We start from the raw sequence: 72,089 nt of genomic DNA, 5'->3' as shown, positions 1-72,089 counted from the left end.
TGGAATATCATATTATCAATTAGTATGTAACAATTGGTATGTTGTAACATTGAGGCCTTTGACATTGATGTCAATGGCTGAGAGAATGTGCATGAAAAACATCTCCTAAGCAATAGAGGAGAAGAACTATATGAATGAGGGAGAGATATCTCTTTAGGGATATTTAGAAAGATTCATGTAAGAATGTAGGAATATGCACCTAATATATTATGATTTTTTTATTGTGAAGTAAAAAATTGTTGTTGAAGAAGTGGGAGTATGCACATGTTGTTTTGAGACTTTTTACTGTGTTGACAACTGATGTTGGTGAGTACTAACAACAGAAAACTATTTGGTATTCTTGGAAGTGAGATGGTTTTTCATCTATATTTTCATCAATCCTAAAGGATGAGATTGTTAAAGTAAATAATTAATTATTAATTATTTATTCTATTTTACTTAAGCTTACTTACTTAAATGCATTTATTGTAGTCTACAAATTTTTGATGAGTTGTTGACAACATGAGAGTTTGTCTGCTTCTAAGTCATACTTATCCTCTCACCTTGTTTGAGGACTTTCCACCTTATGTGGATGTATGCTTAGTTGTCAACCTTATCTTCTAGCATCTTCTAGCTTATTTTAGAAGATTCCTTGAGCTCTTTATATTTGGGCTCTCTTACTATATTTCATAACACATAACATATTGCATATTGTAAATACATATCTTCTTGTTTTTCAATATCTTTCTCTCTCGTGTTTGTTTAGGGTTTTCCCAAGCTCCAAGCTCCTTCTTCCTTGGTTTCCCTTCAATAGGTTATTTCCATGTAGGTCATCCTAGGTGTCTTCAGAGTTGGATTTCATCAACTCCTACATGGTATCAGAGCCTTCCTATTGCTTTTTGTTGGAGAAATTTTTGAAGCTACGATTTGGAGACACAAACCCTAGTTTATTTATGCATTTTTCTTCAAATCAAGGGGAGAGCATTTTTTTGGAGCATATTGGGCCCAAACGAATGCTACCATAGGATTCAGAAGGCATTCTATAGTCAGGATCCATATAAAAATTTTGAATTTTGGAAATATGGCTCCTAGAGGCCAAAAAATTTAGTTGGAGGCATTTTCTGTACAAACACAGTGCATAAAATATATAAAAATATATAAAAAATCTAGCAAGCCACCATTGTACCACTGCGAGGCCACCACTGTACCACTGGCACTTAGCCTGTGGGCTATCGTAGCTATCTACATGGCCATAACACCATCGCGGCCCTGCTGCCACCCACCCCCAGAGCTCCGTCGATGGCGACACCTTGTACAACCACCACCATTGGAGTTTTCTATCACTCCCACTACTCTGATAGTTGTTGCCACCCATCTTTGCTTCTATTTTTATGCTCCACCAGTGATCACAACCTTAGTGCCACTTTTGTAGCACCTATCCATGTGGTTTCTATGTACTTTTCACTACATAGTTAGCTACATTTTCATGGTGAAACATGGCATGGGTGCCACATACCACTTTTCCATGTGGACCTTTCCATGTCAGCCCTCTACCATGTGGCTTCCACATGGCCTCTTTTCTTGTTGCAATAGCTGACAAGCCATCAATTTTAATATCATGGAATATTGATGTTAGCATGACATCAACACTACATCAGCACCTTCTTGTACCTATCTAGGGTCATTTTGGACCTACCTTTAGTTTTTTGGCCATAACTTGAGCATATGGAGGTATTTTTCTGATCCAAAAGAAGTACCTAAAAGTTGGTTTTGAGATCGAGACATCAGTGTAGGTATTTTTTAGGTTTCAATGTAGTTTTTTTGCCCACTTTTATGATTAAAATTCAAAGTTTTATTTTTAATTTTAGCAAGCTTTTCTTTTCCATCCCATGTCCATTTTTTGAAAATTTTATGTTTCTAGAAAGATGGTTCTGTCTACTTTTCAAAAGTGCCATTATTTTCTTTAGATTCTATCCCATGCTCTTTTTACATTATTTTGGAATTTTTTCTTCTTGGTGGATATCTTGGGTGTTTTAGGTCCGAGGATCATTTTCTTGGTATGGGATCCTTTGTTTTGGGCTATATTTTATTTTGTTGTAGATTGTTTATTGTTTTGATCATTGTAGCTATCATTTGTAAGAATCTTTATGTACATGCACTAAGATAAAGTGCCACTCTTGCATTTTGGAGGTAACAAACGTTCTTTTGAGATAGTTGTAGCTACACTATTTTCATAAAGCACCATGGGGGGATAGTAGTTGCCATGTTTGTGCCATCTTCCTTTTTCAAGTGAGTGTGCCTTCCATGATATCAGCCCCATGTAGAGTTATTTTGACCATGCCTTTATGGGTGTTTGTACCTCTTCATATTTCTCCTTGTTCTTGGTTTGTTTGCAGGAGACTTTGGCCCACCTTTTTAGTTGCCTATCATCTCACCCCATCTACATTAAGGGGGGGTTATTCTATTGTTCTAATGCTTCCATGTTTTGATGGTTTGTTAGTGTGAGCTATGTATTCAGTGGTTGATCCTATATACAGGGTGATTACAATGGCTAGCTACCTATGCATTTTGGTGAGATGAATCATCTACCATATAGACACACTCTGTTCATGCCTTCTTCTTTCATGGTGGTACTTTAGATTAGTAGTTTCTTTTTTATGATACATTTTTGGCTTCTTCATGCTTCAGTGATGCTCTTCATGATCACTTTTTGTTCCTATTTGTGGGGTCATTTCTTCTAGTTGGAGGCTTCTTAAGTCCTTCACTAGGTTACCTCTTTTTAGGGAAGAGTTTTTCCCATGTGGTTTTCTCTCTTTCCCCATTTTTAGAGGATGCATTTCTTTACATTGTACATGAGTACCTAAAATGGCCTCATTTTTGAGACCCATTTTGCATTTTCTCTTAGTTTTGTGAGCTTAAGGAATTTCCCTAAGTTGCCCTTAAGGGGGGGTGTTAGAGTAAATAATTATTTATTTATTGTTTATTCTATTTTACTTAAGCTTACTTAGGTAAATGCATTTATTGTAGTCTAGGAGTTGTTGATGATTTGTTGACAACATGGGAGTTTGTTTCCTTCTAACTCATACTTATCCTCTCACCTTGTTCGAGGACTTTCCACCTTATGTGGATGTATTCTTAGTTGTCAACCTTATCTCCTAGCATCTTCTAGCTTATTCTAGAAGATTTCTTGAGCTCTTTATATTCGAGCTCTCTCATTGTATTTCATAATACATAACGTATTGCATATTTTAAATACATATCTTCTTGTTTTGCAATATGTTTCTCTCTCATGTCCATTTAGGGTTTTCCCTAGCTCCATGTTCTTCCTTCATTGGTTTCCCTTCAATAGGTTATTTGCATGTAGATGATCCTAGGCATCTTTAGAGTTAGATTTCATCAACTCCTACAAAGATTGGTAGCATGAATGTTGATGATACTACTTTGGGGGAATATCCTAAGCATTGGAGGGTATTTATATGTTGCATTGGTTATTCTATTGGTCATTGATGTCAGCATAACATGGTTTTTATAAAGATTGGCTAACTAATAGAAAAAGATCTTAGTTTTACAGACAATGGTTTGATTATTTGGTGATGCATGATTATGGACATATTCATCATAGTGTCATGTTGACATGGTTGAGTGCATAGACTAGTCTAACTCAAAGATGTATGGAAGTTGTACCCAATTTACAAAGAGTAGTTTAGAAATAGAGTATTCGAAAATTAGTTCCTAATGTTTGTTCATCTTACATATGAGATACAATAAGAAGATGTGTAGTTAGATAGTGATAGAGGACAATCTGTTGGTGATATCAGCAAGTGTGCAAGTCCTAGTATTGCACATGTGAAGTTTTGTATAGACTATGAGCCAACAATGCTATTGTTATTGAAATTTGTAATTATAATTAATTAATTATCTTATTATAATTAATTAGGAAAGCCTTAAGGCTGACTCAAGGAATTATTTTGAAGATATCATATAAAGGAAAGATGTTTTCCTTGTTTGTAATGGGAATATGTATGTGATCATTGTATCAAGTGCAAAGTATGAAAACAAGAAAAAAATTTGAGCAATGTGTGTAAGAAAGCCAATAGACTCTCAGATGTAATTTTTGTGATCTAGTTACAAGATATAAAGGACCAAAGGTCTAGTTGATAAAACGAGAGAAGAGGAAGGAAGTACATTTCATTTCTATTCTTATACAAGGAATAATACAGAGATCATTTGGACAGTGGGTTCATTGGTCTTGCCCTTGAAGCTATTTGGGTAGTGGGTCCAAGTATCTTCCACAACTCCTAAGAGGGTTGGCACAACTCCTAAAAGGGTTGTAATCTCCTAACCGGAATTCAAAGTCTCCTAAAAATGACTCATATGTATTGAATATATTCATAGTCTTGTAACAAGGCCCATCGTCTAACAAGGAATATTTATATTAGTACATCATCTTGTGGGTACCATCCCCACCAAGTTTTCCCCTCTAATCAAGGGTTTCCCTAATTAACATATGTGGTGTTATTTTGTATGAGAATATTTTTGTGGTTAATGGTTATCTTGCTCATATGGTTAAAGTTTAAAAAGGTTGATAATTGTGATATTAGTTGGATAAGTGATTCACCCCCACTTCGCTGGACCACTCTCAATTATATTGGTGGACTATATATTCTAACATATCCAACCCTTGGAATGGGTCTCCTTCATGTTTTTATATGTTTTCTCAAAGGTTTCAGAAAGTTATCATAACTATCACCTCCATTTCTATGATATGCAACTTTTCAAAGTTGCTGACAACTTTTTGCATCTCTAGAAACTTTGATATTTAGCCCTTGGAAACCTCCAAATAGGTCAATTGTGGCCTCTTTATGATTTCTAAGAATGATTTATCTCTAAGAGAATTAACTCATATGATTTGGTCCATTTTGACCTAATTGACAACTTTTGCAATAATTTAAATCTTTCCCAACTTTGCATCAAATGAAAATATACAAAAATATGTAAAAATTCCATAGAAGACAAATTAAACTTTAAGAAAAAACTTTCCCTAGACTTCTAGGATACAAGACCCATACCCCTAATCTTTCTTCCTAACAACCCAAATACATAATAAACAAAAGAACTCAAAATTGACTAGAATGGATTGGGACTAATAAATCCATCTAGGAGAAAACACACATGACCTTCTAAGGTACAAACACAACCAACTAACTTGGCTAAGGTGAGTACAAGCCAAAAACCAAATTGTGAAACTAAGACTAGTAGTTAGCCTAGGTGCTACTTCACTCAACCAAATTTTCTATTTCATCAATCTAAAAATATATTGCTAGTCCTCCACTATATTCCTACTTAATGATGTTATATGACATGGATCCTCTAGGTATGTGCAACTTAATTCCTTTGAACAACATATCCTCTTAAATGAGATAGTAAATCCACTTTTTCTTCTCATCATGTAAAAGTTTCTTACAAGTTTTCCAAGATTCTACAAAGTCAAGGTCAGTCTCACAAAAAATCTTAAAAAATCAAAACCAAGCACTTTAACTCTCATCTTTTTCAATAAGCTTCATGTTATTCTCAATGCATCTTCTACCTTATTTAAATATTCACTTCTTCATTTCAAAACAAAATATAAATTATTAATGTATTCTAACCATTTCATGTATCTCTGATTAAATTTAATCTAACTACCCAAGTACTATAAGGCTTTATGGTAAGTGTATAACACAAATTCCATAGGTGTTAATTAATGCCTCCACTTTTTTAAAGCTGGAATAATTGCATAGAATTATTGATCATAGACTGAGTTTTCATTTTAGCATATCTTAACTTCTCATTATAAAAACTTGTAGGCTTACCTTTTTTACTCAAAAAAAATCCTATTACATTTCCACTAGCATCACAGTCCACTTGAAAAACTTCAATAAAATCAAGAAAATAAAGTACATATAATTGTGTGACCTTATGTTTCAATGTTTCAAAGATTTTATCTACACCAAATATCCACTTGAATTCCTTTTTATCCCCTCTCATAGTATTTTCCATAACATTACACACTAAACTAATTTCTTTTATAAACTTCCTATAGAAACCTACTAACCCATGAAAAGATCTAACTTGTTAAACACTCTTAGGTGTAGGCCATTCAAGAATAGATATTACCTTCTCAAGATGTATCTTTATTCCATTAACTTAAATCACAAAACCAAGGTACACAATATCCTCTTTCATTAAAAAATATTTCATCAAATTGATCAACAACTATTCTTCCTTAATTATTGATAGTACTTGTCTTATATGAATTAGGTGTTCTTATTTAGTCTTGTTAAATTTCATAATTTTGTCAAGATGTATGATCAAAAATTTTGCCAAGAATTTATTTAAGACCTCATCGATTTATCTCGCAAAAGTACTAGGTACATTATTTAAACCAAAATGCATAACCAATCGCTCATACAAACCTTTATTTGTATTAAAAGAAGACATACATTCATATCCTTCTCTAATTATAATCTAATGATATCCAATTTTCAAATTAATCTTTGTAAATTTCTTTCTCCACTCAAACAACCCATAATGTTAGTCATCCTAGGCAAGTAAAATACATACACTACTATAATCTTGTTTATAACTCTAGAATCAATGCACACTCTTCATTCTTCATTCTTTTGTGTGTCAATACTACAGGTGCTACATAAGGACTCAAACTTTCTCTGGTCAAACCCTTCTTAAGGAAATCTTTCACTTTTAGATTCATCTCTCAATTCTCTGCATGTGTCAATCTATTTAGTGGTTTATTAGGAAAACTAGCTCTAGGTATAAAATCCATACAAATATTAATAGTTCTCAAAAGTGGTAAATCATTAGGTACATTATCTAAAATGATATCTTGAAATTCTATTAAAAAGTTTCAATCTCATGTGCATGTTCTAATTCATCATATTTCTCTATCTTTCTAGGAATAAAATAAAATAAAATATTCTACTTTTTCATGTCTCCAATAAAGTGATTTCCTTCAAAAAAACAAACTCTAAAATTTGTACAATAATTTTCCTTAGTGTTCTCTATCAAAGTTAGTAAGAATTCCCTTTCCATTAGCCTAAATAGTACACTAATTCAATATTCCATAATGAAAATCTTCTCTATCATGTTTACATGGTCTTCCCAAAAGAATATGAAAACATTCCATACATATGATATTACATAAGACTTCATCATACTAATTTCCCATTTTAAATTTGACAAAGCATCATTCACTTTCTGGTAATTTATGTGCATCCTTTATCCAAGCAATGTGATAAGGTTTTGTGTGATCCAACCTCTAAAACTACAACTTTGAAACCAATTCCTTGTATGCTAGATCATCATAACTACTATTATCAGTGATCACCTTCAAATTTTCTCTAAAATTTCATATATGGTCTTGAAAAGAATTTTCCTCAAAATAGGTTCATCTTTCCATGCTTCATTACAAAAGGTTCTTTTAATCACTAATTTCTCACCATTTTATAGTTCATTTTGGGAATCCAAAGTTTAATCTTGAACTAAAATATTTCTATTACTATTTCATGTCTCCCTACCAAAAAAAAAACATTCAAAATCCCTATAACCTTCTTCACATTTAAAACAAGTTCCCTAAAACCAATATATGTCTTCTATTTTACCATTATCATTATTCCTAAAGTAACTAGTATAATTACCTCTAATGTGACTACCTCTTCCTTTTTCAGTTCTATCCTTTTTCCATTCTTTAATTCCTTTATCTTGTATTTCATTGTCTCTACTACTTTCACCATTAGTTCTACCTTTGCTTCTTTGAAATATTCTTCCTCTTTCTATTTATCTTTATTCATGCTTCTTTGCTAACTTTTCCTCAGGTCTCAAGGTTTTCTTCTTCCACACTTCCCAACTTTACAAAATTGATTTAATCTTGAATTAAAGTCCTCAAACCATTCAAGTATCTAGAGACTTTCTCAACTTCATCATCAAAATGTCTAGATTTGATATCAAACCTATAGAATTCCTTGGTATAATCTTTTGCGGCCATGTCCTTCTACCTTGGGTTCTTCATTTTCCTCAATAAATGAACTTGATAATCAGCAAGAAGGAATCTATTTTTCAATTTACCAACCATTAACCCAATTCTTGATTTCTTTTCTTTTCTTCTTCTTTATCTATAAATTTATAAATGTTCCCACCAAAGAGACAGATGTCCCTTCAATTTACTGATTGTTATCTTCACTTTTGTGTCATTATGTGTACTCTCACAATAAAAATATTTCTCCATCTCAAAGATCCAATCCAAAGAATCATCAGTATCAATTTCTCACAATAACTAGAAGGATCAGAGGAATGTCTATGTTTTTCTATAGTCAAATCTCTCAGGATTCTTTCTTCATCTTGTTCATCTTCTCTAGGTTGTCTTAACAACTTTAGGTCTTTCTCCAATTTGTCTCAACATCTCCATAAGAGTAGGGTATCTACCTAAAACTATATTGATAATAGTTCCTACAATAATTGTAACCCTCTTAAAGTTATAGTTCAATATCCAAGTCTTACACCCTACACACAATCTAATTAAGATTCTTCATGATCCCAGATCTTTACAAGAAGAGAAACATTTTCTCTAATACCAACTAGCACAAGGTAGGGAATGGATTTACTCAAATATTCACTCCTGAAGCACCATGCTAGGTTTACAAATGGAAACACAACACAAATATAGAAGAAAAAACATTTATCCTTATCCCAATGTAGATATGTTGAGACAACATTCTTACATAATGCCAAGCATTAAAGCTCTACTTGGTTGCATCTATTACAATAGAATTATAATGATTGATATTAGAAGCTTCTTATTCTAGCTTCAATTTCTATAAATTTTGATCTACTCACTTCTAACTACTTTACTTACATCCTAAATCTCAATTATATAGCCATTGGAACCAAAGGTTGCCTAACAAACCATACAATTATTACAAAAAATTAGGTCCTACACCAAAAGGAAATTTTTGACCAGACAAATAGAAAAAAATCATCCACAAATACAAGGATAGGTCCACTCATGATCCAATAAGAGGCCCCTAAAGTCATGGGATGTTGCATAGATATATGAGCCTCATTGAAGCTAATTACCACATGTTACTTGATATGCCAACAAAGAGCACACCTCAAGAAAAGATGAAGGATAAAATTCCAATAAGATGGAATTAGGTTATACAAATACAAGGAAAGGATGAATGATAGTTCCATATTAATTAGTCAACCTTATAAAAGAAACAACCTTGAATAGAAAGGGTTATCCCATGAACAACAAACTATAATGTATGTGAAGGAAATATTTTGGTTCATGCAAGATTTCCCAAGAACACAAGATGCTCCCATATCATAAAGAAAAACATGTGTGTTCATGTCTCATACCTTCTAAGAACTTTCCCCTATCAACTAAACATATTATGATATTACTACATACATTTCCTTTTAAGTCCTTCAATGGATTTAGCTTATGTCTCATTCCATCCTTTGTTAGAGAGTAGATATTCACGTGCACATCATGTATAATAAATCCTATCAAACTATCACAACCTTCCCAAGAAAATATGACATGTATACATTGTCACCATTTCATATAGTACCTCATCATGGTAGTTTTAATGCCACTTGATGAAGAATACCCCCCTTAACAACACAAATACATAGCAAACAGAGGAAAAAACAAGAAGTTTTAAGAATATAAAGTTGGCTTCTTAGTATCTCCAAAAGCATAAAAATTTGAAAATTTGAGAAATACAACATGTAAAGCCACATGGGTGTTTTCCTTACAACATTTTGTAAGCCAAAGCCACCAACAACAACTCAAAAATGCCCTAGACAACCCTATGTGCCTTCTTTATATAGACAAATTTTTATCACTGAAGAAGCTTCTAGAATTTTAGCCTAAGACACTAAGGCAAACCAACCCTAAATATTATTATTTTAATATTTTTTTACATTATATTTTAACCAAATAATTTCATTTTTCATAACTCTAGGTAGCACAGCTTCCAATGATCATAAATTTTCAACTATTACTCTGATTGACTATGATTACCCATTTTTAGAATTAACACTACTTGATCTATAATATTTTGTTGCACAAGCATCATTTGGTAGGGTTTTACCCTATTTTAGAGTCTCTGGTTTTGGAAAGATTCAAGACTATGTTAAGTTACTGAGAGGGAAGGGGTGAATTAGTAACTTCTAAAACTTTCACAATTTTAGATCTTAATTTAATTAGCATCTAGTTAATCGCATATGCATGAGAAATTGAAAACATAAAAGCATCCATAACACTTTGACACAATGATTTAGTGACCCAAAAACCTTTCAAATAGAAAGTAAAACTAGGGTGGGGATGATACCCACAAACTTCAATACTACAGTATAAAGTTGGTCAGTTAAGGCTTACATTGATAACTTTTGATGATCTTCCCTATTAGAAGAAATTAAGACTACTAGGTCCACCTTGTTAGAGGTTTTACAAACATACAATGAAGTATGCACTCAATAAAGAGATTTATGAAAAGACTGCTAAGTCTACCTTGTTAGAGGATTTTGTCTAGTCCACTTGTTAAGATAAAAAATTAAATCTCATATCGGTAACTTAATTTGCTAAGTGAGATTCTTTTGTGTACAGACCACCTTTCTGTGATAGATAAGACTCTGTTGCACCTTATGTTGATATGGTCTACACTTTTGTATACACATTCATACATTGCTTCATATGCTTTATACACTTCATTATATTTCATGCCTGGATATGATACAATAAATTAGATATATATACCAACCCAAATTACATAATTACAAAGTCAGCCATCATACAAGTTAACAACAATATTACAAAGTCGGCCCACATGAAGACACTCGGGTTCTAAAGACTAATTGGTGAAGTTCTGATACACAGCATCCACTATCATTGCTTAGCATCATCATGCACTCCATAGACATAGAAGCTTGGTCCATACTAATCACCTTCAAAGTAGTTTTGAACTCAGTCTGCACCGGTGACTCGATAGATACTGTGCAACTTGACATAAATGGAATCACTTGTTTACCATGACTGAACTCGATATACACAATCACCATAAGCTCAGTTAACACTAGCTTTGCATTACATGAACTAAGAACTCAGTAATCATTGATAAAAATTGGTGTATACTCAAATGCTTGGTTTGAAATGCTAGACTTCACACTGACTATATATATTCAGTAACCACTAAGATTTGTCCAAAGGACTCGTTAGCAACTATAAACTATACAATGAGCTCGGTAGCCATACAAAATCTAAATAAGTACATGTCACTAATAAAAAAACTTGACTATTATGTCAACAATATCCCCCTCTGGCATTAGTGATAGAAAAAACTTATTAGCCAAAATTGAATAACTTATATTCATCAACACATGATACTAGCTTGGTAAAGTATACTATGTTGAGATTTTTCAAAATTGATTTTTTAAGGTATACTATAAAACTTCTACTATATATATCATATCTACAAATTCTCCTTTGCTAAATACATTCTCTCCCATAGAATGTTTCTTCCCCATACTATGTGTCTCTCTCAAAACAATATACAGACAATATACAATATACTAAGTGTTTCTCCCCATTTTTTATAGTAATGCCAAAGATTTATTCTGACTTATTTACATAGAGACACAAAAATGAGATAATAATTCAAGGTGTACCTTGAGAATAAATGCCAAGGTTTTATCCCAATTCGCTTGCAAGATCTTGCATGTATTGAGTGCAATTTGTACCTCTACAGATAGCTCTATCATATGATGTGCAATAGAGAAGTTATTATCATGGATTAAGGTTTTTGAATATAGGATATGTCTTTGCATTGTATCCATGTTTGGAAGGATCATATTATGTATATCAATCAATGTTTATCAGATCCTTGCTTCTTCTCTTAGCAATTTAGCCTACATATCTAACAAAAATCTGATCTTCTTTAAATGTGGAGAGCTTGAACTAGGATCAAGTTGCAACTATTGAGCACTAGCTTTTAGATCTATATCAACTTTGGATAATTTTTCCGTTATTTCCTTTTTGAATTTAGAGACATCACATAGCTTACCAAAAAGTGATGACACATTTGAACAAGATGTCTCAAGGTTGACCAAAATTCTAGAAAGCTCTACTTGATGAATTTCTATTTGCTGAGCAATGTGCTCCAGCACTTTATTATTAAATTTATTTTTAGGTTTCTCAATTAGCTTGCCTTGTCCATCTATGTTCTCATTACAATCTTGGACTACTTCTGCAAGTAGATACAAAATAGGTTGAGAAGAATCAACCTTAATTCTTATAGGCTTTGATAAAATGTTCTTGGCATCCTTAATAATCTTATACTCTTTATCTCTCTCCTCTATAAATCTTTGTTGTTTAGCCTTTTTCTGGAAGAGTTCAACAAATTTTTGCATTAGGTCTAGGGTAAGCTTGTAGATATCCCAATTGGGGATTACTATTTCCTCATATAAATCAATATCTTCCTCTATCTCCTTTCCTTTCCCCAAAAAATTTGTGCTCGATTGAACCTTATGCTCAACTGTCCTTACACATATTGCTTTTGTATCCAGAATGGAAACAATAGTTGACATACTTGGAATTGTAGTAAAAATTGATACTTTACTAATTGATGGAATACTTACAAAAATACTTGAGGAATCCAAAATTGATGATGTCAAAATTGTAGAATCCAAAATTGAAGTAGACAAAATTGGAGTGCTTACCACTAAAGTACTCAAAATTATAGTAACTAATATCCATAATCGATGATGCTAACTTGATTGAAGAAGAAGGATGAGTATGTAGCTCAATAGATGAAGTAGAAGTTACTTCTATTATTGATTTGCTAAGATGAGTAGGAGAAAAGAGTGATTGGACATTTGATGTATCACTTGTAGCCACAATCAAACTTTTTGAAGTTGTCTCCATGCTTGATGTAGTCAATGGTTTTCCTAGAGAGTGAGGAAGTAAAGCAATAACAGCCACAACTATCTTGATTGAGCTAGTTTCCTCATCATCTTCCTTATCTTCCTTAGTATCTTCTTGGTCCTCGAATTCTTCATAATCAACTGTGACAAACTGAGTTGATTCTTCACCATCCTCTTCATCCTTGTCATCATCATCATCATCTTTTACTTTGACAACAAGGAATCCACTTGGCTTGTGAAGATGATAGACATTTTTCCAAGTATTTGTTGCATTCTTCACAATATATTCAATATCTTCCATCAAAATTAAACAAGTATTGAATTTGAGAGTCATTTTATCTTCTTTTTTCTTTAATGACTTATTCACCTCGGCATCTGTCATGCCCAGTAGAAGCTGCCTCAGGGTTTGTGCACATATGTCTTTGCCAGTTTTCTTAGAAAAATCCTATTTTGGTTTGATTTTATCCATTAATACACTATGAATCTATGAGGCAAGCTAGTTAGGTGAATACTTCCATTGACACATTTTATCCATGACCAAATCTTCAATCTTTTTTTGCTCAACCTTAGTCCTAGTCTCATATTTCAAAGCTTTGAAGTTGGTTGTACTAGCTCCTACTTTCAATTCCTGTAGCCTATCTTGGAAGGTGGGTGGAGGTCGGCTGAATATGATGTCACCACCTTCCTTGTTAGCCTTCTTCCTTGACCTCCTTATAAAGTATGCAATGAATGGGTTGGTTGGGTTGGTGATTATCACCTTGCCTTTCTTCTTCAAAGGTTCTTCTTATTTCTCAAATTCTTCCACATTCTCTACTTCCTCCACATCCTCACCTTTTCCCTTGGTTAACAAGAGAGGTGTGCTAGATTTCAATTTTTCTATTCTCCTCTTTCCTTTTTTACTACTTGAGGGAGCTTTATCTCAAGTCCAATCCTAGCCATAGCTTCATAATACGTGCCAAAGTAAGCTACTTTAGGATCAACTAGCTCATTGACAAGGGCTTCAATGATATATTTTGTTTCATCAATGCTTACCTCATAGCCAAGAGGTTTCGCCCATGCAATCCTAGGCCTTACTGCCTAAATGTATACCTTGCCACTATCAACCATAAAACATACATCATCCTTATAATCCTTAACTAACTTCTTCAGAATTCTAAACCTATTGTTCATTTTCTCCTTGAATGCATCAAAGTAGTTGTCCATGATGCTATTGTAATTCTCACCCATATCAACAGTATACTCATTTATATGGTAGGGCACAGGCACATCTTTTCTCCATGTTACAGTACCTTTAGATGGGAAAAACTTTTGAACATAAAATAATAGGCACGTTAATAGTGAACAAAACTTGCACAAGTTGTTCTTAGATGTCCTAATTCTTTCCATATTCTTGTTGAACTATTTCAACAACAACTCGACAACATCAAATGATAAATTGTTCTTTACTACTTTATACACCAAGTCCATGGCTTCGCATGACACATTGTTTAACCTACTTGAACTATATATTTTGTGTGCAATGTTGTGAATGCTGAACTTTAACTCTGCATCAGTAACACTATTGATTTTCATTCCCCTACTATCCCATTGAGCTAGGCTTTTCTTTTCCAACTCTACCTAACTTAGACTTTTTTTCTTTGGCTTTAGCTAGCATAGGGAGGCTAGTGATTTGATGAATCATTTCTTGGGTTATCAAAATTGGTTGTTCTAGCCACAACTACCCATTATGCACCCAGCTAAGGATAAATCTAATCCATTTTATTTGAAACTCTCAGGGCATATGAGGGATATGTGTTAATCCTTTGGTTTCCAAATGTTTAGGCTCAAGCTCCAATACTTTATTAACACATAGTTGACCTAAGGGATTATCCATCTTTGGTGTACCAATTTCTTGAATGGCACATTTGAAATGAGTGTAAAAGTCATTAATAAGAAATACCTTTGGTGGAATCTAGAATTGCACACTACTTGGGTCTAGGGTTTCAGCAACTATGGGAGTGAGATTGAAATTTTCTGTTTTCCATTCAACTCCATGAACTAGCATGTCAGACTCTTTCTTCACCTTGCTACTGCTTGATTCCATCTTCACTTGGCAAACTAAGAGAAATTCAAAAAAAAAATTAGTAAATTTGCCCAAATCACTTGATTGCACTGAAAATCACTTCTTTGCAATAGCTCTTGAAAATTCATGGTAAGAAATGAATTCAATTCCATGCCTTTTGATAAAATTTTGTCATTAATGCTCGATACAAAGGTAGATGAGTTGACATCATGCTTGACAGACTGTCATCCACTATTCTTCTTTGATCACTTGGTGATGTCTTCTAAACTCGATAATCATAGGTGTCTTTGTTACTTCTGACCTTGCTCAGTAGAGTTTATGACCTGACCTTACTCAGTAGAAAAGGTAACTCTATAATAATTGATGCCAATCTTTCTTAGTGATCCTTTTGTATCTTGAATATAGATTTAGATCTTTTACACCTTTCAACTGGAACTATTTTGGATGTCATATTGATAGCCTAGTTCTAGTTCTCCTTTGAGAACTTATTTTGAAGTGGTGGAGTCACCCAATTCTTGAGTGACTTGACCAACATTTCTTGCACTAGTGTCCTTGGTGGACTTAGGAATCCATTTTTGTCTCATTTTCTTTCAGATGTTGTTAACTTTTGTCTTCCTTTCATCTTCTTTTCTACCTATATTCATACAGTTATTGACAAGATGACCAAGTTTTGTACAAGTGATTCAACATCTTTTGGTTGGATTTATTTTCCTCATATGAAGTTTAACACAATTCATGCCAATGTGTCCAAATTCTCAACAGTAATAACATCTACACTAGGTGTTGTAGTCCCAACCAAATATTGTTTTCATAATTTGCTCACCTGAATTGAATGTCTTAGTTTTTCATTCCAATGCCTTGTGTGCTTGTTTCTTGCATTTGTGACACTTGCCCTCAAATTTTGGTTTCTCTTTGCATTCATTAGCTCTATGAACATGTTGATTGCAATTGTAACATTTTCCATTGAATTTTTCTTTCCCATTAGTCCAACAATTGTTTGATGTATTTCCTATCTTACCACAATGATTAGAAGTAGGTCTTTGATTCTTTTGAGCACCTTGTTTGGAGGATTCACCTTCTTCTTTATATCTAATTCCTACTTTTCCCTTTTGTCTATAGAGATTCTGTTTATTCAACTGATTCATGTCTACTTGGGATTTCATTATCCTTTCATTGAGTTACCTTTTAGAATTTAGATCATTCTGCAATCTTTCATTCTCTGATCACAGTTTCATGATTTCTTCATTTGCATTGGTCACTTGATTGATGAAGTCATTCTGCTGGAGGAATAGATGTTGAATCTCATTATCTTTACCTTCCATTTTTTCTTTTGTTTTTTTTTCCTCTTCCATGATTTCACATAGCCTTACTGACTAGATTTCTTTCTCTCTTCTTAGTTTCCTCACTTCTTGTAGTGAACCATTCTTTTCTAGGAGTTCTTTGATTGCATCATTTACTTCATCTGAGATGCTTGAAGGGAAAAATTCTTCAATTCTTTCTTCAATGTAGATATGATCATTCATTTGATTTGCAAGTTCCTTTCTTCTTTTCAAGGAATGGAAATGTTTCTCCTTAGCTTTCTTGATTTGGGCAATGGCCATTTCTAGATCTAGCTTTTCATTATCAATGGCTTTGTCAAATCTGAATATCCCCATATCCTTAATCTTTTCTCAAGTTGTTAAACTTTCTCCTAAGAACCACAAAGCTGTGATACCAATTTTTGGAAATATTCAAGACTATGCTAAGTTACTCAGAGGGGAGGGGTGAATTAGTAACTTCTAAAACTTTCACAATTTTAGATCATAATTTAATTAGCATCTAGTTCATCAGATATGCATGAGAAACTAAAAACATAAAAGCATCCATAACACTTTGATACAATGATTTGGTGGCCCAAAAACCTTTCAAATAGAAAGTAAAATTGGGTTGTGGATGATACCCAAAAACTTCAATACTATGCAACATAAAGTTTGCTAGTTAAGGCATACATTGATCACTTTTGATGTTCTACCCTATTAGGAGCAATTAGGACTATTAGGTCCACCTTGTTAGAAGTTTTACAAACATACAATGAAGTATGCACTCAGTAAAGAGATTTATGAAATGACTATTAAGTCTACCTTGTTAGAGGATTTTAACTTGTCCACCTATTAGGATGATATAGTAGATCTCTAATCTACAACTTAATTTGTTGAGTGAGATTCTTTTGTATACTGGTCACCTTTCTATGATAGATAAGACTTTGTTGCACCTTAAGCTAATATGGCATGCACTTTTGCATACACATTCATACACTACTTCATATGCTTCATACACTTCATTACATTTCATGCCTGGATATGATGCAATACATCACATATATATACCAACCCAAATTACATAATTACAAAGTCAACCATCATACAACTTAACACCAATATTACAAAGTTGGTCCACATGAAGACACTTAGGTTCTAAAGACTGACTTGGTGAAGTTCTAAAACATGACATCCACTATCATTTCTCGACATCATCATGCATTTGGTAGACATAGAAGTTCAATCCATACTGATCACCTTCAAAGTAGTCTTGAACTCAATCTACACTGGTGACTCAGTAGATACTGTGCAACTTAGCATAAACAAAATCATTTGTTTACCATGATTGAACATGGTAAATACTATCACCATAAGCTCGGTTAACACTAGCTTTGCATTACATGAACTACGAACTTGATAATCACTGATAAAACTTAGTGTATATTGAAATGCTTTGTTTGAACTGTTGGACTTTATATTGACTGTATTTGTTTGGTAACCACTAAGATTTGTCCAAAGGACTCAATAGCAACTATAAATTGTACAATGAGCTTGGTAGCCATCCAAAATCTAAATAAGTGTGTGTCACTAATAACAAACTTGACTGTTATGTCAACATCCATGGTATCAAAAATTGTTTCAAGTTTTTATATGTCATTTCCAATACCAACAATTATCAATAACTCCTCAAATATGCTTGGTATTCCAATGAAACTTTAGTGGTAGACTAAAATAGCTAAAATGAACCTCCATGTATGAAAATAATATGAGCCCAAATGACCAACTTAATAAAAATAGTAAGATCTCTTAAATAACAACTGTATACTAAAAACCCTTATTGAAAAGACAAACATAAATATTTCGGTCATGCAAGATTACCTTACACTTAGATGCTCTTGTATCATATATTAATTATTAACAATCTAGAATACTAAGGTGGGTAGGGGGCATGAATCAGTATTCAACACTAAAAACTAAGTAAATCCAATTTTATAAATTTTAGCACTTAAACATAATCATGCATTAATCTATAAACTAAAATATAAATGTAATTAATATCATAAAACTCATAATACCGTGATTATTAACTTGGGAAACCCTAGCCAAGGTAAAACCCTAGTGAGGATAGTACCCACAAAATATGCACTAATCTAAAAATACTCTATTAGGAGTGTTGACCTTATTAGGAGTCTATAACATACATTTAGTACAAGAGTCCTTCTTGGAGGACTAGACCTTATTAGAGGTATCAACCATGTTAGGATTTGTATTACAATGGAGCTCACTACTCATACAAATATATACAATCTATACAAGAGTTATAGATATTATACTAAAATTGACTTTTTTGGTATCTTCAATATCTAATTAGTAATTTTTGAATATTGCATTTGAACATGCTTATGTAACAAGTGATTACATATGATCATCCAAATATCATCATAGAATCATACACAAAGCTCTTATAACATAACCAAAACATATCATCATATCTTTGCATTACCAAAATGTCCTTGTATACTGTTGTAATTAACTTGTCCTCTTAGCCTAATAGGAAAATATATAGACACTTATCCAAAACATATTATCACAATATGATAATAGAGGGTTAACATACAGGATTGTGTTATATTATATTTAAAATTAATTGAATTAGAAAGACAATTTAATTTCTTAGCCAAATTTCTTGATCTCTACCTTATATTCCAACTTCGATAATAAGTTTTTTTAATGTCTTCCAACCAAAACTCTTGCCAAATGTTATAAAAATACCATCGAACATATTTATATCATACATAGAATATGTTGTATTATATTCTGAAATTGTGTCTAATTACATTACTCCAATGAACTTTGTTGACTAAAACTATAGATCTTTTGTCTATAATCCTAGCTTATATTAAATATAATTTTCTTATGAATCAAATAAAAAATTGAACTTTAACTTCATGCAACCTTATTATAAAAGATTGTTTTCATAGATGATAGCATTCATGTATCCATACTAACCAACATTTTGAACAACATATTGACTTGATGTTAACAACATGAAATCTCTAGTTGAGGTCCATCGACCAAGTTGGCTAAGTCAAAATGTGTAGAAAATGTCCTACAAATTAGGAGCCACACAAGGTGGAACATGACATAATTTAATAGCATTTCCATATTGAACCAACTCAACCATATCTTATTTTATTTCTTATTGTAGCACACTTATTTGTATCTCATTTCTTGCTTTGTTATTCTTTTTATGTGTGTGTACATTTTTCTACATATATTCTAATCTTCATCTACCCTATCATAATAATTGTGCATGTAACAGGCTATGGATACATTGGAAGCCACCTCATATACCTACTCTAAGAACCTGCTCCTAAGTTACAATCCATTCAAATAAAGGAGATGCAATGTCAGAGCCAGGGAAAACATCACAACACAATAAAAGGCTCAAAAGTCATGTTATGAATGAAAATTCATTGTTTACTTGATTGGTCAATATACCAAAGGAAAGATCCCAAAATGATCTAACAATGCAATAACCATTACTCAATGGTAAATATTCTAAGAACTTAGATCTCAAAATGATCTCACCATGAAAACATTTTGTAATAAAACATTATTTTTATTCATAATAAAATTAAGTCACAAATTTTATTTTTTGACAAACGTGATGAAAATTATATATAAATAATAGTTAATTAACCTTAAGGCCAAGAGAATGTAGTTGATCCTAACGATGTTTCAAAACCATGAGATAAAATTAACACAAATACACTTTTACAATTCAATATTACATGTTTCAAAACTAGACATGTTCTCTCATCTTCCTACTAATCATTATACACCAACTTGAGTATAAAATTACTTTAAAGTATGAACTTTACAATGTTTTCTAAAGGGGTAACATCTAATTCACTTTAGCACATCTTTAAAGGATGTATCTAGATCTTTCATTTTCTACTTTGACCATCCTTAGAGGAGTTATGAATCTATGAATTCACTACTACATCTAGATCTACATTTAACTAGTGGAAAACAAGAATATTGTATGGTTTTTTATTATTGGAATATTTTCTCACAAGTCAATAATTAGTTTCCATAATAAAAATCTAGCTAAATCAAACATGAATCACACCTACTAGGATCCCTAAGGGTGCTCCTAAAAACAACTATCTCTTAACATTGGCTACAGATATCAAAATATGAGATGAACTTATTGTTGGTTGAAAGAACATTAAAGCTCAATTTTGTATGCAAATTGTTGATTTTACATAGTGCCCAATTCTACATTCCAAAATAGAACCAATTTGATTCTACATTATGTTTCCATCACATATCAAAATTAAGTTTAACTCATTAAATATCAAAGCATTAGAAGGACATCTTTAGTATAAAAGAATCATTTTAGATCACAAAGTGTTATTTCAAACTTAACACAATCAAGCCATACATAAAACTAAACTAAACAAACCCTGTTTTTCATGTTGAAAAGTATACTTGTCTAATTTTGATTTTCTTCTTAGCACCTATCTTTGTTTTATTTATTGTATTTAGTTGATCAAGTAAATTCACTTATCGAAAGAAATTAAAGTAGTGCATACAATCAAAGAACAAACCAAACTAGATTATAAATAGCTAGGGATAACAAATTAGGATAAATATTTAGAAGTTTAATGAGAATAATAGCTTACAATTTGATGATAAAATCTGAAAGCTAAATATATGTAAAATTGATTTGGTGGTTTTTAAAATTGAAAATGCTCAAAATAATAATAAACTAAGTTCTTATGGGTCAACTCCTAGTGTTGTAGATTTTTCCTTTCATCTGCAAACGAAATCCCATGTGTCATGGATTCATTCTTCAATGTGGAAAGGAAATCTAGTAGGCGGCTTAGTTCATTCAAATCTCTAATATTTGGATATAGTTGCACAAAATGATATTGGCATTTATAAATACCTTTGTAGAAATGACTATACCACTAGGATCAATTGTCAACTCTTTTAAAGAACTAGCTTTATAAATTTGAATGGATATACCAAAATGATAGTCATAAGTATACTCATGGTCTTCATACAAATTTCAATGTAATAAATTTCCTTTAAGCTTTAATATAAATGTTCTTGAAATAATTTCTCCTTTGCAACAAAAAGTTCCTTATTATTCTTGGATGTGTTTATTTCTACCTATATCTTTCTTTAAATGCCACACAAAAAAACAAGATGCACAAATGTGTACCAAATCAATTCATAAAAACAAGTGAAAAAGGCAATAAAGATTGACATTTACAGCTTTATGTCTTTTTTTATAATTACTTTAGCTCAAGCTTGAATTCCTCCAAAATGTAATCAATCATTACAAAATTAAATATTATAATTGGAAATAAGTGTGAATTAAAAGTTGAGATAATTAGATAAATGTTTATAAAAATATAAAAATAATACTATAATAAATTAAATATATTAAAACACATATAAATTAAAATAAATATGTTAAAAAAAATTAAAAATTAAACAAATCTCAAAACAAAATACCTATCAAAATATCATTTTATTGAATTTCATGAAATATAATTATAAAATTTCAAATATTACAACTATACAAATAGTAAACTTCAAACACATAATAAGCTAACTGTTCATATCTCAAAATGGTCATGTCAAAAATTGATATAAATTTGAAACTCTAGCACCGTATACTAACGTTTAGCTTTCAATTTTCCTACTGATGAATTCAAAATCTTCAATATTAGATTGTACTTTGCTTGAAGATACAAGTTGAAGTAGTCAAAATATATAAATTAAACATATAACATAGTCTGCTGGAAGAATTGATGAAAAGTGAAAAAGACTACATAAGCAATGAGCTTTGGATCCAACTGTTCATAAATCAAACTTTTCAGCCACCAAGATCACAAATCCCATTCTTGAAACTTTGGTTTTCATGCCATCATAAAAATGACATGAATTTATCGCAAAGCAAATTTGGCCTTAAAATGAATGGGGTTCCTTCATCAAATAAAACTGGCCAGAGACTCCATGAGGCAAAAATAAAGCTAACCTTACACAATTCTCTGCTCCTTCAGAAGCGGGAATTCCTGTCAGGTGATTGGTCATGTCTGTTTGAACTACTCCCGGATGTACATTATTCACATAAATCTTCTTCTCTTCATTGACTGATAACTTTTGAACTAGCAAGCGAGTATATAAGTTTAATGCAAGCTTTGACACACAATATGAAGGATTCAATAATGGCCAACCCTTTGATTCCAACTGATCCTTTTTCATGTCATCTAAAAAGCCTTCAATCATCTTATCAATGAACTCCTCTGAAATCTTTGAAAAATCTGAAAGCTCCTCTCTAAGAGAATCATTCCTTATCCACTGTAATTAACAAAAGAAAACCCATGTCAAAATAAAGCACTCGCTGATCTATTATGGATTTAAATTGCTTTAAAAGGTGGTGGTTCTATTTCTCGGAGTTCTATAATTAAGTGATTTTGTAATAATGTTTTATACTTTATGAATAAACTTGATATTAAAATCAGCATTTTATATTGAATTTCTAATATTTATAACAGCTAAGTTATTAAGAATTTGAAGGGTTGAAGGCAATCAGAATTATAAATGTTCTAGAGAACATCAATTTGAGACAAAAATTCAAAATTCAAAATGTATCAAATTGCTAACTTATAATTATGGAAATAGTTCATCAGTTTTATTTTTTCATGTTTGTCATTGTCTTATGTCTCTTGATCCTACAATAATGAAGTATAGTATTTTGTATGAGATTTTTATCTTTTAAGTCTTTATAACAGCTAAATATTAAGCATTTGAAATGATTATATTTTCTAAAAAGTAGAGGGTTCTTTTGGCTGAGGGAATACAAATATGGGAACAGAATACTTATTCTCAAATAGAAAATGGGGGTGCATATGCTTATTCTTGATGGGACCCAAAAAAAAATGTTTTCTAAAATAAATAAAATTGGAATAAGAATACGTATTCCAATTCCACCTATTTAGGTAGAATTGCAAATGCCCATTTTTGAATCAAAATTGGAATACATAGTCTTATTTTATTCCTATTCCTATTCCAATTTGATGCTTCCAAACATTCAGAATTTTAAGAATTTACATATGCCTATTCTGTTGTATTCCCGCTGCCAAAGTGTAATAATAAAAAATCAATGTAAAAAAATTTTAAATCATTATTCTAAAATTGTTCCAATTAATTTATTTTTTCAAATGTAATAATTTATTGTTACCTTATGTCTCTCGATATTTTTTATGTATTTTTTATTATAACAGATAGTTTTTATGAATTCCTTGTATAAATTTGAATCCTCCAATTCAAAACATAATTAAAAATATTTACAATGAAGAAAAACTGAGGTTACCTAAACATTAATCTTTATAAAAAATATTGAAGATAAAAACAAGATAGTTATACCTGTATCAATCCACCCTCTGAGGACACATTCACCATGCGAGCTCCAACAAGAGTTTTTCGGAACAATGGTAGTAATGCTTCAGTGATTCTTTTTGTTCCATAGTAATTTATTTGGAAGCAAGTTTTTGACAATTCATAGTTGGTTACCAATACTTTGGCGAAAATAGGGTGGTTCTGTAAAACAGAAAATGATAATATAAATTTTTTTGACAAGTGAAGTATGCTTCAAAAAAAAACAATTGACTAGTATGCTTAAAAAACAATTGAGTAATATGCTACAAAACAATTGAGTTGTGAAGTTAACTTCTTACGAATGAAACGCTCGCAGGGTCTATATCTTTGAGGACAGTCATAACAACCTCCATGTCAATGAAGGAACCCATTACAGCAGCATTATTAACCTGCACAAACCAAACAAAGTTAGTTAGAGAAAACTACAAACTTCCAAAAGGAAATGGAAGTCTATTACATTTAATTTGATTAAATATATGTTTTTGAATGCAACTATAAATTAGGAAACTTTACATTAGAAATTTATTAGAATAGAGTTTTTTTTAATATTAAATGATTCATCTAATTTTATTGTGTTTGTCATAGGCAATATATTGCATTTGTTATTACGAGTGATATTTTTAATTTTTAAAATAAATAAAATTATTTTACTTTGGCTCAAATATTTGGATCTTGTTGGAGCAAATTTATAGGAAGCACTACCCTATTCTAAGGCTAATGTATAGTAAAAATATATTTAAGTATTATAAGGCTATATTTTTGGATGCACAAATATATAAACATATAAAAGTAAAAAAATATTTAATAATCTTTTAATTTAGATAAAATATTAATACACTACTATACAATATAACTTATAATTTATTTAATGATACACTAACATAAATTAACATACATCTATGCTATAACTATATTATTTAATAATATTTAAATACAAAATAGGTTTTAAAAAATTACAATGAAATTATTTATAATGATAAATATTTTATTTTACTTAATTAAACTACTATGACTTACCGCAAATACAAGCCACTATGTGGCACTTGTTTATAAGGTTCTGAATCACTCAATTTGTGTCGTAATGATACTAGCACTCTTTATCAGGTGCACACACTTTAATCTTCGATCCTTTTGCTCAGTATACATCTAGATTCTCCAAATACCTTTTATTCTCGTGTCCACCATCTCTAGCATTATTCATGGTAATATATTATTTTATCATTTTGTTTCATCCATTGGAATTTCGTGCAACCCTTTGAAAACAAGAAAAGTTGTATTGATTTTTTTACCATTAAACTAGATGATGATTAAGTAGAATGTGCCAAACTATAAAAAAATATTGACTTCCTATTATGCATGGGAACAAGCTCAAAGATCATGTATATCACTTGAGTCAAAATTCATCTAATTTAATTTATTAAAAGAGGTAGTGAAGGAAATGGTATTCTAAATTACATCTCCCTAGTGAGATACTAGATGTTAGAGATTAATTCATATTAAGAATAATTAAATTATATTTAAAGGGCACGCAATGAACTTTAAACACTTTTTACAAATTAATCAAATTTTCTAAAAAAATAAGGGCTAGGATCTAGAGTTATTAAGGTGTTGAAGATGATGTATATTTTCACATGTCTAATGTCTTTGTCTCATATCTAAGTTGAGTTCTTTTTTGTTTTTAATAAGTAATGGGATGAAGCCTAGATTAATTATTATTATTTTTTAAGATTAGTTATAATTATGTTTTAAGTTTGAGTGGACTCAAACTCAAGACCTCTTACATGAGAGGCTTGCAAGTTACCATTTTGTTGTAGGCTCTTGCCCATGTCTAAGCAGAGTTTGTATTCCTTGTTCTTGCTTCTAGATTATTCCTAAAATAAATATTCAAATAAATGTATCTGGGTCATTTGATGAAAAAATAGATTGGAATTTTTTAATAGCTTGCATTTTCAATGTGTTCAACCATAAGCTCGTGCATCAAAATAATTCTCATTTGAAACCTATACCTAGATCCATGCCTTTTTGGCCCCAAATTTGAAGCCATTATACCTATATTTAACCTAGTTTTTGTTTCTTATATTGTAGAAGAGATGGATAACTTATCTAAGACCACATTATGTGGGACCAAAGATGCCTCACCACAACAACTAGGTAATAGTATAGCCAACTACATCATATTCAAACAAATAATACCTCCATAATTGCCAAGTCAAATAATAATTCACAGTGATAAAAATAAACTATCTAAAATATCTAGTTTACTAAATCAAGAATAATAATGATTCACTCATAATTTAACTTTGACTTTTAAGGTCCCAAAATAGTCCTTGTCAACTAGTCCTCTTTCTAAAAAAATTCAACAACACAATCATGACAACCATCTCTATATTATTCCTATTAACTCAAACACATAGCACACTCTTTCTCTAGATTAAATGTTGCTAAATATGCCACCGTGATTATAGATGGAGGATTCCTTAAGAATCAAGAAAATAAGTTTCGTCTTCTAATTCACAATAGGCCTCCTTATTGTGATATTGTTCCCTTGAGTTTGGATAACTATGAGGAAACATGTGATCAAAGAAACCTAGTGGTGAACCATAAAATGCCCTATTTTCCTTCCCTATTGATTTTTTCTTCTTTGATATGCCTAAATCTTTATCAATATCACTAATAGAAAATAAATGTCCTTACAACAATTGATTCTAGTCTTGACTACTGAAGTAAAGGGCATTGTCAATCATCTAATAAACTGAAAAATATATTCTTGGAATGAACAAGTAATCTCCATTCAACTCCACAAGTTCTACAATCAATTAGACACACACTTCAACATAGTCATTATTTGTGAGGTTCATCCAAGAATGAAAATTAGATTGTTCATCTTGAACGTCTGCACAATGTGACCTATTGGTTCCTATCTAGATGGGGTTTTCTAATTGCTCTCAGAATCAAGAGTTCAATAAGCCATAAACCAATACTAGAATGAAGTATTTGAATGAATGCATCTATATTTTTGTATTTTCAATGCAAGTAAGTATGAATAAATCTAGAATGATATGAAAAGAAACTATTAATATAGATAAGTAAACAAAATTCTAGTTTAGCATGAATGCAACTAAAAGCTAGAATGAAAAACTATTAACAATCTAAGAAATTTAATGTACAATAATCTAGCATGAATTTGGCATAATTTAATTACTCAAATTGAAGGAGAGGTAGAAAGTCCCTTTTATAGAAATCTAAATAAATCAATGGTCAAGATTGATCTGAATGAAAGGTTGAGATCGATTCAAAGTTGACTTCAAAAAGAAAGCTTCTATCAAAGAGGGAGCTTTTGAGACATTTTAGGAAATAAGATTCAGTTGAGAGTTACTTAACTGGTTTATTTTCCTTTCTTTTTAAGTTAACTCAAAGTTTCCATTTTTTGAACTCAAGATGAGATCTTTGGAAGATATTTGAAGATTTAATTAAATATTACCTCATATTTGATTATTTTCTTAAATAATTATTTAAATTCAATAATTGAAATGAGAAGATATTATTTAATTAACTATATTTAATTCCTATTGTGTATTAGCTAAAATGGGTGAATTTAATTTAATTAAAGCACTAGGACTTTTAATTCAATTAATTCAATTAAAAGGTTAATTTAGTCAATTTAAGTCAATGTTTATGAATTAAATAAGATTTGTGATTAATATAGATTAAGGGTTTTCTATATTTGACACTTAGGTCAATTAAAGACAATTTCTCAAAAATGCCTCATGCAATAGGACTTTATAATTACGAGATTGATATTGAGAATAAAGCAATGAAATTGGTTTAGAATGACAAGGTGCCAATTTTGGGGTATTACATTTGCACCTCTTTGAATTGATGTGCGAGTAATACATTGATTCAAAGAATAATCAAAAGTATGAGCCATAGAACAAGAACTGAGGTTGTCTCTGGGGCTAATGATATGAAAACCAATTGATGAGACTTTTTAGGTTATCTCCAGAAGAAAGCTTAACCTTCTGGAGTTCAGATAGAACACCTAGATACCAGTCTAAAAGAACAAAGATTTTCATGATTCATAGGATTGTTCTTAGAATGAGACTTAGTCCTCAAGAGTCACGGTTAGAATGCCCCAATACCTATCCATTAAAAGATGACAATAAATACTTTTCATAAACTGTAGGAATATCCCTAAAATGAAGCTTAGTCCTGAGGAGTCTAAGTAAAACACTTTGATACTTATCCATAAACGTAGGACAAGATCAATCACAATTCATAGGCTTATCCTCAAAAGGGACCTTAATCCTCAGGAAGCAGGGTTAGAATGCTCTGATACCTATCCATTAAATAGGATTGAAGGAAAGCTTAAAATTATCTCTAGAACGAAGCTTAATGCTCTAGAGTTTAGATAGAACACCTGAATACTAGTCCATAAATAAATATAACAAGACCTAATCATGAGTCATAGGATTATCCCTAGAACGAGTCTTGATCCTTAGGAGTCCAAATACAACACCTAGATACATGTCCATCGAACTATGATATGGATTGTTATAAGTGTGATCAGCTAACCAAAAGATGAGATAGATGACATATGATGCCAGATAAAGGGAATAAGGATGTCCCAAGTGATGAGATGTCCCTAGCGATTAGGACATTATGATCAGATTAAGTTGAAGCTGATTTTGAAATATTCAATGATGTAATCATCCTGCCCCCTTGGGAGCGAAATGAAAAGATGACACACCAGAATAGTGATGTGGAACCATAGATTAGAAGACACTAAAGTGATTAGAGATTCAGAAGAATGTAGAATAGATCAGAAGAGCACAAAGAAATTTTTTAGTTGATTTTGAGTGATTTTGAGGTCCATTTGACCAAGTTTGACCTTAGTTGACCAAAGTTCACTTTTAATGTAAAAATTGAGAACATTGCGAAAATATTGATAGGATAAGATGTTGAGATGCATATTGCATCAAAAATATGGACTACACAAGAGTTCGATCACATTAGTCCTAAAATTTGAAAACACAATTTTGAGTTGTGTATGTCAGATTTTGATTTTGATCCTAAAAATGAGTTTAGAGTAGTCAAATTAGCCAAGAGGGTGATTAATCAATCATTTGTATAGTTATGTGTTGGATATAATTGTTCAATTGTGTATTTTCTTTGATGTTACAAAAATGTCATATCAATTATCAGATAGAGTCTACTAAGATTAGTTGGTCAGCAAGGCAAAAGACAGAGTCTACTGAGCTCATAAGGTTAGCAAAGAAGGTTTACAGTGTCTACCGAGTGTTCTCAGATTTTACCTTGTGTAGACAATTGTTACCGAGCACACTCGATCATCAAAGGAAAATAGTGCAGAAAGCAATTCTTATTGAGCTCTCATGGTTAGGAAAGGAAATTGAATTATTACCAAGTTCACTCAACAGCCAAAGGATTTTGCAAATTTTTTAGTGTTAACCAAGTTGAGTTGGTTAACTCAGGAAATTTTTTCTAGAGTAGTGCTTACCGAGTAGGGTCGGCCAATGAAGGATTTCATTATTTTGTGAAATAAAGTTTATTTGTTTAATGTAATATTTGTAGCCGACTGATGTATCGTTTATTGGTAAATATAACTTGTGAATGAACCGACTTGATAATCTAAATGGTATTTATAAGAGGTCAAGTTGTGAATTCTAAGTGTGTGATAGATTTGATGTGAAATAAATGTGAAGAAGGATTGATTATTGTGAAAGCGAATTTTGAAGGATGATCAGTGATCATTGAGGAGTAGCAAAGCTATATTTGATCAAGGAGGATCTATTGGTGGAGAATAGAGATCTATAATTAGCAAATTTAGTTGCATCATATTCAGGTCAATTCATTGTTACTTTCTAACCATTGTAGCAGTGATTTCAAAATCTCTTAACATAGTTGGTTTAGCAACCATTTTGTAAATCTTCTAACAAGGTGATAGTTCAGTTGAATTTTTCTAAAGACCTCTAGCAAGGCCACTCCTAATAGGGTGATTAAATCATCTAACAAGGTCACACGTAACAATGTGTATTGTAACCTTTAACCAAGTTGGCTCCTAATAGGACTCACTTCAGAAGAGTGAAAATTGGTAGCTAGTTACTTTGTGGTTTTTTCCATATTGGGTTTCTACGATAAATCTGGTGTCTCTTGTGTTCTTGTTATTTACTTTTGCATGCATGCTAAGAATTATGAATGCTTAAAGTTTAGTAACAAGTTAATCTACTGAGTGACATCAGTAACTAGTTATTTAAGACATCTAAGGTATCAAGATTTGTTTTTTTGGTAACTAATTCACCCCCCCTCTCAATTACTTCATCTATAATTCCAACAGTTATGATGAAAATGTGATGTATGAGAAGTCTTCTTCCTCTAAAGTCAAGAACTGTAATCAAATGACTTACCAAAATTATTTCATAATACAAGTCTAATATGAAATGCAATCCTATGCTAGATGCAATCCCTAGGGCTTGGCTAATGAACCCATAAGATATAATTTTCATCATAGAGCTTTTAGTTAGACCCATGAATGTCATACAATTCACATTGACATTGCAATCATGAGAATATAAATATGACATGTGTCTTAGTTTTGTCAGGATTAAATGTAAGCATTAAGGCACAAGAAGTCAAAATGACCAAAATATTTGTCCCTTTTAATGTAACAAACGAACATAAGAATCAAAGCATAAAAGATAGGATAACCAAAAATTTCTTGCATGCAGATGCACTTGATACACAAGAGATCCTTCTTATGCTCAATAATCATTAAGTATCCTATCTGTAGCAACCCTCGTGTTTGTTGTTAGAGTAATTATTTGTTCTAACTTATTAATTAAATCACTTTGATTTAATTAATTAAGTTGCCTATTACTCTAGTTTTCTTAAGCTATCTTGTAGGTGCATATAATTAAAATTTTATTAATTATATTGTGCAACCCTAGCTTTTTTAGGCTTTAGTTTCCCTTTTCGGGTTTCGTGATTCCTTTATAAGGATTCACCTCTTTGTATTTTAAAAGATTCACTTATTGGATTATATGAGATATTGCTCTTTACATGTCCATAAGATGGATCTGGCTTTTTGGCCTCCTTGATTTTTTCTTGCCTCTGTTCTTTGCTTCATCCATGTGACAGGGTTATGCATGCAAGTGTTCTTGGGAGATTAGTTTTTCACCTAACCTAACATGGTATCAGAGCCAGCTTGCTGCTTGCTGTTCGTGGTTTGTTGAAGCGTTTCAAAAGCTGCATTTTTCGGAGCAGTGGGAGGCTGTACGAACAACTTTTTTGCACTTATTGCAAAAAAAAAAAAAATTTGGAGCACTTTGGGCTCAAACGGATGCTTCCATTGGATTCGGAAGGCCGTTTGCAGTCAAAATCCATATAAAATTTGTCCATTTTGGACACCGTTGGTCTGGGAGGCAAATTTTTTTGTCCGACAGGGCCGTACGGCCCCCTACACGCGTTTCAAGGCGTCAAAATCAAAAAAAATTGCAAAAAATTTTTATTTGCGGCTGTTTTAAGCCGCCGCGGTTAAGAAACCGCAGCGGAGCCACTAGCGGTCACTGCTGGCAGTCTGCCAGCGGCCCGCAGCGGCTCCGCCGACGGTTCCCGCCGCGGCCCCACCGCAGCCCCGCCCGTGGTGGCCTCCGCTCCGCCCTCCCACCACCCAACCTCCGCTCTGCTGGCGGTGCGGTGGTGGTGGAGTTTTTTTGTTTTTTTTATTATTTTTTTATTAAAAAAAATAATTTTTGATGCATTTCAGAGGGCCTGGTGGTTTTTTCTCCGTAACTTGAGCATACAGACGTATTTTTTTGATCCGAAAAATGCGCCGGAAAGCTGGTTCCGAGACAGAGATATTAGTGCAGGCTTTTTTGAGTTTTGATGCAGTTTGGTTGCCTGTTTTGGTAGTCAAAGCCGGATGTTCTATTTTGCACTCCGGGAGGCGTATCTTGAGCATCCGATCTCCGATTTTGGACTTCTTTATATCGCTGGAAAGATCTTTTTGTGCTCTTTCCAGTGATGCTAGTTGTTGTTCTAGATTCTGTTCCAAGCACATCTTATTCAATCTTTTGCGTTTTAGCATTCTGGTGGATATTTTGTTTGTTTCAGGCCCGGAGATCGATTTTGTTGCTTCAGTTGCTTCGTTTTGGGCTTTACCTTTTGTTGTTTTAGCCTTATATTTTTTCTGATCATTGTTGATATTCATTGTAAGCATTTTTATGCAACGCACTGAGATAAAGTGCCACTCTTGCGTTTCGGGATCCTTTTCATCATTGTGATTAGTTGTACTCGCACTATTATATAAAACTAATCTCCCAAGAACACTTGCATGCATAACCCTGTCACATGGATGAAGCAAAGAACAGAGGCAAGAAAAAATCAAGGAGGCCAAAAAGCCAGATCCATCTTATGGACATGTAAAGAGCAATATCTCATATAATCTAATAAGTGAATCTTTTAAAATACAAAGAGGTGAATCCTTATAAAGGAATCACGAAACCCGAAAAGGGAAACTAAAGCCTAAAAAAGCTAGGGTTGCACAATATAATTAATAAAATATTAATTATATGCACCTACAAGATAGCTTAAGAAAACTAGAGTAATAGGCAACTTAATTAATTAAATCAAAGTGATTTAATTAATAAGTTAGAACAAATAATTACTCTAACACCCCCCCCTTAAGTGAAGCTTGGGAGGAAGCTAACCTAGCACAGCTATGAAAGAGAATTGGGTCCCGGCAACAAGGCCAGATCAGGTACCCAATCACAACAAAATCTTTATAAAGAGGAGAAATAGAGAAAACCACATGGGAAAAACCCTACTCCAAAAAGAGATAGCGAAGAATGTTCCAGAAGAAGGAACAAAGAGATCAGAAGAGAATCATTGAAGCATGAAGAACCGCAAAACTCTGTCAAAATGCTGATCTGTAGAACCTCCATGGAAATAGAAGGCACGAACCATCAACCAAAGGAACCTCCATGGAAATAGAAGGCACGAACCATCAACCAAAGAAGCATAGAACAACAATATAACCTCCCCTTAAGGCAGGTGAGGTGACAGGCAGCTGAAAAGATGGGCCAAAAATCTCCTACAACACAGGAGCCAAACACATCGAGAGTGAGGTACAAACACAAACAAAGGCACGTGTCATCGACACTGCATGAGGAATTAGAGAAAGAGGGCCTATAAGTGGATTATATGAGATATTGCTCTTTACATGTCCATAAGATGGATCTGGCTTTTTGGCCTCCTTGATTTTTTCTTGCCTCTGTTCTTTGCTTCATCTATGTGACAGGGTTATGCATGCAAGTGTTCTTGGGAGATTAGTTTTTCATCATTGTGATTAGTTGTACTCGCACTATTATATAAAATGCCATGGGGGGGATAGTTGTTTGCCACTTATAGGCCCTCTTTCTCTAATTCCTCATGCAGTGTCAATGACACGTGCCTTTGTTTGTGTTTGTACCTCACTCTCGATGTGTTTGGCTCCTGTGTTGTAGGAGATTTTTGGCCCATCTTTTCAGCTGCCTGTCACCTCACCTGCCTTAAGGGGAGGTTATATTGTTGTTCTATGCTTCTTTGGTTGATGGTTTGTGCCTTCTATTTCCATGGAGGTTCCTTTGGTTGATGGTTCGTGCCTTCTATTTCCATGGAGGTTCTACAGATCAGCATTTTGACAGAGTTTTGCGGTTCTTCATGCTTCAATGATTCTCTTCTGATCTCTTTGTTCCTTCTTCTGGAACATTCTTCGCTATCTCTTTTTGGAGTAGGGTTTTTCCCATGTGGTTTTCTCTATTTCTCCTCTTTATAGAGATTTTGTTGTGATTGGGTACCTGATCTGGCCTTGTTGCCGGGACCCAATTCTCTTTCATAGCTGTGCTAGGTTAGCTTCCTCCCAAGCTTCACTTAAGGGGGGGTGTTAGAGTAATTATTTTTTCTAACTTATTAATTAAATCACTTTGATTTAATTAATTAAGTTGCCTATTACTCTAGTTTTCTTAAGCTATCTTGTAGGTGCATATAATTAATATTTTATTAATTATATTGTGCAACCCTAGCTTTTTTAGGCTTTAGTTTCCCTTTTCGGGTTTCGTGATTCCTTTATAAGGATTCACCTCTTTGTATTTTAAAAGATTCACTTATTGGATTATATGAGATATTGCTCTTTACATGTCCATAAGATGGATCTGGCTTTTTGGCCTCCTTGATTTTTTCTTGCCTCTGTTCTTTGCTTCATCCATGTGACAGGGTTATGCATGCAAGTGTTCTTGGGAGATTAGTTTTTCGCCTAATCTAACATTTGTAACCTAAGATAGAAGTGTGCTAAGTATACTAACATTGAGCATTAGTGTTATACTATAGCATAGACAATTCAGTCAAACAATCAAGGAGTAGAACTAACCTCATTATAGTATCCATATAAAATTATTCGAGGTACACATGGCCATCCAATACGAGATAGAGGCTCTTATAGTGGATACTCCTTTTATATGTATGCTTTAGATCATTGGAACTTAACCAGCAAGTAGAAAACAAATAAAAGATCATGCCCCTAGCCCTCACTTCTCTAGTCAAAAGAGTCACCCTTATTGCTCAAAGGAAAATGATAAAGTGAAAGCAAAACAAACAAAGAAAAGCTCAACATAACTCAAATAGTGTTAATGTTTCCATTTCAGTGTCAGTGTTATAGCACGAGTGTTCGTCTTCATATAATATTATTGTATGGTTAAATAAAGCAACACTTAAATAAAGAGAATATCAACCACAACGTTACACTTGGATAGTCATTATCATTCCCACCCAACTCAATTCTTTTTATTTTATAAGTGGAGTTTAATGGTCATCAAGGACACATATAGTTGTTGTTATGAGTATGGATGATAATATACCTTTGTGAATTAGCAATTTGAGATAAATTTCAATGACAATCAATAGAACATATAGAAGTTAGACAAGCTCTTATGAGTTCTCACTTAATGTGTTTGAGATCTGATTGTTTTAATTTTCAAACATTACTAAGAATCAAACTCACACTAAAGGATATAGATTAAGATATTTTATTTCAAATCATAAACAATGATTTCTTATACTAAAAAATAGAAATAAAGACGTTTAATTTTTCAATTTGCAAATAAAGTTTTCTTGCACTATAGAATCTATTTCAAAACAAAAAAATTAAAACTAATATATTATATTTTCAATTACAAATAATAATAAAATTACACAAAAATAAAGAATTAAGATTTTTCTATTTCAAATTAAAAGTAAAAATCTCCTATACTTCTTACTCATTTCAATTTGACCTTATGGTGAGTAAATTCTTGTCATTTTATACTGCAAACTCTTTCGGGTTCTTATTCAAAGACTAATTAAATAAATAAATAAAGCTAAATTGTAAACCTTTATTTAATGCCAATTTTTTTCTAATTGCTATTTGGTCTCTTGGATAGTAGTCTAGTTTTTCTATTTCTATCAACCTCTATTTTCTTGATGAAATTGCTATTTATCACTTTCATTTGTGTTATTTTTATTTATCTTTTAATTCTTAAAGAAAATGATTCATGCAAAAAAAATTAGGAAACTTTTTAGAAATAACTATCTAATGATTGTGATAACATATTTGATTTAATAGTTACGCTTATTATTTGATGCTCAATATTTTTTTACAACATTGTACTAATAGTTATAACCTTAAAGTTGTTATTAGAGATAATGACTAATGAAATGTATTCCTTAGGTCTCAAAAGGAGTTAATCATTTGGTGTCACATAGGTATGGATGTCTCTTTTGCACAACAATTGGTCTTGTTATTTTTTTGGTTGTTTTGAGAACATTTGTTAAAGAATATGTTGATGTGGTATTGTATTTGATGATGTGACCTTAAAGTCTATGTTATGAGAAGATGAGAGTGATTTGAGATTTTCATAAAAGATTTTTAGAAATGCAAATTGAAGATACTCAATCACCCTAGTGGCTAACTATCCAACTAAAATGTAGATTTTATAAAGGCAATTAAAAAGAAAACTCCCTAGTAAAATTTGTAAAGATAATTGAAAAAAGAAGAAGTTGTGTCCCCCTTAATAAGGTAGGGAAAAAACCATAGAAGTTCTCTAGATGAGCTTTCGCAGGTGAATGAAGAGCTTAAAACCAAGATTTTATTTTGTAGGTACTTATAGATCTATTTGTAGAGGTTGAGGAGTACAAAGTAGTCAAAAAGTGTCATTTCAAAACATTCACCCAATGCCCACTATGTTCTACATCACTATTTGCTCACTCAAAAATGTTAGTACTTGTGGCTAAATGTGTGACTAGTCTTTATGAAATGTCTTAGTAGATGTGCTTGAATGGTCCAATCACCAAGTACATATGTGATTAGCTATTTGTACACATGTTCTCATTTTTAAACTATAATTAAAAGTTATATATGACAAAATAATAACAGTCATTGATCCTGATCAGTAATGTTGTCTTTTCTTCTAATTGTTTTAATTTGTTATCATATTTTATTTGGACATGGCCCTCAATCACTAAGGGCTCATTTGGCTATTGGAGTTTGTTATTTTGAATTTTTATATGGATTTAATATTCTAAATTTTTTCAAATTCTGTATTTGATATTCCATATTTGTTATTTTGGACTTCTTTGGTTTATGTAGAATTTAATTTATTTGTTATGTGCAACTTTTTGAAATAAGATTGTGGTTGGTTAGATATGTTAGAAATACATAATACTAAGAGGAGGAGGTGAATCAGTATTCTACAAACTTTTTTCCACAACTGAATATTGTTAATTAATTTATAAATTGCATATGAAAGTAAACAAAAAATATTGAATGATAAATATAAACATACACATTGAGAACTCGTAACACCATTATTTATTAACTAGGGAAACCCTAGCCAAGGGAAAACCCCAATGGTGATGATATCCACTAGATGATTCACTAAATAATAGGATCCCGTTAAGGATATTGACCTTATTAGGAGTCTATGAAGTGCATATTAGTGTCTTGAGTCCTTGTTAAAGGACTAGGCCTTGTTAGAAGCCTCAATCATGTTAGGAGTTTCTTCAGCCCTATTAGGAGTTGGTGGATCAAATATAATGTATGCAAGAAGAGCCCACTGCCCTAACATGCAATTATACAATTTAGTTCTTCACAAGAATAGATATTCATACAATACTTTCTATCTATTATATTTCTCCCTTGCTCTAATCATACATCGGATATAGTTTTCACCTTTTCACATCAATTACAAATATTGTATAGATCATACACATGTCGCACATATCATCATATCGCGCACTCTTATCTTTGCAAGGTAAGATCTTTACTTATACCTCTCATATTCATAATCCACTACTTAGTTGGCCTTCATGCTTTCACACACTTGGAATAATATAAAATAACTTATGGAATAATATCTACATAGTTAGCTCATCATCACTTGGTAAAAAAAATTTACCAAAATAATTCCTCAAGTTGTACAATCCAATTCTCTGTTATGCTTTGTTCTACTCTATTAAATACTTGTAATGGAATTTCAATTATAACTCACATCATATTGTCCATACACACCTACGCATTGGTACACATCATCATGATACTATCACAGACCTTTCCTCAATTGCATATAAGCTAACTCTCAACGAGTCATCTGTACACATCAAATTTGTTCTTTGAGCTATTGCAAAATTGTCTAACACATAGACAATTTTACATCTCACCATATTTGCAATAGTCTCCCCCTTTAGCATTGATGGTAACATTTGGTAAAAATGGCTAAGTCCCAAAATGATGTCATACATAACAAAACAAATAAAAGTAACTATAAAAAAATTGCCTTCAAAACATAACAACGTTATTCATGTTTTTGATGGATCATTACATTCCTTATATCTCCTTTATATTAATAAAAAAGTACATAAGTGTACTTCCCTTTGCAATTTTCCTTCTACATATTACTCCCCCTTTGACATCAATGTCAAAGGTGTCAAAAATTGTATGCTCAAAAATTGGGTAGCATATTGTTGATCAACTTGTTAACTTGGAAAAGCAATCTACATAAACAAGGTTTAGTTTGTCCACTTCCTTCTTCCAGTTCTCCTTTACAAAATTAGAAGCACTGATTAGTGTGCATAGTGCATAGGATGTCACTTCAACTATGCTCAAGTCAGTTTATGCAAACTTGTCATAGGGAAGTCTTTGTTGCAAGACATTCCTCTAGCTGCCTCTACAAAGTACTGATCTTAGGGGAAAAATTTTCTCCAAGACTAGAGAATCTCTTCAATGCCTTCTCCTTGTCATATTTTAAGCCTCTAATCATACTATGGATCTTCTCCACTTCAATTCCACACTCATCAATGCTAGTCTTTGGAAGTGGTAACTTTATAGTGAGTGATTCAAGTTCACTCATCTTATTATTTATTTGAATCTCAAAGTCAATTAGGTAAATGTATGATGATGTGCACTATCCATACAATTTCTTCCCTTCATCAATGTATTTTCTCAATTCTTTGATGCTTCCATCAATTTCCTTTAAGTCATTTCTTACATGTATTAGTGCATACTGTATCAAACAACAATGCATCATGCTTTGCATGTTCTTGCATTGAAGCAACTTCTACTAGAGTTCTGAAATCTTCATCAATGATCTTCACTAGCTCCTTGGCCTTTACCTGTAAGTCTGGATTAGCTATAGTTTTGTTGACTATCTTCTACATTCTATCCAAGACTTTAGTAAGTGTCTTCTCCAAAGACTTTACTGATTTATTCTTTTTGAATAACTTGCTCAGTGAGTACATTAACCCTTTCTTATCATCATCATCATCATCATCTGATGGTACTGATACTATTTTTGTTGTGATTGGAGTTACTGTAGGAATAAGAGTAGCTACTTTCAATTTTGTCTTCTTCTTCTCTTCCTCAACTTTTTTCTTCCCTTCTTTCAATTTTTCTACTTTTTTCTTGCATCCTCTTCAACTTTCTTCCTTTCTCTTCTCCTCTTCTTCTAGCCTCTTCACCTCTACTAACCTCTCTATTTCTTTCTTCTTCTCTTCTTCTTCATCTTCATCATAACTAGACTAAGTTGTTATATTGTTGATAGTGCCAACAATATTTGTTCCATATTCTTAAAAATGATTCTCCTTTGCATCTACAGTTATGTGTGTATTGTCCACTTACATGGATTTAGTACTCATAACTATATGTGGTGGTGAGAGTGTTTGGTGTTGCTCTTCTACTTCTCACTCATCACTCGATGGTGTGTGTGCTTCCACATACACTAGGCTACTAGGCTTTGACTGCACACTCACCGTAACAATTTCCTCCTCTATCTCCTTCCTAACATCCTCATAATTTCCTCCCATTAGAAGAATTACTCTTCTTTTTTCCTCAGCAAGGGCTCAATACCCTTCAAAATTATGTTTGAGTCCTCCTTAGAGTTAAATTCACATAGTTTATTTATCTTAGTACTCCTCAAATTCAGATCTTCTTCTAATACTATGTTCCTCCTATTTATTATCATATTATATAGGACTTCAGGTATCTTATTCTAAATGTTCTCAAACTTCTTATTCCTCAAAATCATGTTTCTTACAATAGAATTTTCTAATTGTCTTCTATACATATTACTATACAGATTATAATACTTGTTTAACTATACAAAATTTTCATCATTAATTATTTTCATGTTTAGATTCTCTACCTTTGGTTTCCATGCTCTCTTTCCAACTATTTTTTTGCCTTCATATGCATCTTGCAGTACTGGCCTATCTTCAGCTTCATCCTCAAAACTTTTAGATTCACTGATCTACATTGATTTCCTTCTCTTGCCTAGTCCACTAGTGGTCTACTTGACCCTTTTCTTTGATAATGGTGCAGGTTCTTGCTTAACCTTCTCCAATCTCTCTGATTTCCTCTATATTTTAGTTTCTTCCACCTCTTGTTGCCTCCTTGGTTGATCACTTCTTGTTCTCATAAGTTGCACTTGCACAACTGTTGCATATGGTGCAACATGGGCCTATACACATGGTTGTGCTACTATCATACATTTGGAAGGTTCTGCAATAATAATAGGTATTTTTGTACTAACACTTTAGACTATTTGTTTTCTTTCATTTCCATCACAATACCTTTGACTTCATTGAATTCTTCTTTGTTCATGCTTGATACATTAAGGATGGAATCTATCACCTTTTCTACTTTCTTCTTACTTTTCTTGTCATGTAGTTCTCATTGAATGATTCTCATTTTCTCCTCATAGGTTCCCCATCTAGGGCACTTTGTGTCCTTAGATCAGAGTTTGATCTATGTATACCCTTCTATGAGCTCTATGCTCATCTCATATCCCATGGGTTTAATGAACTTAGCCCTTGGTAATACAACTTCCATACAGGTGTTATCTTTCTCCACCATGAAGCATATCTCATCCTTGTACTTCTCTACCATTGAAGGAGGTATTGTATACCTCCATTTCACTTTTGACTAGAAACATTTCATCATTCAATCAATGTCATCATCTTTGACATTCTCCAACTTAGATCTATAGCATTAGGTCACCATCTTCATTGCATACTCGTTGCTATCCCAATTTTTTATTCCAAGAAACTTTCTTGTAGCAAAGAAAAACAAATGAGTTAGTAGGAACTCAAATCTTTAAAATGTACTCTTAGTTTTCTTCACTTTGGCAATGCTATCCAACAATTATAGTCTGATAATCTCACATACATTAACTTTTCTCTGTTGAACTTTCATTACATAAGTTCCATGTAAAAATATAGCTAGTACCTTGTTAACCCTTGATCCATGGTTGAACTTGCACCCTAATATCTTTCTTAATAGCTTTACTCTTTTTTCTTCAATAGAGTCTACCTTCATGTTTCTTCCATCAAACCTAGTATTCAGGTTTGTCTCAATCATTTTCCTTACATACTTCTCATTGATAGGATTACATCCCTCATTACTTAATCCTTTGACCTTATGAATTAGGTCATTGTCAATACCTATCTATGCATCACCTAGACATAACAAATCATCATGTACCCTATGCAAAATAATTTAGGTCCAATCATGATTATCAAACTCTATATAAAATATATAGTTCACTAGGTTCAACTCACTCGGGTGTGAATACTCAGATTTCAAAGATAAGTCAATGTTACACATGGTTCCCAATGTTTTGTGAATATCTTCATCTCATATGCTTTCAATCTTATAGTTGATATACCTTCTAATATCCCCAACATGGAGCACATTCTTTGGAACTTACGAAAATGTCCCCAATGGGTCATGCAAATCTGAAACAAATGAATCTCTTGAACACGTATTGTGGTCTATCACTCACATCATAGATGGTTTGACTAGCCATTGTAATTCTACTATATTTACTGAAAAGCTTAACTTTAGCTCTATAAAATACCTTAAAATTGTGTTTTAGGGCTTCTACAACTTTGTGCTTCACAAACTTCTCTTTGCACTTAAATTTTCTATTAAATCACTTTCTGATTTTCTCAAGACACTTTGCATGAAAAAATGGTACAACCTTGTTTGTGATCCTTAAATCATTTCAAATCATACTATGCATTAAATGTTTATTGACCACAAATTCAAATACTATCTTTGTTTACCAATAAGCTTGTTTTTTAAATTCCTGCTCATTGAGATCATATCTAGACTTGTGCACTTGATCATAGTTTTCTCTCTATATCCTTTACCTTCTATTAACTGTGCAAATTCCAACTTTCTCTCTAACATCAGTTCTAACCAATTGATGCACTACCTATTTTGAAGTTGCTTAATTTAGGTAGGATGAGTCACAAATAATCTGTGACTTTAATGTCTTATCAAGTGCATCAAAATATTGTTCCTCCAAAACTATTTAAGAGCTTTCTAAATCCTTCACTATCACAAATGCTTCCTTGAATTCATCAACATGTTCCTTAATTGTTTCCATCTGACTGTTGTAACTATCATTATCATTCATTCTATCATTTATGTTGTTATTGTTCCTCCTGTTATTAGGATTCCTATTGAAGTTCCTTCTATCCATTTTGCAATATCTCGATGTATGTTTGAAGTTATTACATAATTGACATATAGGTGCATTTCTTCTCTAATTAGTTTCATTCTAATTCTTAGGTTCTTTGCAATTCCTTGCAAAGTGTCTAGGATTGTTACACTTGTAACACACAAACTAGTTCTTTTCACCATTAGATTTCTCTTTCTAATTGGATATGTTATGTGATCTACCTCTTCCAATACCTGTAGGGTTAATATTCCTAAATATTCTACTATTTGCATTATTACCATCAAACTTAGGTTTCTTACTAATGAAGGGTACTCCCCTTAATACCACAAACCATAACAAAAAACAAAGAAACAATAGAAAATGCAAGAATAAAATATGGACTTCTTATTTGTGTCACAAATGTAGAATTATAGAATTCACAAGTACAATATGCTAACCCACATGGGCACCTTCATTACAATAATTTGCAAGACAAGCTACAAACTATCACTCAGAGTTGTTCTAGACAATATTTGGGCCTTCCTTAAATAGGTAAGTTTATGCCACCTAGGAAGGTTCTAGACATTGAAACTTAATACCTAGGTCTAACAGACACTAACAATAAATGTAAAGTTAGCCAAATACATATTTGACAATTATTTTAAAAAAATTTGGTAGCCCAACTTCGAAAGGCCATAACTCTCAAACCATTGCTCTGATTGGCTAATATTACCACTTTTTGGAAACTCCAACTCTTGATCTACAGGCTCAAAACCATGCAAGCACCCTTCTATCAAGTTTTCAAACCTCATCTGAGCACTCTAAGGCCTCCAACAGTGAGCCTAAAGATTTTTTTGTAAATTTTTCCACCAAAAATCTGCAATAACTTCTTTGATACTTAAGTTGGAGCAATGAGATTTTTATGGTAGGCTTATAACTCTAAAATGAACCTTTATGTAGAAAATGAGAACATTATGAGCTCATATGACAAACTTACTAAAAATAGCAAGTTCCCATAAATACTAACCACCCTGTGTACTAGTCCTTATTAAAATAGAAAAGATTGAAAAGAAAAAAAAAATTTGGATGATTCAAGATTTCCCTTACACTTAGGATGCTTCTGCATCACTTACATTCTACTACTTTATGTCCATAACCATGATAATTATAAAAATAAAAATTAGTAATGGTTTTAAAAGACTTACCTATGGAATCTCTTTACATATGTCCAAATTCATTACATATGAAGCATTTACCTTTGAACTCATGTCTTACTTCCTTCGGTGGTTCATCTTCCTTAGGTTTATCAACTTACTCTATTTTCTTAGGTTCATCATGTTTCCCTGACAAATCAATTAATTCAACTTCCTTTGATACTTTAGTAGATGTGCTTGATTCTACCTTGCTCAAATTAGATTCCTTAGGAGGTTCAATAATTGGATCTAGTTCTCTTCTGATTTCAACTTTCTTGGTTGATTTCTCTCCAATCAAATATCCAAGTCATGTCTTGTCATAAGAAGGTCTCTAGTGAAATATTTGTTGATCTATCTTCTCACTACTAGAATAAAGTTTCTCTAATTATTACTCAGCCTATGTCAATTCTCCTTTCATAATGATATTGTACTTTTCTAATTATGCATGCTCAATCTTGATAGTATCTAGTTTAGATGTAACTTGACTTAACTGGGACCTAAGATCTACATTCTCAATTTTGAGCTCAGGTTCATTCTTTCCACCATTTTTCTTAAGGCTCAACTTAAGTTCAACAATTTTTAGTTCATGTTTCAATATCTCCTTTTATTTCTAGAGATTTCATATTTCATCATTGTCACCAGTGTGTGCAATAGATTATTGCTAGATTTCAAATCATCAATCTTATCTTTCAGTTTACCAATAAAAAATTTTGCATCTTCATATATATCTTTCAAGTTCTCTTTCTTTAGTAAAAAGGTCAATCAACCCAAGAGCTTCTTCATGGTTTTTCTTCAATTGCTCCATATCTTCAAGGATCTTACTAAAGTTGTTAAACTTCTTCTGAGTAACTAGGCTCTAATACCAATTGCTAGAGATATATAACATTGAGAGGTGGGGTGAATCAGTATTCTACAAACTTTTGCCTGCAACTGAATATTATTAATTGCTTGATAACTTGCATATGAAAGTAAACCAACAATGTTGAAGAATAAATATAATCATACACATAGAGAACTCATAACACCATTATTTATTACCTAGGGAAACCCTAGCCAAGGGAAAACCCTAATGGGGATGATACCCACTAGATGATTCACTAAACAATAGGATCTGGTTAAGGATATTGACCCTATTAGGAGTCTATGAAGTACATATAGTGTCTCAAGTCCTTGTTAGAGGACTAGACCTTGTTAGAAACCTCAAACTTGTTAGAAGTTGGTGGATCAAATACAATGTATACAAGAAGAGTCCACTACCCTAACATGCAATTATACAATTTAGTTATTCACAAGAATAGATATACATAAAATACTTTTTGTCTATTATATTTCACACTTTCTCTGATCACACATTAGATGTAGTTCACATCTCTTCACATGAATCACAAATATTGCATAGATCATACATATGTCGCACAAATCATCATATCACTCACACTTATCTTTGCAAGAGAAGATCTTTACTTATACATCTCATATTCATAATTCACTACTTAGTCGACCTTCATGATTTCACATGCTTGGTATTATATAAAATAAATTATAGAATAATATCCACATAGTCATCTCATCATGACCTAGTAATTATTTTTGTTACCAAAATAATTCCTCAAGTCATACAATCCAATTCTTTGTTATGCTTTGTTCTACTCTGTTAAATGCCTATACCTAGTATTTCAATCATAACTCACGATATACTATCTATACACACTTGTACACTAGTACACATCATCATGACACTAGAATAAACCTTTCTCTACTAAGCATAAGCTAACTCTCAATGAGTTTTTAGTACACATCACATCTTCTCTCTGTGTTGCTGCAAATTGTTTAACACTTAGACAATTTTTTATCTCTAAATGCATAAATAAAATGTTGAATACATATTTCCATAAATGAAAATAATCAAAACATCTATTTGACCATATTACCAACAAGATAGTCATAGCAGGAACACCACCATATTCACTGATGGAGTGCAAGGCAGGAGAATCCCCAAAGGAGATGTCCTAGCCCCCAAAAAATAACTACACAATAAAAAAAAAAAAAAAAAGAAAGATCTGATACCAAATCACAACTCTTTATTCCTAAAATAATTGATTACATGCAATGTGTTGAGTTGTAAGGCCTTCCCAGTTACAGCCAAATACAACATCAATTACAATAATAGTTCTACAAGATCCCTCAAGATCCAATCCAAACACTAATCCTAGCTAGTCCAGATCCACACTTTGGTAGAAACCTCTATAGAAATCTTAACTTGTTCTCATAAGCCCACAAAGAAATCTCCTAGTTTTCCAAGCCATGGCTATTAGCCTTCAAAGTTTGCTCCTACACTTCATCCTCTTCTCTAAGATAAATGACCATGATTTAAAGACTCCACAAGAGCCCTTACTTATACCAAACTAAGCCACAATTCAGCTTAGTTCATTAAAAATTAAATTAAATCCTTACATTAAATAAATGTTGAGCCACAAGTCAGCCTCTAATAGATATTAAATGCCAAAACACCTTGAAAGGCTTACAACACAAATTAAATGCACATAGGAGAGAAAACCAAGACCCAAATAGTTCCACACAAACTCCTAGATCAACCCACATCACAATCACATGCTACATGCATTAAATGCTTCAACTCAATTGAGAAAATCTGCAAGAACTCTAGTCGGCACCAACACACTATCAAGTGTTAGCAAACTCCTAAGCATTGGTGAGAAACCTACACATTCCAACCAAGAAACACATGTTGAGCAATAGAAGATGTTGACATCCAACAATGACCGAGCCCCTTCAATGACCAAGTACCTCAGCCAAAACCACATCCAATAGCAACCAAGCACCGCTCCTTTGGTGACTGAGACCACAAATTCTAGTCAAAATCCCTACAACATGCAAGATTGCAAATAACCCTAGGATCCTCCTACATTAGACACCCCAAGTTTGAAAAGATGTTCTTAATAGCTAGAAGACCATCTTCTGGGATTCAACACCTAATTCCCAAATTGGTTCTTCACATGCATTTCATATACTTGTACACTCTTTCCTTTGTTATTCGTCTTCTTCTTCACATCCATCATTGGTGTGTTATAGGTCTTCTTTCCACATTGATCTCTAACACTCTCAAAATCTACCAACTCAATTTGGCTACCAATACTCACATTCCTTCTATCAAGATCTTCATTCTGCAAAGGAATCAAGCATTGCTTCCTACCACCTTTCACAATTGTAAATACATTCTTGACACAATAATGCACAACCTTGCAGTCATACTGCAAAGGTCTCCCAAGAATCACATGACAATTGTTCATGTCCACAATATCGCACAACACTCGATCCTTAAACTGCCCAATTTGGAAATCAACAAGGCATTTCTCCCTCACCTCTAATGCATGCTCACCTTGCAACTAGAAAATCCTATAAGGATAAGGATGTCTCGTTCTCTCCAAACCAAGTTTCTAAACCATCTCCTCGGGAACAAGGTTTTTAGTACTACCACCATCCACAATCACATTACATACTTTACCACTAGACTTACAACAAGTCCTAAACAAACTAGTCCTCTAATGAGATTCTATTGTCCTCTAGCTAATCAACACTTGTTGAGCTAGTAAACTCTCTCCTTGCTCAGGTTGATTGTCTTGGACTTCAACATCATTCACAACAGCAACTCTCCTACCATCAGGATATTCAAATTATCTATGTCTTGCTTCAACACATCTGAAGAAAGCACCTTTAAAATCACCTCCACCTATCCTCTTCTGGTCAATAGGTTTTGGGTCGTCTTCATCACTCGATTTAGCTTCTTTCTCAAGCTATCTTGTTGCTCCTTACCTCTAGCATTACCTTGACTTTTCCTCTTCAACTTGTCATCTTCCTTCAAGGCATACTAATAATCATCCTCAACTGAATCAATCTTCCACATACCAATCTCATCTTGGATATTGAATCTCAAACCATTAATGTACCAAGCTACCTTCTCCTTTGACAATTCTCTATGTCCAGACTAAATAGTCAACTTGTAGAACTCCTCAGTATAATCTTTCCTAGTCATATCCTTCTATTTTAAATTCTGCAACCTTTTGAACAACTCAGGTTCGTAATCAGCAGGAATCAACTTAGCCTTCAACTTGGTTACCATCAACCTCCTTCTAGTGATCTTCATTTCACTTCCTTATCTTTGTCTCTTTGTAGTTTTCTCCACAAAAGAGAAGCATTTCCTTTTAGCTTATTTTGTGTCAACCTCACTCTGAGTGGATCTCCTATATCCTCTAGCTCAAACTAGTCTTCTAATTCATCAATCCAATCAATCAGGTCTTTAGGATTCAAAGTACCTAAGAAATTAGAAACCTCAATCTTATGCTTCAATATCAATTGAGATCTAGGTCTAGCAAACTGACTAACCTTAGTTCCAATAGGTCTCTCCAGATGATTTATTCTGTCCTCGCCACTAGATGCAATAATTTCAAAGTCTTTAGAAACTTCCTCATAACCATCTTCAGTACCCACATGTCAAGGTACACTACCTAAAGCACTCACAATTTTAGAAATCATGTCACTCTTCATCAACACCATCTCAAATTTGAAACTAGCTTTAACCTCCTCCATTTCAAATCTAAATTTTTCTTTCACCTTCTCTAGGATCCTTTCTTCCACTCTTCTTTGAAGGTCTACTCTTCTCAAAGGAATCTTCCAAGATTTTGGTAAACCTAAAGAAATAGATCCACAAATCCAGAAGATCAATCAACTCCACCAGATCAACCTTATCTTCCAGGCTTCACACAAGTCTAATACCACCTGATGGAGTGCAAGATAGGATAATCCCCAAAGGAGATGTCCTAGCCCCCAAAAAATAACCACGCAGTAGAAACACAACAACAAAGAAAGATCTGATACCAAATCACAACTCTTTATTCATAAAATAACTGATTACATGCAATGTGTCGGTTGTAAGGATTTCTCAATTACAACCAAATACAACAACAATTATGATAATAGCTTTGCAAGATACTTAAAGATCCAACCCAAACACTAATCCCAACTAGTATAGATCTGCACCTTGGTAGAAACCTCCAAGTATATCTTAACTTGTGCTCACAAGCCCACCAAGCAATCTCCTAGTTTTCCAAGCCACGACTAGTAGCCTTCAAAGTTTGTTCCTACACTTCATCCTCTTCCCCAAGCTAGATGACCATGACTTAAAGACTCCACAAGATCCCTTACTTATACCCAACTAATCAACAAATCAACCCAATTCATTACAAATTAAATTAAATCCTTACATTAAATATATGTTGAGACACAAGTCAGCCTCTAATAGATATTAAATGCCAAAACAACTTGAAACGCTTACAACACAAATTAAATGCACATAAGAGATACAAGCTAGACCCAAATAGGTCCATACAAACTCCTAGATTGATCCATGTCACGATCTCATGCTACATGCATTAAATTCTTCAACTTGATCAAGAAAATTTACAAGAACTCCAGTGAACACCAACACATTGTCGAGTGTCAACAAACTCCTAAGCATTATCGAGCAACCTACACATGCCGAGTGCAACAAGTATTGAGAAACTAAAGATGTTGAGTACAACAAGTGTCAAGAAACAAAAGATGTCAAGCTCCAACAACGATCAAGCCTCTTCAATGACCAAGTACCTCAGCCAAAACCACATTCAATAGTGATGAGTACCACTCCTTTGGTGACTGAGTCCACAAATCCTAGCAAAAATCCCTCCAACATGAAAGATTGCAAACAAACCTAGGATGCACCTACATCATTCACATTTGTCATGTATACACCAAAAAAATCCAAAGATGTATTTCCACTATGGTCCTTGAAATCCACGAACCAAGCACTCCCTTCAATAGTGTTCTTCTCTGTTGAAATAAAAACATGAACGAGCTCTTCATTATGTTGCTTGCCCCAAAATGCATAGTGTAGTGGAGTCTAACCATCAGTGTCTTTGGAAGTCACACTTACCTTTTTTCTCAAGGAGGAGTCTAGACATTTTAGAGTGGCCTCCCAAAATAGCAATGTATAGAGGAGTCATATTTCCACCATCCACTACATTTGTTAGAATGCTTTCTTTTTCAACTAGTGTCACTACTATTTCAACATTACCTAGTTTTCTTGCAAAGTGTAGTGTTGTTTTCCCATTTGGCCTCTTCTATAGTTGCTTCTACAATTGTTATAATATTGTTAAGGGTTTTGTAAAAAAAATGGTAGGTGTAGTATAGAAAGGATGTGAGAGTTGGGTGTTCATCCATTGTCTCTTTCTACTTATGGACAAGAACACATCACCACTTCATAATACAATTAGAAGCACATGAAAAAGAATTTTTCTTAACAAGATTTAACAAGAATTTTTTTAATGCATTTGAAAATTTGATCAAATATTAAAATGCGAAATGAGAATTGGAATTGCCAATTCCAATTCCATCTTTTTAGGTGGAATATCATATTATTTTTTCTATGTTTGCTGGGTAGATTGTGTTCCTTTTTTTTGCATCAATGTTTGGGATCACTATATGTAATTCATCACAAGGAGAAAAATTGATCATGTGTGATTCAAAATGTTTATGCAAAAATAAGGAACACAATCTACCTAGAAAACATTAAAAAAAATATTATGGAAAAGAACTCAATGTGTCAAAGTTCCTGCCAATAGTAAAAAATCATGAAAATAGAAAATGTGAGAAGAGGAAATATATGTAATAGAGAAATAATGAAAAAAAGTTTAAAATAATCATAATGTAAATAAATAATTTGTAAAACATACATAATTATACTTTAATTTGTTCAAAATTTTATATGATTTTTACTTAAATGCAGATATGTATGTAGATAGATACATACAAATATATATATATATATATATATATATATATATATATATGATTAATAACTCATTTGTTTGAAAAATCTAGAAAAAAAATCCATATCAAATAATACAAAGAAAACAAATGTAAACATTTTTTTTTTAATTTAATTTATTGTTATAAATAAAAAAAATTACATTTACAATCAAAATAATATAATATTGAATTCGTTGAAATTTAGGAATTAAAAATTTAAACTAAATGGAGCGATTGTCTTAAATATCTAATCTCTAATTCACATGGGTTGATATTTTTTAACTGACAATTGTAGTGCATGATTGGCTATTTCTTTTTACGTATTAAATTATTTTTGAAATATTAAGCAGCCAAAACAAGGGGGTTGGCCCTTACATAACAAATTGGCAGACTACCAACATATTACCATCCATAGAAAGGATCACCCCCTAACATACATTAACACTCCAAAAACAACAACTAACAACAAAGTGACAACATATGACTAAGTAAAAAAACTAGCAGGCATCCTACTAAGATAACCTATAACTAAACTTCTAAGAGTAAATAGTTTTTTAAACAAAGGCATCATAACCTTAAACTTGACCAAGTCCAAATGCCAAAAAAACTAGGGAAAAAAGCTATAAAGAAATAAGGCAATAACTCAGCTTTCCTTCATTTTTTCCTTTAAGGAGAATACTCACCCAATTGTCTACCTGGTACCCAAATAGCAACTTGGCATCCTTGTAAGAATTTGGTATAGCTATGATACCATGAAATAATTTTCCTAAGGCAAGAATGAAATACCAATATCTAGAAGCTCAAGAGATAGCACAAGAGAGACAAGATATAATCAAATGAGAATAGATTGATAAAATAATTTGATGAATACATTATAGAAGAGCCTTGTATATAAAGGCAATCAAGATGACTAGAAGTCATGCAAAGAGATAAGCATACCAACTAAGCACATGTCCACCAAGAGTGGATTATCCTCCATTGTACATGAATGTATGTACACCAATGTGGGGATAAGAATACAAGGGTGTATCTTGTAAAGAGATATAGTAGACAATATGTGCTCAATTGGAGTGCAAACTACTATGTTGTTAACATGACAACTTATATGAATATGCAAACTCCTAGGTGTCTACAATGCAACCAATATGAAAATGCATTAATCTAAGTAAACTTAAGTAAAGTGTAAATAGTAAATACGTATTTACACCAACAGCACCCCCTTAAGTGAAACTTATGGAAATGTACTTAAGCTCACAAAAGATAGATAATAATGTAAGATGGGTCCTGGCTACTAGGCCATGTTAGGTACCCATGTACAAGATGCAAGTGCAAAAGATAGATGCAATGCAATCTCTCATAAAGTGGAAAAAGAGGGAAAACCACATCGGAAAAACCTCCTTCGAAAAGAGAGATAAGTACAATAAAATAAAATGAGAGAGAAGAAGACCTCATGTGAGGAAAATATCCCCCCCCCCAACCATAAGAGATAAGAAGAGGAAGATAGACCAAGTAATCCCCCTTTAGTGTAGAATATACACTTGTGATAGATTCTCTAGGCTCAATGTAGAAACTGCTCCATAAGTGTAGAACAACATTCCTCCCCTTAGGAAGAAACATAACCAAAGGTGTATCAAAGAAGCCTCCTCGATGGGTAGGACGAAACCTCAAAATGTATGAAATCTCTAAAACCTGCTCAAGGGTCCCCATGTCAATACTAAAAGGTGCCTCCTCCAAATCATGTGTACTATGCCACTCTGTTGGAAAAGACAAATTAGGCTCAACTAAGGATGAATGTAGAACATGTATCAAAGACTCAAATATCTCCTCTAAAAATAAAGTGACATCCTCCAACTATTGTATCAAAGGATCTACTATCAAGTCAACCTCGAAAGACTGATCAAGTAGAGAATGACGATGAGGGTTAGCATGCTCACTCACAACAACTGAAGAAGGATCATCTTCACCAAAGAGAAGATGAATGTCATCAATAATTTCTCCCAAATCTGCACATAAGACTCCACAAACAAATTGGAAATGTTTTTGAAGTAATCATCCCATGGAACTGAGTCTGGAAGACGATGAATATCCTACTACACTGAATCACTTGAATCCATGGATATGTGAACACAACTATGATTAGGAACAATAGGAGATGGAAAATCAATTGAAGGAGAAGCAATGGATGGCTTAAGAACTTGATCACATGTGAGAATACCCAAGTTCAAGTACCCAAAGTCCTCAAATTTTGAATCAACACTAGAAGTGTGATCAAAATTTGTTGAAGAATCTACTGAGAAATCATTGTCATCATCATGAGAAAAATCTAAGTAGTATAGCCTAGATGCATGATCAAACACCCTTGTAGCGATGATCTTTCTAGTCTCCAAGTCTCTAATAAAAACTAAATTAGGTGTGAATTCCACAGTCCTTCTATCTCCATGAGTGAGCTAATAGATGGAAAGAACATTATGACTTAGGTGAGGTACACACAACATATCTTTGAAGTATCCTTCCCCCTTATCAATAGTTCCTTTCCCAATAACATTCATGTACATATGATTGCCCATCAAAATAGGTGGAGTATGACAAGGATCAAATGATGAGAACATAGACTATGAAGATGCCATATGATGAGAAACCCCTGAATCTAGAAGCCATCTCCCCGAATCTTGACTTGAAGTAGCTACTAAGGCTTGACCTTTTCCCATGTGATCCTTTCCTTTATAAAAATCTAAATGTGAAGAAGATGATGAAATAGTCATTCTTGATGGTAGACCAATTTGATTCTTCTTAAGAAGATTCTTTAGTTCATCTATCTCCTTCTTGTAACAATGATGTTCTTCATGTCCATTCTTCTTGCAATATGCACAAGTAAGCAACTCCTTCTTGGATGATTTTCCCTTGTTGTTTGAGTTGTCTTGTGGTGAGGAGGTTGAGTTTCTTTCTCTTGTTGTGAATTTTGTTGCCATGATTTATGCTTCTTGTTAGACCCTTTTCCTTGATTCCCTTTACTAGCCACTAATGCTTTGGACTTTGAAGACTTGAGAATCCCCATGCTCATCAAATTTGATTGTTCTACCATCAACATCTCTTTGAAGGAATCAAATGAAGGCATGGTGCAAGAAGAACCTATGGTCAACTTATGAGTGTTGAAGCTTGAAACAAATGATGCATACTCTAGAGGAAGTTTTCTCATCAAATTATAGATCAATTTTTCATCCTCTATGGTAATTCCACAATCCTTAACCATTGACCTTAGCTCATGTGCCTTGGTGATATAGTCTTAAATTGTGTCAAACTCCTTTGGATCTAATAACATGAGATTTTCATCAAGTTCAAAACTGCTAACTTTGTCTACTTTTGCATACAAGCTAACAAACTTATCCCATGCTTCCTTTATTGTTTTACAATTATCAATATGGAAGATAAGATCTTCATGTACATACTTCCCCAAAGTACCAATAGCAACCTTATTATTATGATTCCATTCATTTAGTTTATCAGGATTAGATGATGCAACCATGGTTCCATCAACATAATCAATTAAACCTTTTTTCATCATTTTACTCCATGCTCTAATTTTTCATGTGGCATAATTATGTGGAGTTAATAATGGAAACCTAGGAGAACCCATGATGAAAAATGAAAGAAAACAAGAGAAAGAGAAGCACAAACACTAGACAAACCACCCCCCCCCCCCCCCCCTGCCAAAAAAAAAAAAAGGGGATGATTTTGGCACTTTATACTTAGTGCGTGTACAATTTCCACTTGTCAAAATGAACCAAAGTGGAACTCTAATTTTGATGGTTACAACAACAAATATGAAGCTATATATGACTCAACAAGATATGACACAAGACCTCTCAAGGATCTACTTAATTACAAGTGCCAAAATAGGCCAAGAATGACCAAATGCTTAAAGTACTATGTCTACTCAAAATTACTCCAAACTAATACCAAATCTAGAAAGTAGACAAAAAATTGTGTACTTTCAAAAAAATAGCACTTGAATATGTGTCCATATGAGCCAGAATGAAGCCTTTGGAGTTGCAAAAATTAGGATTTGTGATTTTTAGAAAAATTCAAAAATAGAGATTACAAACAACCTATCGCAATGTGTAGATCATGAAATCCTACCCCAAAACAACAAAAATCGCTCGAAAAAGGAGTCTATATGAGAGAGATATCACTATTTGAAACTCACCTCTATAATTAGTTTTCTTGAATCATCACCATCACACCTCCAAAAATCAAATGACTCTAGATTTCACCTCAGATGTCTGATTTTAATGAAACAAAAATCAATTTAGGGGTTTTTTGACCTTTTAAATGTGCTGTCGACATCTGATTTGCACTAGCAAGCTCCAACCTTGACCTCCAAAAAGTCACTCCAATGGCTATGTAATGGAACTCCTATGGTTGTGATACCGTGTAAGAATTTGGTGTAACTATGATACAATGAAGGAATTTTCCTAAGTCAATAATGAAATACCAAGATCTAAAAGCTTAAGAGATAGCACAAGAGAGACAAGATATGATCAAATGAGAATGGATTGATTAGATAATTGGATGAATACATCATAGAAGAACCTTGTATATAAAGGCAATCAACATGACTAGGAGTCATGCAAAGAGATAAGCATACCAACTAACCACATGTCCACCAAGAGTGGATTATCCTCCATTGTACATGAATTTACATACACTAATGTGAGGATAAGAATACAAGGGTGTATCTCATAAAGAGATATAGTAGACAACATGTGCTCAATTGGAGTGCAAACTACTATGTTGTCAACATGACAACTCATATGAATATGCAAACTCCTAGGTGTCTACATGACAATTAATATGAAAATACATTAACCTAAGTAAACTTAAGTAAAGTGTAAATAGTAAATATTTATTTACACCAATAGTCCTCCTAGCTCAAGTCCTCCACCTGGTCATCCTTTAGCAAATGCAGGGTAGCAACCACTACATGAGTCACCTTGATAGTGAACTTAGTCAATAGACAAAACCTATCCTCTAGGATCTACACTTTGTTTCTCGGCTCCTTAACCCCAAATTTTAGGGCCTCCACCATTTCTTCCACTTTGCCTCCTGACTTGTCCATCTCCCTACCCATGTTTTCAACTTGCAAAATCAGAAAGTCAGAAATAACTTTACCAATAGGAGTCACATGATTTGGGGAGGACACTGTCATAGGAGAGGGGATCTTATCCATTGCCTTCAAGAACTAATCCTGCATGAGGTCCACCATATTCATTGTGAGGGACTCAGAGACGTGGGTCACCTCCTTATCCTCCTTTTCCTCCTCTCTTGAGTTCGACATAGAAGAATTTGAAATCTCCACCTCCATATCTCTACCATTATCCTTTCCCCCACTATAACTCAGTGTCTTTTTTTCATCTGTTTCTTTGGGGGGGCATATCCTCTGAGCCCAACTCATCCTCCTCCTATGAAACAATTGTTCTCATTTTCCATTTGGCATTCATTTTTTCCAGTCTCCCAGACCTCCTTCTACCCTCTTTGACTTCCTCATCTGAATCCACTAGTTCCTTCTCTTTCCCTTTCTCCAAATTCACCTTTTCACTAGGTGGGGTCTTCTTTCTCTCCTTAGGGGACCCACTAGTTGAGGGTTAGGGGGTGGGGGCTCTAGGTCTAGTAATTCTCAGAGGGACTTGAAGGGGACAAGGTTATGGATAGCAAGGATATATGCCTCCTCAATTCTAGGAGGTAATAGTGCCAAGTGAAAATGGTATTGGAAAAACATTAAACCCTAGTCAAGGATAGTATAATTAGCATTTTTTTCATTTTTCCCTCACGTCCACAATAGTATCGACCAATTCACGCAATAGAAAGAAAGGAACAGAAAGGTTATCACAATGCCTAAAATTATTTCGGAGGGGAAAAAGATAGTAATATAAAACTTTGTACCTCCCATCAAGCATTAGATACTTCATCAACACCAAACACACCTCATTCCAAGGCTCTAGAAGCTTTTCCCTTAGAAACTCACCATAGAGGTGAATGGGTTCCTCGCCCTTCTGGAAGAAGTGGCACAAACTATCCTAATATGCAACCCTTGTAATTTTTTGTCATTTTCTTCCCTTCAATGAAATTCTCGTCACCAAAGCAATAACTTCCTCAAACACTTGGAATGTGATTTCATTCACCATCACTCTTCTGTTCTCCTAGGAATTCATGAATTGAAGCGAACAACTCTCGTCATAAACATTCATCACCTCCATGAACAGGACCAACCCCCCCTCTTTTAACATGTACCGAGTAAGGGTTTTCTGAGCACTATCCTCAATCTTAGACAGTTCAATACGTAGTAGGTTGCCCCCCATATTAGTATACATCACAATATTACTCACACTGTTTAGAATTTTAGATCAGGGGAAAATTATGAAATTATAGACACTCTTATGCAAAAAAGGAAGTTGCACACAATAAAACCCATAAATGCTTTTAATGTCATGAATACCCGTGTCTTTTCTCAATCTAGTTAGCATATGCCAGTCGCCACTACCCCTTTTCAACTTTGTCTCATCATCAATATAAAATTAATAAAATTTGAAATTTGAATTATTACTCGGTGTCTAGTAAGAAAACATAATAAGCGAAATAATAAAAAATACAGCTTAATCATACATTGGTTTTCTTTCCCTCTTGAACCTCATGTCTTTATAATTGTGAGTACCCTTTTCATAAATTCTCACCATCTGTCTATGGTGACCCGGCCCCATCAATCAATTCAGCACTTCGTTGTTACTATTATGAATAAAACCATTCCACATAGAACCAATCATAGGTTGTTGTCTTTATTCATCAAAGGTATTACCCAACTTGGTAATACCCCAATTTCTCTCCAACAACATAAACCATACATTCAGATCATAATGCTTTAGGATTGTTAATAAATGCCAAACTTCTTCAATCACCTTTCTAATTGCCCAACCCTCTTTCATATTTCCCTTTACTATATCTATGATAACCTTCGAGTCTCCTTCAATCATCACATTCTCCCATCCCACTCTAATTTTTAGCTTCAAGCCCCAAAGGAACACTATAGCCTCTACAATGTTATTAGAAGCCTTTCCTAAATTACCCACATAAGCTAACAATATTTTACCATTGATATCCCTTACCATACCCTCCCCCTCCCCACCCCCCCCCCCCCCCCATCTGACCCATCCCTTCTTGTTGCGCCATCAAAGTTTAATTTAACCCAACTATCCTTTGGAGGTCTCCATCTCATCCTTTCTCTGGCTAACTACTTTGAATTATTAACCTCCATGAATTCTTTGTCAAGCTTCCATCTCCTAGCAATCCTCTATTCACCCAGAGTAGGGAGAGATGACAACCTCTACCACTTGCAAGTCTATATGTTATCTACTATCAACTTGACAATCAATCTAGTAACAATATCCTAACTTCTTTCTTCATTTTTTAAGACTCTATTATTTATCTCCTTCCAAAATCCCTGTAAACATTGGCGGGGGGGGTGATCAAATGCCACATTTGGATGAGAACGAGGTGATTGAACGAGATTTTCCAATTCTCGGCAAAGTTCTCATCCCCTTGTTGAAGACCCACTCTGTCTCCAACTTTTGGAGTAACCTTCCCAAAACATTTTTTGAAAAGCTACAATCCAAGAAGAGGTGGGGAATATTTTCCTCCTCCTCTTTACATAGATAGCACTTATTAGGAATTTGGAAGCAGCTTTTTCTAAGGTTGTCAATCATTAGAATCTTCCCATGCATAGTGATCCACTAGAAGAAATTGACTTTCAGAATCAGATGATTAAGCCAAATCTTTTACCAACAATTAAGCTCCATATCCTTCTCAAATATCATCCTCTAAGATGAACTAACAAAGAATTCCTAGATGAAGTAGCCTTCCAAATGGAAGTATCCTCTTGAGCCACCCCTAGTATTCTATATCCTTTTAGAAACTCCTCCACCAGACTCCCCCCATCCAAAGAACCCAAAGGGAATTGAATCATTCTCCACCTCCTGCTAGCCCTAATATAGTCCATCACCTTATTTCCCATCATTTGCTAGATATAGTCCCTTAGGGTCCCAAACTTTGATCGAATAAGCAGTTTACCAACCAACCAAGTATCCTTCCAAAATCTCACTTGACTACCCTTACCCACCAACCATCTCACACCTCCTATAAGTAGACTTCAATTTCTAGTGATATTAACCCAAATCCTAGATGCCACAGTAGATCATTCCCCTAGAGACCATAGATGTAATTCATGTTCCCCATATACTAAACTTTGAGGATTCTACACCAGCCTGCCTCATCCTTCGCCAATTTCCATCCAACTTTAGTGAGGAGAACATTATTCAAGTTAACAATCTCTCTAATTCCTAATTCTTTAATAGTGACTAGAAGCCACATATAGGTATGAGGAAGAAAGGTTGTATTGCAACCTAGAATAATAAGCACCCTCCTCTAAATATCAGGCTCCATAAGAAAACCTTGTGCTTATCTAGATTAATCTTTTGGCCAGCATTCGCAGCATAGATTTCCAAAATATGTTTCTAGGCTCTAGTTTATGTAACCAAGGAATCTCCACTTAGGAAGGTATCATCTACAAATTTTTGTATAACCTCTGTCTATAGGAAGGTGGCTAGTTTAATACATTTAATCTCTCCCCTTCTGCCATCTTCAAGAATGCTCTTCCCAGTACTTCAACAACTATGATAAATAGATAAGGAGAAATAGGGTCCCCTTGCCTGAGGCCTCTTTCCACATTAAAGTTCCCCCAGGGAAAATCATTCACAAGCACCAAGTAGTTCATAGTCCCAATCATAGTTTTAATGATGTTAATGACTTTCTGGTTAAAGCCTATCTTCTCCATGACTTCATACAAGAAGGACCAACTGACCCTGTCATAAGCTTTCAAACTATATAGCTTCAAAGCCATACCTAGATTACCACTCTTCTCCATCGAGTGAAGGACCTCATAGTTAGTTATAGCAACATCCAAGATTTGGCAACTTAGGACAAACCCATTCTAAGATTTACCAATAAATATGTGGAGTAGTGGGTTTAGGTGGTTCACCAAGATCTTAAAGAAGATCTTATAGATAGTATTGCATAAAATAATAGGTATGAAGTTAGAGAGATCCAATGGGTCCTTGGTTTTTGGGACCAGAATGATAAATGTTCTATTAATTCTTTTGAACATCTTTACAATCCTAAAGAAATCTCTCGCAGCTCTAACCACATCCATTTTTATTACATCCTAGAAATGTTGGAAGAAAGCTAGGGGGAAGCCATCAAGGCCGGGAGATTTGTAGGTCTTCATGGAGAAAACAACCCTATGCACTTCTTCCTTCGTGACCTGATGAGAAAGAATAACACTTTCCTCAATCATTAACACATTAGGAATGACGTCAATCCGCCATTTTTTGTCCTCCCTATTGAATACCCTTTGCTCCTCCTTGTAAGTATTTTGGATGTAACTACTCACCTAGTTACCAATCTCTTCCATCTTAGTCAATTTATTGTTGTGGTCATCCATCACAGACTCAATCATATTTATCCTTTTGTATTTAGAGGAAAACCTATAGAAGAATGTCGTGTTCCTGTCCCCCAACTTCAACCACAAGATTCTCAATCTTTACTTCCATAATATTCCCTCCATGTTCATAGATCTTTCCACACTCTCCTACAATTTTCCTCTTCAATAATCATATCATTTGAGGTCTAACCATCCACCATCACCTTTTGGAGATTCTCCAACTTACCTTCCATCTCCTTCTTGATCTTAAAACTATCACCAAAGTATCTTTTTTTCTAAGGATTAACATTCCTCCTCACATTATCCAACTTTACTAAGAGCCTTAACATAGTTGTGCCCTCAATATTTATATTCCACCAATCCTCAACAAATTTTCTAAAATCTAGGTGGGATTGCCACATTATTTCATACCTAAAAGGTTTTGGGGCCCCCATCACCTCCTCCTTCCAATTGAAAAGGATGGGAGCATGATCTGAGACAATCCTAAGAAGACCCATTAGGGTGGGTGAAGTTAGCCCAATCCAACCAACCAGAACAAGGAGTCTATCAAGTTTGACTTGAATGAGGTCTTCCCCCTTTCTTTTATTTGATCAAGTTATCTTGAAAGCTCTCATCTCCAAATACATCAAGTCATTTATAGTTATAGAAGTAGCCAAATCCTTCATACTATCAATAAAGTCAATTGCTCCTTCAACCTTATCTGAGGGGTACAATGGAGAGTTGTATTCTCCCATACAAAAGGAGTTCTTGGAATGTGATAGGAAGTCAAACTATTCCTCCCAAAGCTAGCATCTTCCAAGTCTCAAGTTTGGGGCATACACATTAATGACATTCCAAAACTCCTCATCCTTCTTATGCTTAGTTATAAGCTAGTACTTAGAACTGTGAATAAACCTCACTTTCCATGCACTAGGGTTCCAAAAGTTGGCCACTCTTCCTAAAGTTCTCTCCACTTCACTATAATAGTAACTAGCCCCTGACCAAATATAACCCACAATACTATCCAGATTAGCCAGGGACATTTTAACTTTCCAAATTAGTAAAATATCAATCCTAGTATTATTCAGTTATTTTTTAAGTGCAAACTGCTTCAGAGGGCTATTTAACCCCCTCATATTCCATGATAGGACAATCATTTCCTACCCTCGGTCATAGTCTCCAGGGTTGTTTGTCTTCCATTGGCCACCTCCCTTTCCATCTACTTGGTCCTTCTATTACCCTCCATCATCTTCCCCACATCCAGTTTCATCTCCTTCCCAACCTTCGGTTTCATTGACACTCTAGTATGTCTTCTCTAGGTTTAACATATTCCTTCATCTAATCCCATAGGGGTGGTGGAGGGTGAAGCAAAAGAAAACATCATATCCTCTAACTTAGCTATTAAAGGGGATTCCTTACTCCAACTAAGCACACGGGTCACCTCTTTTTCAACCAACTCAATCCCCTTGTCTTCCTTAATCTCCTTGCACCTTCCCTCCAACTCCCCATAGGCCTCCTCAATCACCTTATTTCACATGCGAGTTTGTAGAAGATCCTCAATTCCTTGCAAGAAGGGGAAATGGCCACCTCACTTAATGTCAACAATCTCTCCTTCCTTCATCACACCTGAAGACCCTCCCACCTCCATAGGCCTGTCAATTGGTATAGGGGGCACCTCAATCTGAAGTCCCTCCCCTTAAGAACCAGTGAGCAACCTATTCGTCTCCTCATTACCCCTCACAAGAATCTCTTGAGCTATAGAGTCCTTTGTTCCCCTCCCTCCAACTTCCTCTTTCACCTTCTCATTATAGGGGACCACTTCTTTTTCCTTCAACTTCTCTCCTTCGATTCTAGAAGGCTTACTATTCTTATTACAATCCACGAAAATATGTCCAAATGATGAGCAATTCTAGCACAACAGCCTCACATTCTCATAAACTATAGGTTGAATCTTCTTCCCCCACTTATAACTCAACACTATGGACTTAGGTAATGTTGCACCAATCGCTACATTTATGATGAACCTCACAAACAGCAGCCTAGACTTCTAAAGTCTAACCAAATATGCAACAACTGAATGCCTAAAGGAGTTCCCAATCGACTTGAGGACCCTTTCATCCCAATATTCCAAGGGGAGGCTTGGGAGTTTGACCTAGACCAGAGCCATCTTGTTCAACTCCTTCATTGGATCCAAGGTTGGGTGTCATTTAGTCATTGTAAGGCTATGCTTACCATAGTACCATGTCCCAGCCAAAACTGTTGCCATATCTTCTGTCGCCATAAGCTTGAAGCAAAAGAGATGCCCAGGCATCACTAAAATAACCACACTCCCTTTCACCTTCCACTTCTAACTCACCCATTTCCTGGCCATCTCAATTGATGGGCAAAAAGCCACAAAATGTCCCACCAGACACAACTTTAGGTTAGCTAATGCATAATCAACCAAGCTATCTGGGAAAACAATCTCCAATCCCTCATCTTCATTGATCACCTTTGGGACTTCTAGGAAGTGTTGATTTGAAATCTCCCTAAGGACAACTTCCTTCCATCTTGAGGCCATGAAGGGTTCCGTAGAATTCTTCAAATGATCCCCGGATAGTAGATCTGACACATTCAGATCCCCATTGGAAAACAACTCAAGATCCGCCAGCACTTGGGATCTCTCACTCGAGGTCAACACAAGTTGCAAGTTTGTGCAAACCCCAAGGCTCTAACCCTCGAGAGGGGGGCCACCCCAGCTCATCGAAATTCAAACACCAAAAGAACGAGAAAGTTGCAGAGCGAAAAAAAGATGAGCTCTAGTATGTTGTCCTCTCAGCAGAAATCTAAAATTAACCCATGAATTGCATTGCTAACTATTATTAATGAATGGCAGATTTACATCTTTTCATGAGAAAATATTTGTGTTTTTTTCAAGAAAATTGAATTTTATCATTGCCAAAAAAAAGGTATAAGCTAATAGAATGTATGAAAAATGTGATTTATAAAATCATGAAATTCAAAAAAAAAAATATAAACATTTGAAATTTTATTTAATATTTTAAATCTTTTGATGTGATTCACTAATCTAATTGCAAATAGAATTGAACGGATACATAGTTTTGTGGGAAGGCAAACTAATAAAAACTTAGAAATTTATTGATCCCTATTCCAATTCAATCCATGGGAAGGAATGGCTATTGTAACGCTAAAGAGAAAAGCTGCATAAAAGGGAATATCCGCGGAAGAAAAGTGACAAAAAGGTAAATACAGAGAACTTAGAAGGCACGTGACACATAAGTCTTTTTATAAGCTTTGGGACTTCCCCACTGCTGCCCAAGTTCGAGCCACACAATTCCCTTACACGCGACTTTAAACTAGAAGATCTCAAATATATACGGACGGCAGATTCTTAATAGTATGACTTTTTGATGTCATAAAATTTTGACAGAAACGTGAAAACTCTCGCTAAAATTAAATAATAAAAATAATAACATAAAATAAGGCGCGGTCATCTAGTGTCATATATGACCTAATTGGAAACAAAAAATAAGTCAATAATTTTCCAATAATTTATGCAATTAAGTCCGTCGAAATTTGAGTTAACTCGTTTTCATGGAGCCGGTAGCAATTCATTTATTAAAAATTGATGGAAAGTTTGTAGTAGATGAAGGGTAGTTTTAGATAAAGTCAAAAAATCTAAAAGATCATAATAATTTATATTTGATATTTGACAGATTCTATTTATTTTCAGAACCGAAACAAATTTTCAACAGATAATTTATTTTAACAAATTTGATTTGAAAAATAATATTGACCAAATAATTCTTTCATTTTTCTTTTCTTAAAAAATTGAAAATTTTAATTAAAAATCTATCTATCAGTCCAACAAAACCCATCCTGAAAATAAATCTGCTGTAAGGTAAATGAAGCAAATAAAAAAAACATTCATTCTCCTGTAAATATTTTGGGATGGATCTTACCAGGATGTCGAGGCCTCCATAGGTATCCTTCAACCAGCTCGCAAAATTTGATACGCTCTGCGGATTTTCAATATCCAATTGGCGGAAAACTACATTATTGAAACCCTGATCAGCAAGGGTTTTTGTGGCCGCCGAGCCTCTTTTCTCGTCTCTGGCAGTAAGAACGACTTTAAGACCATTTTCTGCTAGTTGACGGACAATTTCAAATCCGATCCCCTTGTTCGCCCCTGTTACTACTGCCAAAGTCTCTCCACTCCACCACCTGAATCCATTCAGTTTTCTCACAAATCAATGAAAATACAGATGAAATCCCTTACTAAAAGAACAGGATTTTGAACGGAGAAACTTCGATCAATTCTTCTCAGAAAGCAATAAAAATCCACATGAACTTCGACCTCACCAAAAGCAAAGATTTCTGAAGCAAGATTTTCAATCAATTCTTCTCAGATAATACTGAAAATCTATATGAAATTTCTCTTCTAAAGCACAAATTTTGAATGGGAGAAACTTCAATCAGGAGTTAAAATTAATAAAAATACACATGAACTATCTTTCTTAAAGTACAGATCTTGAACTGAGAAATTTCGACTTCTCAGAAATCAATTAAAAATTTACATATATCCTTACTTTTAGAACAGGTTTTTGAATGGACAAACTTTAATCAGTTCTCAGAAATCAATGGAAATCCACATAAACTTCCTTACTGAAAGTAAAAATTTTTAAATGAACTATCTTTCTTAAATCACAGATTTCTGAATGAAGAAAACTTCAATCAATGATTGATAAAAATTAACGAAAATCCACATGAACTTTCTTATTTAAAGTGAAAACTTCAATCAGTTATTGTTAGAAATCAATAAAAATCCACAAGAATCCTTATTTAAAGCACAAGTTTTAAAAGGGAGAAATATTTTAATCAATTCACGTCAGAAATAGATGAAAATCCACATGAACTTACTTCAAAGGACAATTTTTTGAATGGAGAAATTTCAACCATTTCTTGTAGAAATCAATGAATTTCCTAATGAATTTCCTTAAATAAGCAAAGATCTTTGAATGAATAAAATTATATCAATTCAAATTTCTTTGAAAGAGAGGGAAATAGTATGCCTACTTGCTGCCAGTCTCGTCCTTCTGGGAAGCCATTAATTTGACAGAAATAGCCTCAAATTAGCAGCACAGAAAAATCACAAAGAAATGTAGACAGGAATGGCATGAAAAATCTCTCCTATTTAAAAGGACAAAAGACGAGTACAACCCAGGAATGGAAGGTATAGATCTATTCCAGGAACCTTGGAAGGCATATACACCGTCCTGTACCTATTACGTTTCTAAGTCCGGTTTGTTTTCTTGGTCAACGGTACACATGTCGCTAGAGCTTGCAACACCTAATCCTGCCTGCAATTAAATTATAAGGTTGTAGTTGGGCAAAATTTAATACTAACTAGCATTTTTTTATTGTAATTATATATCTATTTACAATAAATAAAAATAGAAGATTTTAAACATAAAATCAAAAATTATTTATGAGACATCACATCATTAATATTATTAATAAAATATTGTCATAGTATTATTAAAATATTGTAATAGTTATCTATTGTAATATTTATTAAGAATGTTTAATTATTTGATGGGAATGTTAGGTTGAAATTTAGTTAAAATCAAAGACTTTAAGAATATTCATTTTACATTAAAGACAATGTATAAAATATAATATAAGATTTTAAATATGAACATACATCAAAGATAATTTATAAGATATCAAATCAATTGTTTTCTTTTTTAGAAAATTTTACATTATTTACATAAAACTTTTAACTATCTAAAATGAGGGCACAAATCTCTTTGTGTTTAATAGTCTAAAGAGTATTCATTCTCTTAAATATAAAAAACTTGTATAAAATAGAATGGTAAAAAAATTTAAAATAAGAAAGAATTCAAGTCACCACCCATGATCCCATAAAGTAGGTTTGGGACAACACTTTGAAATGATCATTTAGACACAACAATAATTATAAGCATTTAAACGACATACAAAGACAACACAACAAAACAAAAATAATAGAAATTTGATGCACCAATTAGAATTTGTGAATAAATAAGACTACTAATATATTTTCTATATAGATTCAATAACTTTTAATTTTAAGTAGTTGAATAATTGTGAATTGATTTTATCTCTTAATCTTCATAACTTTAAATGAATTTTATCTTTTAAGCATAAAAAATTAATATTAAAATATATTTATAATAGAATCAATACTTTTATAATTTTCCCATAGGCATTATCTTAGTAAAAAAAATGCACTTAAAATAAAATGTGTGAAATCTATGGGTGTAAAAATGCATCAAGTGAGAATTGTCCAAAAAAAGAATCAATGGAAGTCCATTGATTAAGACCAATTTTGATTTTCAAAGCGGCCGACAAGCTCGAGAATTAAGCGGTGTAATTTTGGGAATAAAGACAAAATGATAATCATCCACTCGGTTGATTAAGGCAACTAAAGACAATTTTACCTTCAAAGGGGAGTATAGTCATTATGGTGTCTAAATGTCCTGCCATTACGAGGCACATAATGGCAATTATATTTGGATTATTTTTAACATGTTTCAACCAAAAAGAGTTATTTATAGTGTTAATGGAACAAATAATTATTTTCTTAGTTTATTTTTAAAATTATATAGAATTGTAGCATTTCTAAAAATTATGAATGTATTATTATAGTAGTTTTAGTTTAAGTAATTTTAATAATAAAATATAGTTTCAATACAATCTTTAAGTTCTAAGTTTTAATTTGGATATTTCTATTCTTCTCATTCGTGGAGAAAATCCGACAATATAACCTCCTTAAAATGAACTCTCTAGTTTAGCTCCTCTACGAGGGAAGCATCTATCCAGTAGACCAAATGGTTGTTATTTCACATTTATAAATTATTATTAAAATTAAACTATCTCTTTTATAATTTTTAAGTAATTAATAAAATATAATAATTAGCCATTTGGTCAGTTGTTTAGTCATTTCGCCTCTACTAGTACTGATACTTGTATTTATTTAGCTTACAACATCAAAAAAAATAGCAACTTCTCAAAAATGACCGCATTCAACATATCTTCAAATATGTCCACATTCAATATATCTTCAATAATAAATTCTAGAGCCGAGAGATTGATGCACCTTAATCTTAACAATTCTTGTCAACAAAAAAGAAAAAATTGAGCCACCATTAACATTTGGGTTTATAATCTTTGTCTTGTGGGCTTCAAGTAAAAGTTTTGAGAAGACCCTAGCATCCCATAAAAAATCCATAATCATGTTATTATTGTTACTCTTGGGTTGATTCAATAAGCCCTTGATCTCATAGATTTACGACCACGTGACTAAAACATTACAAAACTTCAAAGGTCATAAAGATGACACATATTTCTATTGGTAGATTTGTATACATAGGTTTAAGTTGTGAAAATTTACTTCAAATCTTAACTCAAAAAATGTTTTCGAGAACTTAATTATAAATGCACAAGATTTGAAGCTAGATAGTTTATTGTGAAATTATTTGTATTATTTGTATTAAGTAATTATTCTTTTTCATTCTTTTGTAATCTTCCAATACTTTAAAGATCATCTTAGTTGCCTAATTTCTCAAGCCTTAGATATGGCTATATCAATGTATATCTGTTGTTAACAATTACTTAAATGCATACTTCTTTTTTTAATATAGGAGCATCTTGCATCTGAAAATAAAGGGGGTCCATAATTTTTTTAAATGAATTAGACAAAAAAGATTGCGGAGGAGAGAGAAAGTGATGAAAATTGAAAGAAAAATAATAATAAAATAAATTAAAATGGAGAAAAGGTGGGGAAGGGCATTAAATAGGTGGCATTATTTAATGTAACTTGTGGCTTAAGGGTTTATTTAATGTAACTTCCTAGGTTGACTTGTGGCTTGGTTTGGTATAAGTAGAGGGTCTTGCCTTGTCATTATTCATTCAACATGGAGCATGAAATTGAGAAAGGGATCCAGCATTAAGGAAGTCAGCTAGAGAGGAGTGGGTGAGAGGAACGAAGTTTGAGTAGAGCTAGTACTTGCGGCTTGGGAAATAAGAAGGTTCCTTTGTGGCTTGCGAGCACAAGTTTAGATTCTTCTTAGGGTTTCTACTAGATTGACGATCTAGGATAGCTAGGATTTGGATCTTGTGGGATCCTATAGAATTACTATTGTAATTGCTTATGTATTTGGTCATAACCATGAAGGCCTTACACTTGAGCGTATTGGATGTAAATTTTATGATTCCATTATGAGAGTTGGCATTATCTGGATCTAAATCTTTGTGTTATTGGTATTCTTTTTCTATGTGATTATTTGTTGGGGGCTAGGACATCTCCTCTGGGGATTATGTTGCCTTGTGTTGCATCAAGTGGTGTCAGAACTAGTTTTCCTGAGCATGTAGATAGATTATCAAAGATGAGGCAGTTTGCACAAGGATCAGGGGGAAAGATTATCAGAGTAGAGTTTGATCTTGTGGTGCATTGTTCCTTCTAAAGTCCTAGATATCTTTGTTATGAGGTGGTAGATCATGATTCTAATTTATAATTGTAGAGGACTTGCAAATGGACCAATGGTTGCGAAGATGGAAATTTGATCTTGTTGACTAAAACTTTGATTTAGGCAGTGATTGTTAAAGCATGGATTTATTGCAGAGTGGTTGCAAAGATCTTTGAAGATGCCTCCAAGAAGAATGGACACTGGAATGATTCTAGATCTCCATGATGTGGTGGAGAAGAAGATTTCAGAGATGTCTTCTCGGTTGGAAGCTAGATTGATCGATTGAGTTAAGGAAGGGATAGTTGCATTTCGTAGAGATTTGTGGAGTTGGAGCCTACTGATCCAGAAGTGAATCATCTGACCAGTTAGAAGACTTGTTTGAGAGAAAAGAAGGCATGGTAGGGTCAAGGTAGAAGTTGGTTTTGTTGACCAGTTTGAGGATTGTGATGCAACACCTACATTGCAACTTGTGGTTGTTGCTAAAGAGTTTCCTAACCTTGTTGTTGTTTGAAATGATATTTGTTTGTTGAAAATAGATTGATACAAGTATGAATATTTGTTTCAATCATTGTTTTGTCACTGATGTCAAACCTGCTACTTGTTGGTAAGACAATTGCTTAGATGATTTGAGTACTATCATTTTTTTTATTGATGAAGAGAATTTGATCAAATGAGGTAACAATAGCATCTAGAGGAAAGGTTGAGTTATGATATGGAAAAGGAGTACAAGGATCAATTAAGATAGTGATATTATAGTTGTAACATACAAATTTTTCTAACCTAATTCAATCAACCTTTTTTGTAATGAATTGATTTTATTTCACATGACATTGATTTCTACTAACTGACAATAACTAAAAGAAAACTCTTTTGAATATATCTTGCATGTTCAACTAAATTTTCATAAATACAAAATGAGATATTTATGTATTGCTAACATTTAACTACTTCAACTAAAAAATAAAGTAACAACTATTCATAAGTAAAAGACTCATTAACTTGAAATGAAATAACTATCTATTCATTCAGAGGTTTAAAGAACATATAGTATATTTGGAAAAATTTCTTTAACTTGTTGTCCAGGCCTCAACATTGGTGAGAGGAGAAGCATTGACATAGGCTTAAACTCCCAACCACAGGCCATTACTTATCCCCACATATTCTAATTTAATAGAATAACCATCCCTACCTTGGGATTAGGCTTAAGTCCAACCATTAGAGTAATTGGGTGGGTTGAAGTCCCAACAGTTATTCTCCAAAATAACTAAAGCATCTAGGCAATCAACAAAGATCAATTGTTTGGCATATCTGCCTAATTCTACCTGTTGGTCAAATAAATAGTATTGACAAATGAGTGTCAACACACTTAACCATTTTCATCATACATGTCGAGTACACAATAGATGTCGAGCTATAATTTCAATTGGTGCCAAGTCACAGTTAGTGCCGACCATATTACAGTATAGTATGTACCAAGCAATACAAGAATTGTTCATGTGCCGAGTAAAAGAATCATTCAGATACTGAGCAACTCAGAACAACATATGTTGAGTGATACATGATACAACAGGTGCTGAGCAATCCAGAAACAATATGTGCCAAGCATTAGTAATACTTCATGTGCCGAGCAACACAGGATTAGCATAAGAGCTTGTACTTGCACAAACTAAGATGTAAACCATTTTTGAAGCTGACTTAGAGAAATTTCAAAGGATAAAAAGGATAAGGATGAGTCATTTGTATTCCCTATGAAATCTACATGCAACCAATCAGAAAAATGGTGAAGGCAAGCAACCAATGAGAAAAATGCAAAATATGAGCAGGAATTTGAGATTCAATTTGGATCGTAGATCCATACCTAACCCTAAGTCTTTGCATTCTTTATAAGGAGGATGAATGCACCATCGTATTGATGGAAGAAAAGTTGCATAAGGGGAGATTATAGTGAAATTTCAGTACAAAGAGAAAAGACTTAGTGAAAGAGATAGCATTTATATTCAGTTGACCATAGCAGAATAGGGGACATATTCAGAGATCAGATCAAGCAAGGATCAAAAGAGAAAGAGCATATCAAGTTACTGAACCCAGCAGTTCAAGATTGCATTCAATCAGGTCAAAAGTTATAATACTCTCTCAAAATTGTATTAGAAGTTGAAATCCTATGGTGATAGGTTAGCTTAACAGCTAGATAGGAAAGTGTTTGGAGAAGGACAAGAAAATCCTATGTATTAGGTAGGTTTAACAACCTTCATGTAAATCCTTTAACAGGGTGACATTTCATGTAAAGTGTTTGTAAATCCTTTCAATAGGTCACTATTGACACAATGTAAAGCCTTTAACAAGGCAAACCATTAGAAGTGGTTGAATTCATTGGTGCAGTAATTTTGTGGGTGTCATCCCCACCCCAGTTTTACCTTCTTATTCCTAGAGGGGTTCTGGGTCACCAAAATATCTTGTGTTATGTGTTGATGCATGTTCTCATTTTATGTTTGTTTACTTGCATGCATGTTAATTTCAGTTATATGTTATTAAGAGTTTGAAAGGATAACAATTGGTACTTCTGATTCACCCCCCCGCCTCTCAGAAGTACTCTTCCCATTTGAATATTCCAACAATTGGTATCAAAGCATTGGTTCTCATAATGAGAAGCCTAACATCTTGGAGAAAAAGGTCAGAAGATGGAGTCTTCAAACTTGGGAAGATCATTGACAATCAGGTGATTGATGTTCAACTAGCTCTACACAAAGTAGAGGAAGCTAGGGAGGAACTGAGAAAATCTTTGAAAAGAAGAAAGGAGATAGCCATAGCTGAAAATGACATACATTACAAGGAGATTGATACCACACATGTATTTGCCAATGGAGATTCCAAGGAATTTGATGCAACAATAACAGAATTAATGGAGAAAAGCAGAGCACAAGCTGAAGCAATCATATTACTCAAGCTTGAACAAGAATCACAAGCCACAATGCTTTGTGAAGTAACTGAACAAAAGAAAAGAGCTATTGAATACAAGGCCATGATAGAAGATGATAAGAGAAATCTCATCAATAGACTAGAAGAGAAGACAATTGAATTTGAAAAGATTTTAAATATGTAGCTAGACACCTTGAGCCAGATGATGAATGCTCATCATGAGCTGAACATGAAGGACATTGAGATCTCCACCTTGAAGATGCAGAATAAAAAATTGTAGGATGAATTAAAGAGAAAAAAGGAAATAGCAAAAAGCTACAACAAACCTAATGAGGCCATCAAGTATTTTGAGCAATTGTTGAAATCACCAAGGGCTAGTAATGATACTTCAGGACTCGGCTACATCAGCACTGAACAAGGAGAATCGTCTAAGACTACAGAAGGGAGAATAAAAAAAGGTAAGATCATTAAACCCACTTGTCATTTCTGTCGTAAAAAGGGACATACCTCTAATATATGTAGAAGTAAGAATAGTCATCAGCACGTTAAGCCCACAAATGCAAGTTTTTGTCACAAGTGCAAAAAATATGGACACTAAGATTTGAAGGTCACTGCTACAATTGCAAAAAATATGGACATAGAGCTTTTGAGTGCAGATCAAAGCGTATATGGGCACCTAATCAGCCTGCAAGAAGAACCAATCATGCACATATCTACAATTGGGATTACAACACGAGGTATAGCTGTCACTATTTCCAAAAGTATGGACACATTCCTAAAAATTGCATAAGAACATATTTTAAGGGAAATCACAGCAGATGGTTAAATCAAACTACTTTTTTTAGTTGCTTGAAGATTGGTCATATTAACAGGAACTATCCAAAAAAGGCCAAGGCACCCAAGAATGAAGTTAATAAGGGCAAAGAAAAAGTTGATGTGGAATACATCAAGGAAGATATGAAGAAGACATGGCAGAGGAAAGGTGAATGCAACACATCAAATGGAGAGATCACTTCACCCAAGAGGTCAAGTGATCACACCTCATCAAATTAAGCACTAGAAAGGCACATAGGGCTAATACACATAAAGATGTATCATACATCAGCCCAAAAAGAACATAGGAACACTACAAACAAGAAATCTACATAAGTTGAGATGCTTGGATAAAAGTTGGAAGATGATGCCGAGCTATCTTTGGTTGCCGAGTAAAATTCTAGTACAGGTTGAGTTAAACAGTCTAGTGGATGCCGAGTAAAGAGATAATAGTAACTACCGAGTG

General features: G+C 33.4%; 1 protein-coding gene across 1 annotated transcript; it reads right to left on the bottom strand.

The window, feature by feature from the left end:
- Positions 1-22,034: 22,034 nt before the first annotated feature.
- Positions 22,035-64,551, bottom strand: LOC149542228 (short-chain dehydrogenase/reductase 2-like). Its single transcript, XM_089797240.1, has 5 exons — positions 64,461-64,551; positions 63,347-63,608; positions 24,081-24,170; positions 23,770-23,943; positions 22,035-22,701 (listed from the first exon to the last, which is right to left on the bottom strand). The coding sequence occupies exons 1-5, from the start codon at positions 64,490-64,492 to the stop codon at positions 22,309-22,311; spliced, it is 951 nt and encodes a 316-aa protein (XP_089653366.1). The 5' UTR covers positions 64,493-64,551; the 3' UTR covers positions 22,035-22,308.
- Positions 64,552-72,089: the final 7,538 nt, after the last annotated feature.

The sequence above is a fragment of the Cupressus sempervirens genome, chromosome 8 (genome assembly GCF_028749045.1).
Source record: "Cupressus sempervirens isolate cs-2001-9-10 chromosome 8, ASM2874904v1, whole genome shotgun sequence".
NCBI classification, from domain to species: Eukaryota; Viridiplantae; Streptophyta; class Pinopsida; order Cupressales; family Cupressaceae; genus Cupressus; species Cupressus sempervirens.
The sequence above is the reverse complement of the archived record's forward strand: the minus strand, read 5'-3'. Positions and strand labels throughout refer to the sequence as shown.

Bases quoted from the DNA above. Each gene is read 5' to 3' on its own strand.
- LOC149542228 (XM_089797240.1), bottom strand. From the start codon at position 64,492: ATGGCTTCCCAGAAGGACGAGACTGGCAGCAA. The intron at 23,944-24,080 runs GTAAGAAGTTAA...TCTGTTTTACAG, and splicing joins ACCCTGCGAGCGTTTCATTC to AACCACCCTATTTTCGCCAA. The intron at 22,702-23,769 runs GTATAACTATCT...TGTTAATTACAG, and splicing joins CAGAGGGTGGATTGATACAG to TGGATAAGGAATGATTCTCT.